Source organism: Aegilops tauschii, chromosome 1, assembly GCF_002575655.3.
Source record: "Aegilops tauschii subsp. strangulata cultivar AL8/78 chromosome 1, Aet v6.0, whole genome shotgun sequence".
Classification (NCBI taxonomy): Eukaryota; Viridiplantae; Streptophyta; class Magnoliopsida; order Poales; family Poaceae; genus Aegilops; species Aegilops tauschii.
Genome location: NC_053035.3, coordinates 452270027 through 452340215, shown reverse-complemented (window position 1 = coordinate 452340215; position 70189 = coordinate 452270027). Strand labels below are relative to the sequence as shown.

Below are 70189 nucleotides of genomic sequence, written 5' to 3'. Positions count from 1 at the left end.
ACTGACCACTATTCGAGTTCTACTTTCACTAGCTGCCTCACATGGTCTTCTTGTTCATCAAATGGATGTTAAGACTGCTTTCCTAAATGGAGAGTTGGACAAGGAAATTTATATGGAACAACCAGATGGGTTTGTACTAGATGGTCAGGAAGGAAAAGTGTGCAAGTTGCTGAAGTCTTTGTATGAACTCAAGCAAGCACCCAAACAGTGGCATGAGAAGTTTGAAAGAACTTTAACAGCTGCAGGCTTTGTTGTAAACGAAGCTGACAAATGTGTGTACTATCGCCATGGTGGGGGCGAGGGAGTTATCCTTTGCTTATATGTTGACGACATACTGATTTTCGGAACAAATCTGAATGTTATTAAGGAGGTCAAGGATTTCTTGTCTCGTTGTTTTGAGATGAAGGATTTAGGAGTGGCTGATGTCATTCTGAACATCATGTTGTTGAGAGACGATGCTGGTGGGATTACATTGCTTCAATCTCACTATGTGGAAAAGATCTTGAGTCGCTTTGGCTATAGTGACTGCAAGCCCTCTCCAACATCATATGATGCGAGTGTGTTACTTCGAAAGAATCGAAGAATTGCTAGAGATCAATTGGAATATCCTCAGATTATTGGCTCGCTTATGTACTTAGCCAGTGCTACAAGACCTGACATCTCTTTTGCTGTTAGCAAACTGAGTCGGTTTGTCTCAAAACCAGGAGATGTGCATTGGAAAGCTCTAGAGAGAGTTTTGCGTTATTTGAAAGGGACTGCGAATTACGGAATTCACTACACCGGGCACCCAAAGGTGCTTGAAGGGTATAGTGACTCAAACTGGATCTCAGATGCTGATGAGATAAAGGCCACGAGCGGTTATGTATTCACTCATGGAGGTGGCGCTGTTTCTTGGAAATCTTGCAAGCAGACCATCCTAACGAGGTCAACAATGGAAGCAGAACTCACAGCACTAGATACAGCTATGGTCGAAGCAGATTGGCTTCGTCGGCTCTTGAATGACTTGCCGGTTGTTGAGAAACCTGTACCGGGTATTCTTATGAACTGCGACAATCAAACTGTAATCACGAAAGTGAGCAGCTCAAAGGATAACATGAAGTCATCAAGACACGTTCAGAGAAGGTTAAAGTCTGTCAGGAAAATGAGAAACTCCGGAGTTATTGCATTGGATTATATCCAAACATCTAAAAATCTGGCAGATCCTTTTACTAAGGGTCTATCACGTAATGTGATAGATAATGCATCGAGGGAGATGGGTATGAGACCCACAATATGAGTTGTTCATAGTGGTAACCTATTCTTTGTGATCGGAGATCCCGTGAATTAGATGTGGAAGACAAACTGTTGATCAACTGAGAGGAGAGTATCCTTACTATTAACAATACCACTCCATGAAGATGCAATACTCTCCTAATCTGCATGGCAGGTTGATGTATATCTTAATGTGTTCTAAGTGGCTCTTTTAAGCAGAGATGTTGTCCTGCAGAACATCTTTTAAAGAACACACCTATATGAGTATGATTGTTAAACGTCGCAATCTATGAGAGTAGGGTTCTCTCTAGTAAACTCATGAATGGTCACAGAGTATGACACATAAGCTCCACCCGCGGGGAAGACCCACGGTAGCCACGTATCGGTCAAGGCTTTATGTGAAGCTAGATTCGCAGAAAACTTGCAGTTCAAGGCCTAGTCCATTGTTCAAGTTGCTTACTAGTGTAGCATAGAGTTCAAGGTGGAAGTTCAAATTAACAGTCTCCACTACAGTACCGGTATATAAAACAGTGTTGGAACCAAAGGCAAATTTTGTGTGCCTCTCGGATCTGGTGGGGGATTGCTGGAATTTTGTCTATTTTGGGCCTAGCCCAATAGCAGTTTCAGAAATTCCTAATAAATCCTAGAGGCCCACTTAGCCCATTTGTGCAAGGCAAGGGATATTGTGACGCCCTCGATTCAATCGTACACTAATCATACACGCAAATGTGTACGATCAAGATCAAGGACTCACGGGAAGATATCACAACACAACTCTAGACACAAATAAAATAATATAAGCTTTATATTACAAGCCATGGGCCTCGAGGGCTCGAATACATAAGCTCGAAAACACAAGAGTCAGCGGAAGCAACAATATCTGAGTACAGACATAAGTTAGACAAGATTGCCTTAAGAAGGCTAGCACAAAAGCAACATCGATCGAAAAGGCAAGGCCTCCTGCCTGGGAGCCTCCTAACTACTCCTGGTCGTCGGCGGCCTCCACGTAGTAGTAGGCACCCTCAGTGTAGTAGCAGTCGTCGTCGAAGATGGCGTGTGGCTCCTGGGCTCCGACATCTGGTTGCATCAACCGGAAAGAAGAAGGGGAAAAAGGGGGAGCAAAGCAACCGTGAGTACTCATCCAAAGTACTCGCAAGCAAGGATATACACTACATATGCATCGGTGTCAATGAAATGGGTAGTATATGTGGACTGAACTACAGAATGCCAGAAGAGAAGGGGTAAGCCTAGCCTATCGAAGACTAGCATCTTCAAGCAGCTCCAAGCATCTTGCAGCATCAGAAGAGATAAGAGTAACATAAAGTAAAGTAGTAGTAGTGTTATCAACCTCGGCCAGAGATCCTTTCTCAACTCCCTGCGAGAAAGCAATCCCAGAGCCATACTATCCAGTTATCACCTCAAGTATCCAGTTCTAGTTGCACTACTGGAATCAGCAGATTTGCCGTCTGCCGACTCTTTGTCGTCAGCCAGCGGACGGCAAAGGAAGGCTTTGCCATCAGCCACCAGAAAGCGGACGGCAAAGAGGCAGCGGACGGCAAAGATAGGGTTTGCCATCAGCCGTATCTTTGACGTCTTCTAGCGGACGGCAAAGAAGCTTTGCCGTCTGCTAGCTGACTGCAAAGAGGGTGGGTGGCGGGCTTACGAGGACAACCTAATGGCCAGTTTCTTTGCCGTCTGCTGGCGGACGGCAAAGAGAAAGCACACCACGCGGATCGATCACACGGATCGATGACATGGCATGATCTGCTCCACACATGCATCTCCACAACACAAAACTGATGCGGCCCATCCCACGCCCCCACCACCCACTCTCTCTCTCTCCCTTATCCTCCTGAGAGCCACCCCAACCACGATCTGTCTCCCTTCTCTCTCGTACGCCTCTGCTCCCCGCCTCTCGTCACCCCAGCCGTCCACCGTCCCCGGCTCCTGTCGCCCCCTTCCGGCCACCACCTTGCCCGCCGGCACGGCCCCTTCTCTCTTCTCCCCCAACGCCGCCGTGCCCGGCCCCGTCCCCGTTTGCCCCCGCCGGCCCCGGCCCCCATCGCCCCCTTCCGGCCACCACCTCGCCCGCCGGCGCAGGCCCCTTCTCTCTTCTCCCCCGACGCCGCCGTTCCCGGCCCCGTCCCCTTTTGCCCCCGCCGTCCCCGGCCCCCATTGCCCCTTCCGGCCACCACCTCGCCCTCCGGCGCCGGCCCCTTCTCTCTTCGCCCTCGACGCCGCCGTGCCTGGCCCGGTCCCCGTTTGCCCCTGCCACCTCGAGCAGCGGCGGCCTGCGGCAGCTCTGCCCGCAACCAAGGGTGCTGGGTGCTGGCCCTCATCGAAGGGAGGGGTCGCAACCGGATCCAGCGCCCGGATGAGCGTGGTGAGCTCCGGCGCAGCCGCGGGCGGATTGGAGCTCCTCGTTAAATCAAATCTCTTGTAATTTGTTCATGTATACTGTAATGTTTGTGGGTAATGTATTGTGAAATTCATTCGTCGATTCTTGGAGCAAGTGTTGATGGTACTGTAGTGTTTATCGTCGTCCGTTCATTCCTCTCGTCGGTTTGTATTGTTGGAGTACTGTTCGCCGGGCACCGTACACGCCAAATGCAGGACGCCGGACAGGCTGCTCACCGAACGTTTTTTTTTATATTTACTAAGTTCTTTGTCGTCCGTGATTTTACGAGGCTGACGGCAAAGATTGCGTTTGGAAGACGGCAAAGGGAGGGCATCTTTGCCGTCAGCCGATGATGGCAAAGGCCCCTTTGCTGTCCGCTTCAGAAAGCAGACGGCAAAGAAGCTCTTTACCGTAGCCTACTTTGCTGGAGCCTTTTGCCATCCGCGGCAGACGGCAAAGGCCTTTGTCGTCCGCCATCCTTGCCTTTGCCGTCTGCCGTGGCAGATGGCAAAGTAGCTGATTCCTGTAGTGTTGTATCGATCGGGATACAACTCCAAGTGTCCGTTACCGTAGGACAGGCTATCGATAGATGTTTTCTCCTTGCAGGGGTGCACCAACTTACCCACCACGCTCGATTAACTCCGGTTGGACACACTTTCCTGGGTCATGCCCGGCCTTGGCCAAACAATACGTCGCAACCCGACCTAGGCTTAATAGAGAGGTCAGCACGCCGGACTAAACCTATGCCCCCAGGGGTCATGGGCCATCGCCCCGGGAACTCCTGCACATTGCGTGGGCGGCCGGTGAGTAGACCTAGATACCTCCTTAAAAAAGGCAGGAGCTTACTAGTCCAACCCGACGCGCGCCGCTCAGTCGCTGACGTCTATTAAGCTTCGGCTGATGCATACGACGCAGAACGCCCATACTATGCCAACATGATGGTTAGTGCTATCAGGCCAGAGGCCCCTTGGATCAAATATCCAAATCATAGTGGATTAGGAGCACGCGATAACAAGCAGAGACTCACGAAAGATGTGACCCCGTTGCCCCGTCTCGAGGACTTGCGGCAAGGGCTAGGAATGCCCGGCCACGCCTCGTAATTATCTCGCGGGCACCCTCCAGGTCAACCCGTCTCCACATCACTTACGGGTACCCCTCAGGGTCGACCCGCCTTTCCAAGTAACAGTGGTAAAGTCCAAGTATCCGTGTGTCCAAACATCAAGGGGAAAACCCGAGGAATCACCCCCTGTGAATTCCACTCGATGTAATCATCAAGGTGAACGTAAGAGGAACCACCCCCGAGGTTCACACTTGAGGGGTTGCACGACAGAGTCGTATCGGAAGTGGTTAAGGCGGAATCACCCTCGATGACCATGACCGAATAGCTACACTACAGGTGTCGGTGTCAAAACCGGCGGATCTCGGGTAGGGGGTCCCGAACTATGCGTCTAAGGCGAATGGTAACAGGAGGCGGGGGACACGATGTTTACCCAGGTTCGGGCCCTCTCGATGGAGGTAATACCCTACTTCCTGCTTGATTGATCTTGATGATATGAGTATTACAAGAGTTGATCTACCACGAGATCGTAGAGGCTAAACCCTAGAAGCTAGCCTATGGTATGATTGTTCTTGTCCTACGGACTAAACCCTCCGGTTTATATAGACATCGGAGGGGGCTAGGGTTACACAGAGTCGGTTACAAGGGAGGAGATCTACATATCCGTATTGCCAAGCTTGCCTTCCACGCCAAGGAAAGTCCCATCCAGACACGGGACGAAGTCTTCAATCTTGTATCTTCATAGTCCAACAGTCTGGCCAAAGGATATAGTCCGGTTGTCCGAGGACCCCCTAATCCAGGACTCCCTCAGTAGCCCCCGAACCAGGCTTCAATGGCGATGAGTTCGGCGCGCAGATTGTCTTCGGCATTGCAAGGCGGGTTCTTCTCCAAATTCTGAATACTTGTTTTGAGTAGTGTCCAGCTTCCATAAATGTTGCGCTCCTTGGCTTCCGTGCCCAATAATGGATATCCTCCATGCGTCGAGCGAATACGAGAAGTCGGGGCATTTTTACATTTGCCACCCTAGCCCTGTGGGTAAATCGCCTATTAAAGAGACGGGGATTCTCATATCCAGATCACACCATCCTCCACAGCGAGTATCCATCGGAGCGCGCCCGGAAAAAATCCATTCCAACATTGCCGGTCGCCGCAGCTCCTCCTCTCGCTCCCGTAGCCCTAAGCCCGGCAATTGGAAGAAGTGTTCCGTCCCCCACAGCCAATTAGTAGAGTTACAGACCCAGGGATTTCTCCCTCCAGCGTATATGGTCCCCGTTCGAGCCGGGCTCGCCACCTATAACGGCGGGGAGCAAGCGGAGATCTTTCCCAGCCCATCCATGGGGGAGCGGGTATGCCTCATCCCTTACTTATTAAGAGGGGTCGGATTTCCAATTCATCCATTCCTCCGCGGGCTCCTGGAGTTCTATGGCCTGCAGCTGCATAATTTCACTCCCGCCTCCATATTACACATCGCTGGCTATGTCGCCCTTTGCGAGCTGTTTCTGGGCTGCGAAGCTCATTTCGAGCTATGGAAGAGGCTATTCTGCCTCGTACCCCATACACAGGAGGGGTCAATAACCAAGTGGGCGGAGCCGAAATATGGCGCATCGCCGGGACCGGATACCTGCCCGGTACTCCGAAGAAGACATCCGAGGACTGGCCTTCGGAGTGGTTTTATATGGAGGACGTCCCCCTTCCGGACCCTATTCGGATGGGTCTTTCTGAGTTCGATAATGCTCCCCTGAAGAAATGCCGCAGCTGGCGTCCTCGGAGCCCCCAGGAGGAAGATAACGGAGAAGTCCTTTACCTGATGGGTCGGATAAAAATGCTAGCTCAATCTGGACTGACAATAATCGAGGTTATGTTAATATGTATAATGCGGGGGGTACAGCCACTTCAATATCGGGGGCATCCCATGTGGCACTTTAACGGAGAAGATGATGCCACCCGCTGCGGTCGTAAGGGGCCGGACTCGGTCGCTGCTCTAGCGAAAATCCTATCCGATTTGTACAAGGGAGAGGAGGAGGAGTTCATCCGCATTAAGCCACGGGATGGATTCTCCATGTACAACCCTCCAAGCTGGGTGAGCTATCACTTTTTACTCCCAACCTTCCCGCATTCTTCGTCATAAGTATTTACCTTGCCATTTCATGGCAGGAACTGCGAAAAGCTGTAAGGGAGGTCCACAGCCCGCCTCCACAACTAGAGGACCCTGACCGGGCTCTCGATCCCGGACTCGAAGAGGATCCGGACATATTTGTGGAGCTGATCGACAGGACATTCTATCAATTGAGCTACGATGATGCCATGGTGGCCATCATAGCTGACTATCCTGGACTACTCCCTGCAGCGCATGTAAGTAAAACCGGAGTCCCAACTTCCGAGAAGGATCCCCTTTTCTGCACTTCTCCTACCATACACATATGATGTCTTACAGGGAAGGCCCTCGGGACGCCATGCCGAACCCGCAGTGACTCGCCAACAAGGGGCACCGAAGCCGGGTAGGCTAAAAAGGAAGGCGGTCAGGACTGAGACGCCGTCGCAGAGGTATGATACAGAACCTTGCTCCGTGGTTGTCGTCTTTTAAAATATAATAACGTCCATGTTTCCTAGTAGGAAAAACGCTCGCCGGACTATATCCGGAGAGGTTGCCGATCACGCTTCCACCAGTCGGGCTCCAGGGCCGGACATAGAGGCGGAAGCTAACATGGGGCGAACGCCGGATGTTCCTCCTACAGAGGATGCGGATAAGCTATCCGCTACAAACCGAAGTGGAGAGCGCTATGAATCACAGGCGTCGCCGGGCCGTACTCCGTGACGCTTGTTTCTCCCAAGAGGCGTTTGATGCCTTCAACTCAGGAGACGCGTACATCCGTGCTGCTCAAAATGGTCTTGCCAGAGCCACGGACCAGTATGTAAAGGATATACGCGTAAGAAAATCTGATATATATATATATATATATATATATATATATATATATATATATATCAGTAGCCCCTGAGACTTGAAACAGTTGACACAACTGATTTAAGGATCATTACTTGTGCAGGTTCTTACAGAGAAGAATACCCAATTGTCTCCAGAGCTGGAAGAGTGCAAAGCCCAACTACGAGCCGTAGTTGTCGCACTGAAGGAGTCCGAGAAGGCCCCCTCTGGTAACACTTGTTTGTATTGCAAAGAATGACAGGTACCAGATAGTATGCGGCATGCATGCAAATCTAACAAGAGATTATGCAGATGACTCCGGAGTGAATCCGGAGGTCGTGATGGGGAACGAGCCGCATGCCCAACGACAGCTAAAGGCTGGTGAGCGCGTGCTTAAAAAGGTTAGGCAGGAGAAAAACAATCTCCAAGATGCCAATATCTAGCTGGGCGTGGAACTGAAGGATGTTCGGGCCCAGCTTGCTGACTCCGTAAAGGAGAATAAGAGGCTTCGACGCGGCATTTTCAGTAAGTGCTTGAACAAACTTTTAAAGAGTTCGGCAAAGAAACCGGCTAACAGATTTATATCTGCAAGTATGCTGACGGGTCGTCCCGAGGAGGAGATGCCCGAGTCCGTGGGTGATCTTCTACCAGAGCTCTCACAACTGCACGAACAAGTTCGGCAGGTGATGCAGGGCATTGCCCAAGCCTTGTGGCCATCCGTCTCCCTGCCAGGGGGCACGGGGGAGCTTGTAGAGAAGATATCAGCCTGCCGACAAGGTGTGAGGGAAGCCTGGGCCAGGGTGAAGATGCGGTATACCAAGGTTGACCCTAACCACATGGCCGAGGTCGGACCTGTGGGGCCTGACGGGAAGGAGATCCCCGTCAGTTTGGTGTATGACCAAGTAGAATTAGCCGCAAAGTATTCCCAACAGGATTGTAGGCTAGACAGCCTGTTGGATGGTATAGAAGAAGAATTTAGTCAGTCTAAGTGATTGTGTACTTCAAGTGGCATATATTGTCCCTAGCCGGATTGTAAATCATTTGTCATGGCGGACCTTTTCGCTTCGACCTCTGGACCCAATAGTCCGGAGTGTATCCGAATACCCGCTCAGTTATGTAAAAACCGGGGTACGCGTGGAGACCAGGCGTAGGGGTCATAAGTGCTTGAACAGACAAGTACCCAACTAGCTATGTTATATTACATGGATAGTAAGAAACATCTTCCAGGGAGAATAGTTCCGTTAAGGGTTCCTTTCCTTGGGTACGCATGCCCTAATGTGCATGTCCGAACAGCGAAAAGAGACACAGGCTATAAACATCTGGGGGCATGTATTAAAATAAATAAAGTCATCTTTTGTTCACCGACTGAGTATTCCCTTAAGAACGCTACCTTCGGCTTCACCCAGTCTGAGGTACACATCCGGCTGACCCGGCAGTAACAATCGCAGAGGTGCTCCCCTTATGCCCTAGCCGAATTAACGGGAACGTAGGGCATAAACACAAGAGCCAGGCAACCCAGCTTGGCCAAAACTTAAGTCATATCGATGCATATAATGGCGAAAAAAGGTACATGTGGAAGAATAACACATGTGTGGGGCATAGAGCCCGGAAAATAGTTATATTAAGCTTCTGTATAAGAAGCCCCCAGGTATAATGAGCGCGGTTAGCGCGTCGAGATTGTGTAGTCAAGACACAATTTAGCCTTTTAAGGCCTTGAAGAAAAGGAAAAGAGAAAGAGATAAAAGACAGATAACGGATATTTAAAAAATTGACGGAGGTAAGGAGACGAACATAGAGTCTGGCACTAGGCGTAGAACCTTCGGAGTCTGGCTGCGTTCCATGGGTTTGGCTCGAGTCGATTGTCCGATGCATCCCGCAGACGGTACGCTCCACCGGTCAGAACTTGGTCAATAATGAAGGGACCTTCCCATTTGGGCTTGAGCTTGTTCTTTTTCTTCTCCGGTAGGCGTAGAACGAGTTCGCCAATGTTATAGGTTTTGGCCCGTACTTCTCTGCTTTGATACCTTCGAGCCTGTTGCTGATAGAATGCAGAACGGGCTTTTTCCACGTCACACTCCTCCTCCAGGGCGTCCAAACTGTCCTGCCGATCAAGCTCGGCTTCTTTCTCTTCATACATGCGCACTCGAGGTGAGTGATGAATTATGTCGCAGGGCAGTACCGCCTCTGCGCCGTACACCATAAAAATGGTGTGTATCCGGTAGTGTGATTCGGCGTGGTCCGCAACCCCCATAGTACGGAGTCGAGCTCCTCTACCCAGTGCCTGTTTGACTCCTTTAAGGACCGCACTAATCTGGGTTTGATGCCGCTCATGATAAGACCATTTGCTCGCTCGACTTGACCGTTAGTTTGCGGGTGATAGACAGAAGCATAATCGAGCTTGATGCCCATGTTGCTGCACCAAAGTTTTACCTCGTCGGCTGTAAAGTTCGAGCCGTTATCGGTGATGATGCTGTGGGGGATGCCATAACGGTGTACAACCCCAGATATGAAGTCTATCACTGGTCCGGATTCGGCCGTTTTAACTGGTTTGGCTTCTATCCATTTGGTGAATTTATCCACCATGACCAATAAGTATTTTTTCTTATGGCTTCCCCCTTTGAGGGGTCCGACCATATCAAGCCCCCAGACCGCAAAGGGCCATGTAATGGGGTTGTCTGGAGAGCGGTAGGCGGCATATGGCTTTGGTTTGCAAAAAGCTGGCAACCGACGCAACGTTGGACAAGGTCCTGTGCGTCTGCTCGGGCCGTCGGCCAGTAGAAACCTGTACGGAAGGCCTTGCTTACAAGGGCCCGAGCTGTGGCGTGGTGGCCGCCAAGTCCAGCATGAATTTCTGCCAAAAGTTTCCGCCCTTCCTCTTCGGAGATGCACCTTTGAAGGACTCCGGTAGCGCTTTTCTTGTAAAGCTCTCCCTCGTGGACCTTGTAGGCTTTAGACCGCCGCACAATGCAACGTGCCTCGTTTGGGTCCTCCGGTTGTTCCTGCCTAGTTAGGTAGGCCAGGAAGGGTTCTGTCCACGGGGTGATGACAGCCATAATCACGTGGGCGGAAGGTGTTATTTCGGTGGCGGAGCCTCCGATTACGTCAGAGTGTTCGGTATCTGGTGTTGTGGCCAAGTCCAGACTGTTGTTGCCGGTCTCTCCTTCCCATACCACGGATGGCTTAAACAGCCTTTCCAAGAAGATATTGGGTGGGACAGGGTCGCGCTTAGGGCCGATGCGGGCGAGGATGTCTGCCGCTTGATTGTTTTCTCGGACCACATGGTGGAATTCGAGCCCCTCGAACCGAGCTGACATTTTGAGGACGGCGTTGCGGTAAGCTGCCATTTTTGGATCCTTGGCGTCAAAGTCTCCATTTATCTGAGATATTGCGAGGTTCGAGTCCCCACGCACCTCCAGGCGTTGAATGCCCATGGAGACTGCCATCCGGAGACCGTGTAATAGGGCCTCATATTCTGCCGCATTGTTGGAGTCTGTGTATAGTATTTGGAGTACGTACTGGACTATATCTCCGGTGGGGGATGTCAGGACGACACCAGCCCCCAAACCCGCCAGCATTTTAGAGCCGTCGAAGTGCATGATCCAATTGGAGTACGCGCCATATTCTTTGGGGAGTTCGGCTTCTGTCCATTCGGCGACAAAATCGGCCAGTACTTGTGACTTAATGGCTCGCCGTGGTTTATATGTTATGTCGAACGGGAGGAGCTCGATAGCCCATTTAGCAATCCGGCCCGTGGCATCGCGGTTGTTTATTATGTCGTTGAGTGGTACTTCCGAGGCCACCATAATTGAACACTCTTGAAAGTAGTGTCGTAATTTTCGAGATGCCATAAATACCGCGTATGCTATCTTTTGATAATGTGGGTACCGTGATTTGCATGGAGTGAGGACAGTGGATACATAGTATACCGGCTTTTGAAGTGGGAATTTATGTCCGTCCATCTCTCGTTCGATGACGAGCACGGCGCTTACAACTTGGTGAGTTGCTGCTATATATAACAGCATTGGTTCGCCGACATTTGGCGCGGCCAAGATTGGGTTGGTGGCCAGGATGGCTTTTATTTCTTCCAATCCGGCCGTGGCCGCGTCCGTCCACTCGAAGTGTTCGGTACGCCAAAGAAGGTGATAAAGGGGTAGTGCCTTTTCTCCTAATCGGGAGATAAAGCGGCTTAAGGCCGCCACGCATCCAGTTAATTTCTGGATTTGCTTGAGGTCAGTTGGGATAGCCAACTGTGACAGAGCTCGGATTTTAGCCGGATTTGCTTCGATTCCTCTACTGGAGACGATGAAGCCCAGGAGCTTTCCGGCGGGCACGCCGAAAACGCATTTTTCCGGATTGAGCTTGATGTCGTATGTTCGGAGATTGTCGAACGTAAGCCTCAAGTCGTCTATTAAGGATTTGACGTGTCTGGTTTTAATGACCACATCGTCTACGTATACCTCCACTGTTTTGCCGATCTGTTTTTTCAGGCATGTCTGAATCATGCGTTGATACGTTGCACCGGCGTTCTTAAGCCCGAAAGGCATGGTGTTAAAACAGAAGGGGCCATATGGGGTGATAAATGCCGTTGCGGCTTGGTCGGACTCCGCCATCTTGATTTGATGGTATCCGGAGTATGCGTTGAGGAAACACATTGAGTCGTGTCCTGCGGTAGCGTCGATAATTTGATCGATGCGGGGGAGGGGGAAGGGATCCTTGGGGCAGGCCTTGTTGAGGTCCTTGAAATTGACGCATAGGCGCCAGGATTTGTCCTTCTTTGGTACCATCACCAGGTTTGCTAGCCAGTCCGGGTGTTTTATTTCTCAAATGAATCCGGCCTCCAGTAACTTGGCTAGCTCCTCTCCCATGGCTTGTCGCTTAGGTTCAGAGAAACGCCGAAGAGTCTGCTTGACCGGCTTGAATCCCTTTAGAATGTTAAGGCTATGCTCGGCCAGCCTGCGTGGGATTCCTGGCATGTCTGAAGGATGCCAGGCGAATATGTCCCAATTCTCGCGCAGGAACTCCCGTAGTGCGGCATCTACAGCGGGGTTTAACTGTGCCCCGATGGATGCTGTTTTTGTAGGGTCCGTTGGGTGGACTTGGAATTTGACTATTTCATCCGTCGGAATAAAAGAGGTGGACTTGGATCTTTTGTCGAGTATCACGTCGTCCCTGTCCACTGTGGAGCGTAGCGCAGTTAATTCCTCGGTCGCGAGGGCTTCGGATAACACCTCGAGGGCCAGTGCGGCTGTTTTGTTTTCGGCGCGGAGTGCTATGTCTGGGTCACTAGCTAGAGTGATGATTCCATTGGGCCCGGGCATTTTGAGCTTCATGTACCCATAATGGGGTATGGCTTGGAAGATCGTGAATGCTTCCCGCCCTAGAAGGGCGTGGTATCCGCTATTGAACGGGGCCACTTGGAATGTGATTTCTTCGGACCTATAATTCTCCGGCGTGCCGAATACCACATCTAGTGTGATTTTCCCAGCACATCGTGCCTCCCGACTAGGGATGATTCCTCTGAAGGTCGTGCTGCTTTGCTCAATGCGGCTTCTGTCTATTTCCATTTTTTTAAGAGTCTCCTCATAGATGAGGTTTAATCCACTGCCGCCGTCCATGATCACTTTAGTAAGCCGGAAGCCGTCCACTATTGGACTAAGGACCAAGGCGGCTGGTGCTCAGGCTGTTCGGAATTTAGGTTCGTCACTGGCATTGAAGGTGATAGCCGTATTGCTCCATGGATTTATTGCTGCCACGTGGCAGACTTTGGCAAGGCTGCGGAGTGCTCGCTTACGCCTATTATTTGAGGCGAAGGTCTCGAAGACTGTCAATACTGTATTGTTGTTCTCCACGGGATAGTGCTCTGCGGTATTGTTAATGAGGAGATCCTCACCGCCCTTGGCCACCTGCCGGAGTACCCAACATGCCCTAAGGCTGTGTGTTGGTATGGTATCCGTTGTACTGTGAATTTTGCATGGCCCATTAAGCCATCCCTCCAATACGGTTCCACGCCCTGTAGTGGGCTTTTGCTTCTTTGTAATTGGGTCGGGCGACTTACGAGAGTGCACCCTTTTAGTTCGGACTGGGGGTTTTGTCAGAGCCGGAGCATCCCAAAATTTTTTTTGGGTTTTCCAGGCGCTTTCCATCGCACAGTACTTCCGTACTATGGCCGCCAAGTTAGCGAAGTGTGCTATGTCACGGCGACTTATGGCGTTGAGGATTCCCTTGTCCGTGCAATTATTGCAAAAGAATGAAATTGCGTCTTCCTCGCGACAGTCCTTGACCTTGTTCATTACAAGGAGGAATCTGGCCCAATAGTGGTGTACTGTCTCCTGGGGCTCTTGTCTAATGTGGGAAAGATCGTTTGTATCTGGGTGGGTGGGTGGATTTAAGTCCGAACCTTGACCCGATCTGAGACCGAGGGGCGGAGGAGTTTCCGATCTTGGAAGTTCGGGCTCCGGGATGTTGCCCGATAGGTCTGGCCCGCTGCCTGATTCTAGGTTCAGGGTTTGGGCGATGTCCTCCCGTAGACGGGTATCCGGCTCAGAGAGCTCGGGAATCCGGACATAGTTTGTCCTCAAGATAGAGGAAGAATCGCCGCATTGCTCCTCCACCACCGCTATCTGGTGGGTGACCGGCGGGGAGTTAATCTCCCTTTGGTCGGGTTTAAGCCCGATCTGATCATAGTCCGTAGCGACTCCCAAAGCGGCGATGTGATCCAAGAGCTCGTTCAAAGAAGAGAGCTCTATTGGATCCAACTTTCTCGGCAAGTCCCGAGCTGACGTGGAGGCTGTTTTCGATGACCCGAGAAGTCGTCGGCGACGCAGTGGCCGAACAGGCGGTCATGACGAAACCGCCTAGTCGGAGAGTTTGGCCTACAGCCAGGGCTCCCCTAGAAGTGATGTTGTCCTTGACAACGAGGCGAGCCATCCAGCCTTATGATGACGGCACAGTGGAACTCTCAATGAAAGCACCAATGTCGGTGTCAAAACCGGCGGATCTCGGGTAGGGGGTCCCGAACTGTGCGTCTAAGGCGGATGGTAACGGGAGGCGGGGGACACGATGTTTACCCAGGTTCGGGCCCTCTCGATGGAGGTAATACCCTACTTCCTGCTTGATTGATCTTGATGATATGAGTATTACAAGAGTTGATCTACCATGAGATCGTAGAGGCTAAACCCTAGAAGCTAGCCTATGGTATGATTGTTCTTGTCCTACAGACTAAACCCTCCGGTTTATATAGACACCGGAGGGGGCTAGGGTTACACAGAGTCGGTTACAAGGGAGGATATCTACATATCCGTATTGCCAAGCTTGCCTTCCACGCTAAGGAAAGTCCCATCCGGACACGGGACGAAGTCTCCAATCTTGTATCTTCATAGTCCAACAGTCCGGCCAAAGGATATAGTCCGGCTGTCCGAGGACCCCCTAATCCAGGACTCCCTCAACAGGGTTAACATTAGAAGTTTTGTAGAGGTCTCACCCTCGGCACTCGATAGTAACCCAGTAGTGTCGAGCAACTAAGGGGAAAGTGATGTGCGGTGTCGGGGCCTGATCTTCGATCCCATTGATCGGGTCTTCAATGATGAAGCAGGGGCAACAAGGACAAGGTGGGGGTCACTGATGGATCACTAACCAACCTATACTAAGCAGTTTAGGATAAGCAGGTAGGTAACAATAAGCAAGTTACAAAAGCAGGCTATGCATCAGAATAGGAGCAATCAATTACAGTAGCAAAATCTAATGCAAGCATGAGAGAATGGAATGGGCGATATCGGGATGGTCAAAGGGGGGCTTGCCTGGTTGCTCTGGCAAGGAGGGGTCGTCGTCGACATAGTCGATCATAGGGGCAGCATCGGTCTCGGGGTCTACCGGAGAGAAGAGGGGGAAGAAACAATAAATATAAACCAAACATAGCATCACAAAGCATAACATGGCAATATGATGTGCCGGGTGTGAACTAACGCAATGCTAGACGTTGCAGACGCAGAGGGAAACATCCGGAGGGGTTTTCCCGACGTCTGGCGTTTTTCGGACAGATGAAAAGAGAGGGGACGGTTCCATGTTCAACATGCTAGGGGCATGTGACAAAGGAACGGACCACGTATTCGAATTCGTTGGATTTTTCTGAGCAACTTTCATGTAGAAAACATTTTCATCTGAGCTACGGTTTATTATCTACGATTTTCTAAAGATTTAAACATTTTCTGGTATTATTTAAATTAACAGAAATAACAGAGAAGGGATATGACGTCAGCATGACATGGAGATGACGTTAGCAGTCAACAGCCGCACTGACCATGTCAAACCTGGCCAGTGGGCCCACATGTCAGCATCTGTTAGTTAACAGAGTCTATATTAAACTAATCTAAGGTTAAATAGCTACTAGGCCCCACATGTCAGTCTCTAAATAGAAACTAATTAGGTTTTAATTAATAAAACATTTGTTAAACTAATTATGCGGTGGGGCCCGCATGTCAGCATCACTGGGTTGCCCAGTCAGCACGTTGACTGGGTCAACCCAGTCAACGGGGCCCGTGGGGCCCGACGTCAGTGACCCGGAGGTGGGCCTGGCCGTGCCACGTCGGTGTCGGCGCCGGAGAGAGCTCCGGCGACCAAATCCGCGGCGGAGCATCGCCGGACTTCGCCGGAAAAACGCTACGGGGCACGGGGAGAGGTGCGGCTAGGCGCATTCGACGCGGCTCGACGTCGCGCGCGTGACGGCGCTACCGGTTGGACTCGGGGATGGCCGGAACGTCGACGGCGGCGAGAGTGGCGGGACCCGAAGCATGGCGAGCTCGCTCGAGACGAATGCGGCGGCAAAAAGGACGGCACACAACTCCTACGAGGACTACTCGAAGCCACGAACGCGTTGGTGAGCTCGGCGGACTGGGACGGGCCCTAGAGCGAAGGCCGCGAGCTCGACAGCGGAGCCAGGGCGCGGCAATGGCAGCGCGTCGTGCACAGCTTGCTATGGTGCGGAAATGGAGCAAGGACTGGGAGAGGAAGGGGTGGAGCTTACCGAGCGACACGCCGATGGCCCTTGGCAGTTTAGGAGCGCAGGGGAAGGCCGAATGGACGACGGCGGCGTCCGGTGACCCGGGGAGGAAGAAGAAGGGGATCCGGCGTTGCGGGCCAGCTCCAGCGAGCAGCGCCGGGCGATGAGGCAGAGACCGACGGAGTCCTCGGGCACCTTGGAAGGGCAGAACGACGCCGGTGGCCGCAGCTGCGACGGCGAGCGGCGACGGATGCGCTCGGTGGAGAGGGAGAGAGCTCGAGGGGGAATCTTGTGGGGAGAGGGAGAGGCGGAGAGGACAAGGGGGGAGTGGGAGAAGGGCCCAAGGCGCCAGGGGCGTGGAGGCCTTATCCTCCCCTCGACTCCGGCGAGGGGGTCCGGTGGCGACCGCGCCCTGTAGCGGCGCGCGATCGAGGAACAGGAAGGGGGCGCGGTGCGGGGAGCTGGGCCGGCTTGCTGTGGTGGGCCGAGGCCCATGGGAAGGCCAAGGGCTCACCCGCCCCTTTCCATTTTCTTTTTCTTTTTCTCTTTTTTTTGGCAGCTTTTTCATTTTCTTTTTAGCGATTAATGACTTTGCAAAAATATGCCACTGGCCAAAATAATTTTAAACAATTATTGGGCACTGCCACAAAACGTTTTGGGGCCATCAGGAGTTGTCCAAACATTTTAGAAAATGAAAAGGACATCTTAAATACTGTTGGACCAGATAATAAATTCCGAGGGGCAATTTGGGAATTCCAAAAATGTTGGCTTCAACATGACAAATATCTAGGGATTATTTGCCATAGGCTGAACTATTTTATTTGCATGAAAGAAGAAGCAAATATTTGACATGCAATTTGAATTTGAAGCAGATTTTGGACAAGTGGCATTTTGGCATGATGATCATGATGACATGACCTTCATTAGGGGGAGATTACTGTAGTGTGATGCTGTGGATGTTACAAATCTCCTCCACTACAAGAAATCTCGTCCCGATATTTGAGTGGGGAAGTAAAGAGTAACTTCGGGAGAACTGACCCTTATAGGGTTAATTATCTGGTGAACAACGGGAATGTGGCAGAAGTATCTCTCGAGTTGAAACTTAAGAAAACATCGAGAGCAAAATATGAAGGTACAATAGGAAGTTTCAAGCGAGTGGACAAACGATTGATACCTGAACAGAGTGTGAGAAAGGGGTTCAGAGCATCGGGTATAGATCATCTCTCGAAAGGTGGCTCGTGACATGATACGAAGCCAAATGCAAGAATATTTCGGAACCAAAGATATACAGGAGAGTCAGGTTCCGATCCTGTGGAACTGTGGGTTATGGGCCCACCATGTGGGTTAAAAGTAGAAAGGGGGCCGATAGCAAGGCATGTTAGATGATAGACTGTCAGTTATGTTGCCAACAACGTTGGTACCAAGGGCGAGGGACGAAGAGAACTATTTTCCTGCTCGTTGAACGAGGCAGACCAATAGTCAAAGTTCTCGTCCATCGGTGGTTACCGGAATGTCAACGGCAATAATAACAAGGTCTTACTGACAAATTGTACACCGAGGTGTTTACATAAGCAGGGAACTATTACTGCTTAGATCTCATAAACCACAAGAAAGGTTAAACAAAACAATGCAAAAGAAAAGGTGATCATTAGATTAATCAAAACATTGGAAAGGATAATGTGTTTAAACACAAGTATTAGAAGCATATCCTCCACAAGAACAAGCGGAGCAGGATATGCAAGATAGGACAGCATGAAGTTAACCATTGTAGTAAAGGGGCGAGGAAATTCATGATGTTACCCATACAATGGTGTGAGGGTAATTGAACGAGAAACATTTTGTAATATGCTTCCGATGTTCTTGTTGATATTCGGAATACCACAGTCATGCTTCGATGCGGCAATGATATGGTGTCAAGTAAAGATTGGATTCGAAGATCTCAAGAGATACTGAGAAACAATTACAAGATATCTCAGAACGTAAGGAATAACCAAGCACAACCAGGTCTGTGTTGGCAGAAAGTCAAGATGTCATCGATGATATCACAAATCATCGAGGGGCAGGGATGGTATTTCTAGCCATGAATTCAATTGACATCTCTAAAGAAGCCAAAGTGTTGACGGTGATCACGACAAATTTTGTCGAGAGACTCTATGAAGGTGCCATTGAGTAGAAAAGGAAGGATGAAGTGAAAGGCTATGATAACCACGGATTCGACACAAGCTCGAAGTCAAGCTTGTTGTTCGAGGTGAAATGATAAGATGGGGAAGATCGACGTAAGCTTAGCTCATCGTCAGAAGTTGCTCCAGGCATAAGGACCAGGTAGCACAGTTAAAAATTGACATGATAAAAAAATAGCCGATCAGGCTAGGAATGAAGTGATGGGGTATAAAACTTCCCAGTATCAAGTACTAGGTGTAATGCCGAAAGGTAAATCCGAGTAGAGGTTGGACGGGGGAAATGATTTTCAGAGTATAAGTATGTTAACTTATCCGGTAAATGGAATCAAGGAGGAAATATGGTCGGAGCCACGATTGCAAAGGATCAATTCATAGATACAAGATGAGCTTGTACCAAAGAAATAATTATTTTTACGAGCAGCTTCCATGATAAGTTCTACATCGGGTCCATGGGCATGAACACAAAGGTTCAAGGTCGACTCCCACTTCTTCAATGCATAACCTTTCATTCACTCCTCGTTTTCGAAGAAATTGTAGTGCAGAAGATTTATCTGGCGAAGTACCAGAAGAGTAGATTCGTGAGAACTCTTGGGTTCACACGGATTATGGAAGGCATAAGTTCAACCCATCGGGGCATTTTTACGAATCTATAGAACCATCAACCAAGCAAAAGATACGAGTTCGAAAGCAGAGTATCGAAGTGAAAGCAGAAGATACAATTTACCGAAGGTATTATGTATCAGGGAAAAACTCACAAGATTTGGATGTGAAGGACACTGTCGGATGACAACCCAGCAATGGATCTGGCAATTCACAACAGAGTTGATGTGAGTATCGGTAATCAATCAGATGAACAAGGGGATGCAATGACATCGGCTTATAGAAACGTCTGAATGATTCGATGCTTGGGTACAGAGGAATTATGATTTCAAGACGGAGAATCAGAAGCAGAGCCTCTGATCAAAAGATGAGTAAGTTGAATAGACTTAGAGTTGCACCCGATCAAATCTGGATTGGGCAAGAACTAGCTCATATCTGGAATGATGTCTGAGCCGGAAAGAAAATTTCCAAGGATTAATTGATGATTGCGAGTATTCGCACACACGCTGAACCCATAGGAACAGAAAGACAATCACAAAGAATTTTAAAGAATATTGCTAGACATATGGAATTAATCCCAATGCAAGAAGGCAAGGAGAATCAAGAGCAATAGGTTGCAGAGGATTTTTGAAAGATCAGATAGCATTTTCAGGTATTTTGGAAAGCATATGAACAACTGGGGATGAAAGAACCCCGGTAAAGTGAATTATCCGCAGTTCGAAAAGAAGCTGCAAAGGAGAAGGCACAAAGGATTCTCAGAACAACGGAGAGTACTAGTGGTATCTTGTAATAACAGGAGCAACTAGGGATGAAGGTACAAGCGGCAAGGGTGTTATACAGGGGGATTATCGGTGGTCAGGAACTGCAAGGCAGTTGGCACAGGGTCTCGAGAAATATCGAGGAGTATCTGCAGAACCTTCTGGCAAAGCAAGCGATCATCGGTAATGTTGAGGCTCTCCGGGAGGAAGTGGGTACGAGAACCTAATGTCAGAGTTAGTAAAATGTTTAACCCGAATAGTCGAGAGATCAGAGTCCCAGAGTATAGACGAGGAATAAAAGATCCTAATACCACCCAATGGCGACGTGGGCCCGTAAGACACACAGCCATGTTAGTAAAAGTTTGTGTAGTGACTAGACTCGACTTCGGCCAAGGAGTTCGATAGGGGGCTACCTACAGGCAGTCGGCTCTGATACCAACTTGTGACGCCCTCGCTTCAATTGTACACTAATCATACACGCAAATGTGTACGATCAAGATCAAGGACTCAGGGGAAGATATCACAACACAACTCTAGACACAAATAAAATAATATAAGCTTTATATTACAAGCCATGGGCCTCGAGGGCTCGAATACATAAGCTCGAAAACACAAGAGTCAGCACAAGCAACAATATCTGAGTACAGACATAAGTTAGACAAGATTGCCTTAAGAAGGCTAGCAAAAAAGCAACATCGATCGAAAAGGCAAGGCCTCCTACCTAGGAGCCTCCTAACTACTCCTGGTCGGCGGCGGCCTCCACGTAGTAGTAGGCACCCTCAGTGTAGTAGCAGTCGTCGTCGAAGATGGCGTGTGGCTCCTGGGCTCCGACATCTGGTTGCATCAACCGAAAAGAAGAAGGGGAAAAAGGGGGAGCAAAGCAACCGTGAGTACTCATCCAAAGTACTCGCAAGCAAGGATCTACACTACATATGCATCGGTGTCAATGAAATGGGTAGTATATGTGGACTGAATTGCAGAATGCCAGAAGAGAAGGGGTAAGCCTAGCCTATCGAAGACTAGCATCTTCAAGTAGCTCCAAGCATCTTGCAGCATCAGAAGAGATAAGAGTAGCATAAAGTAAAGTAGTAGTAGTGTTATCAACCTCGGCCTGAGATCCTTTCTCGACTCCCTGCGAGAAAGCAATCCCAGAGCCATACTATCCAGTTATCACCTCAAGTATCCAGTTCTAGTTGTATCGGTTGGGATACAACTCCAATTGTCCGTTACCGTAGGACAGGCTATCGAAAGATGTTTTCTTCCCTGCAGGGGTGCACCAACTTACCCACCACGCTCAATTAACTACAGCCGGACACACTTTCCTGGGTCATGCCCGGCCTCGGCCAAACAATACGCCGCAACCCGACCTAGGCTTAATAGAGAGGTCAGCACGCCGGACTAAACCTATGCCCCCAGGGGTCATAGGCCATCGCCCCGGGAACTCCTGCACGTTGCGTGGGCGGCCGGTGAGCTGACCTAGCTACCTCCTTAAAAAAGGCAGGAGCTACCAGTCCAACCCGGCGCGCGCCGCTCAGTCGCTGACGTCTATTAAGCTTCGGCTAATGCATACGACGCAGAACGCCCATACTATGCCCACGTGATGGTTAGTGCTATCAGGCCAGAGGCCCCTCGGATCAAATATCCAAATCGTAGTGGATTAGGAGCACACGGTAACAAGCAGAGACTCACGAAAGATGTGACCCCGTTGCCCCGTCTCGAGGACGTGCGGCAAGGGCTAGGAATGCCCGGCCACGCCTCGTAATTATCTCGCGGGCACCCTCCAGGTCAACCCGTCTCCACATCACTTACGGGTACCCCTCAGGGTCGACCCGCCTTTCCAAGTAACAGTGGTAAAGTCCAAGTATCCGTGTGTCCAAACATCAAGGGGAAAACCCGAGGAATCACCCCCAGTGAATTCCACTCGATGTAATCATCAAGGTGAATGTAAGAGGAACCACCCCCGAGGTTCACACTTGAGGGGTTGCACGACAGAGTCGTATCGGAAGTGGTTAAGGCGGAATCACCCTCGATGACCACGGCCGAATAGCTACACTACAGGGTTAACATCAGAAGTGCTGTAGAGGTCTCACCCTCGGCACTCGATAGTAACCCAGTAGTGTCGAGCAACTAAGGGGAAAGTGATGTGCGGTGCCGGGGCCTGGTCTTCGATCTCGTTGATCGGGTCTTCAATGATGAAGCAGGGGCAACAAGGACAAGGTGGGGGTCACTGATGGATCACTAACCAACCTATACTAAGCAGTTTAGGATAAGCAGGTAGGTAACAATAAGCAGGTTACAAAAGCAGGCTATGCATCAGAATAGGAGCAATCAATTACAGTAGCAAAATCTAATGCAAGCATGAGAGAATGGAATGGGCGATATCGGGATGTTCAAAGGGGGGCTTGCCTGGTTGCTCTGGCAAGGAGTCGTCGTCGTCGACGTAGTCGATCACATGGGCATCATCGGTCTCGGGGTCTACCGGAGAGAAGAGGGGGAAGAAACAATAAATATAAAGCAAACATAGCATCACAAAGCATAACATGGAAATATGATGTGTCGGGTGTGAACTAACGCAATGCTAGACGTTGCAGACGGAGAGGGAAACATCCGGAGGGGTTTTCCCGACGTCTGGCGTTTTCCGGACAGATGAAAAGAGAGGGGACGGTTCCATGTTCAGCATGCTATGGGCATGTGATAGAGGAACGGACCACGTATTCGGATTCGTTGGATTTTTCTGAGCAACTTTCATGTAGAAAACATTTTCATCTGAGCTACGGTTTATTATCTACGATTTTCTAAAGATTTAAACATTTTCTGGTATTATTTAAATTAACAGAAATAACAGAAAAGGGATATGACGTCAGCATGACATGGAGATGGCGTTAGCAGTCAACAACCGCACTGACCAGGTCAAACCTGGCCAGTGGGCCCACATGTCAGCATCTGTTAGTTAACAGAGTCTATATTAAACTAATCTAAGGTTAAATAGCTACTAGGCCCCACATGCCAGTCTCTAAATAGAAACTAATTAGGTTTTAATTAATAAAACGTTTATTAAACTAATTATGCGGTGGGGCCCGCATGTCAGCATCACTGGGTTGCCCAGTCAGCACGTTGACTTGGTCAACCCAGTCAACGGGGCCCGTGGGGCCCGACGTCAGTGACCTGGAGGTGGGCCTGGCCGTGCCACATCGGTGTCGGCACCGGAGAGAGCTCCGGCAACCAAATCCGCGGCGGGGCATCGCCGGACTTTGCCGGAAAAACGCTACGGGGCACGGGGAGAGGTGCGGCTAGGCGCGTTCGACGCGGCTCGACGTCGCGCGCGTGACGGCGGTACCGGTTGGACTCAGGGATGGCCGGAACATCGCCGACGGCGAGAGTGGCGGGACCCGAAGCATGGCGAGCTCGCGCGAGACGAATGCGGCGGCAAAAAGGACGGCACACAACTCCTACGAGGACTACTCGAAGCCACGAACGCGTTGGTGAGCTCGGCAGACTGGGACGGGCCCTACAGCGAAGGCCGCGAGCTCGACAGCGGAGCCAGGGCGCGGCAACGGCGGCGCGGCGCGCACAGCTTGCTACGGCGCGGAAATGGAGCAAGGACTGGGAGAGGAAGGGGTGGAGCTCACCGAGCGGCACGCCGATGGCCCTAGGCAGTTTAGGAGCGCAGTGGAAGGCCGAATCGACGAAGGCGGCGTCCGGTGACCCGGGTAGGAAGAAGAAGGGGATCCGGCGTTGCGGGGCTTGCCAGCTCCAGCGAGCAGCGCCGGGCGATGAGGCAGAGGCCGACGGAGTCCTCGGGCACCTTGGAAGGGCAGAACGACGCCGGTGGCCGCGGCTGCGACGGCGAGCGGCGACGGATGCGCTCGGTGGAGAGGGAGAGATCTCGAGGGGGAATCTGGTGGGGAGAGGGAGAGGCGGAGAGGACAAGGGGGGAGTGGGAGAAGGGCCCGAGGCGCCAGGGGCGTGGAGGCCTTATCCTCCCCTCGACTCCGGCGAGGGGGTCCGATGGCGACCGCGCCCTGTAGCGGCGCGTGACCGAGGAACAGGAAGGGGGCGCGGTGCGGGGAGCTGGGCCGGCTTGCTGTGGTGGGCCGAGGCCCATGGGAAGGCCAGGGGCTCTCCCGCCCCTTCCCCTTTTCCTTTTCTTTTTCTCTCTTTTGGCAGCTTTTGCCTTTTCTTTTTAGCCATTAATGACTTTGCAAAAATATGCCACTGGCCAAAATAATTTTAAACAATTATTGGGCACTGCCACAAAACATTTTGGGGCCATCAAGAATTGTCCAAACATTTTAGAAAATGAAAAGGACATCTTAAATACTGCTGGACCAGATAATAAATTCCGAGGGGCAATTTGGGAATTTCAAAAATGTTGGCTTCAACATGACAAATATCTAGGGATTATTTGCCATAGGATGAACTATTTTATTTGCATGAAAGAAGAAGCAAATATTTGACATGCAATTTGAATTTGAATTTGAAGCAGATTTTGGACAAGTGGCTCATACGTCTCCAACGTATCTATAATTTTTGATTGTTCCATGCTATATTATATTCTGTTTTGGATGTTTATTGGGCTTTATTATACACTTTTATATTATTTTTGGGACTAACCTATTAACCGGAGGCCCAGCCCAAATTGCTGTTTTTTTTTGCCCGTTTCAGTGTTTCGCAGAAAAAATATCAAACAGAGTCCAAGTGGAATGAAACCTTCGGGAACGTGATTTTCGGAACGAACGTGATCCAGAGGACTTGGAGTCTACGCAAAGCAATGATCGAGGAAGGCACGAGGTAGGGGGCGCGCCTACCCCCCCCCCCCCAGGGCGCGCCCTCCACCCTCGTGGGCCCCTCGTTGCTCCACCGACGTACTTCTTCCTCCTATATATACCCACGTACCCGGAAAACATCAAAGACGGAGCCAAAACCCTATTTCTACTGCCGCAACTTTCTGTACCCGTGAGATCCCATCTTGGGGCCTTTTCCGGCGCTCCGCCGGAGGGGGCATTGATCACGGAGGGCCTCTACATCATCTCCAAGGCCTCTCCGATGAAGTGTGGGTAGTTTACCTCAGACCTTCGGGTCCATAGTTATTAGCTAGATGGCTTCTTCTCGCTTTTTGGATCTCAATACAATGTTCTCCCCCTCTCTTGTGGAGATCTATTCGATGTAATCTTCTTTTGCGGTGTGTTTGTCGAGATCCGATGAATTGTGGGTTTATGATCAAGATTATCTATGAACAATATTTGAATCTCCTCTGAATTCTTTTATGTATGATTGGTTATCTTTGCAAGTCTCTTCGAATTATCAGTTTGGTTTGGCCTACTAGATTGATATTTCTTGCAATAGGAGAAGTGCTTAGCTTTGGGTTCAATCTTGCGGTGTCCTTTCCCAGTGACAGTAGGGGCAGCAAGGCACGTATTGTATTGTTGCCATCGAGGATAAAAAGATGGGGTTTATATCATATTGCATGAGTTTATCCCTCTACATCATGTCATCTTTCTTAATGTGTTACTCTGTTCTTCATGAACTTAATACTCTAGGTGCATGCTGGATAGCGGTCGATGTTTGGAGTAATAGTAGTAGATGCAGGCAGGAGTCAGTCTACTTGTCGCGTACGTGATGCCTATATACATGATCATACCTAGATATTCTCATAACTATGCTCAGTTCTATCAATTGCTCGACAGTAATTTGTTTACCCATCGCAATACTTATGCTATCTCGAGAGAAGCCACTAGTGAAACCTATGGCCCCGGGGTCTATTTTCCATCATATTAATCTTCCAACACTTTGCTATTTCTATTTCCGTTTATTTTACTTTACATCTTTATCATAAAAATATCAAAAATATTATCCTATCATCTCTATCAGATCTCACTCTCGTAAGTGACCGTGAAGGGATTGACAACCCCTTTATCGCGTTGGTTGTGAGGTTCTTGTTTGTTTGTGTAGGTGCGTGGGACTCGCGCGTGGACTCCTACCAGATTGATACCTTGGTTCTCAAAACTGAGGGAAATACTTACGCTACTTTGCTGCATCACCCTTTCCTCTTCAAGGGAAAACCAACGCAGTGCTCAAGAGGTAGCAGTGGCATTTTGGCATGATGATCATGATGACATGACCTTCATTAGGGGGAGATTACTTTAGTGTGATGCTGGGGATGTTACAGATACTACTAAAGTTTAGTCCCACATTGCTAGTTTAGTGGGAGTTGGACCTCCTTATAAGGGAGGTTCTTTCCCCAATTGTATAAGCATGAGAACAAGAGGGACATTCACGCGCGCTCCTCCTCCGCCGCCCGCCTCGCCACGCCACGCCTCGTCAAGACTTGCCGCAGGTTGCGGGAATGAGCCGTGTTTCATCTCCCTCGTTTCCTTTAGCTCCCGGTGCAGCCTCTCGCCTCCTTCTCTTGCGCCTATAAAAGGGAGGTCGCTCCTCTCAGAGAGACGCACCAGAACTTCTTCTTCTTCTCGCCACCGGTTCCAATCTCTGAGTTGCTGCTGTCTTCCTCATCCCGGCTTGCGGCGTGCACCGCGAGTTGGGACAGTAGGCCTCCGAAACCGCACCTTTTGAGTCCTGTACGGGAGAAGGGTGATAAGGTTTTTGGGGAGCGCTTCGCGCGACTACTGGCTTCTTCGTCACGGACGCCCCGGACTCCGACGACTACTTCCCCGACGACGACTTCTTCCCCGACGTCGACAGCCTCCTCGACGGCATGGCTGGCTAGGACACCTACCCCAAGTCAAGCGCTTCTGTTGCTACTGTCCCGTACGCGTTCTTCCTCTTTCTATTAGAGGCCCTGTTACAGTTCCTTGTTCTAGTCTCTGCCCTACATATGTTAGGTTCTACTTTATATATGCAACTTCATCTAGTGTCTGTTCTAGATGTGTTTAGTTCAAGTTCATATATGCAGATGCTATTTACCTTCTCTCTGTCAGATTGCATGACTTGCTTTATCTCTGCTATATTAGTCATGCTTTATTTAGTATTTCCGTTAATAAAATCATTCGGTAAATTGCTCATATTTCCAACAGGCCTTGCTACCTTTTTCTGGATTGATACTTGGATCACTCAGAAAAACACTAGCCACTGTATACCCACACCTCTACTCTCTCTCTACAAAACCTACCATTTTAGTGTCTCGGGTAATGCATGATGGGTTACTAGCTAACATGCAGAATCACCTTACTAATGTTGCTTCAAACAAGCTAGTGAATGTGTTGTCTTTGTTGCAGAATTTCGCCCCAAATGTTGTTTATGATGACAGGTTCCTCCGGTATGACACACCTTTCTCCTCTAGGCAGGCCTATTCCATCATCACCGACGAGGACGACGCCGATCCTTTTGCCGAGCTTATCTGGCCCTCCAAGGTTCCGATCAAGGTCAAGATTTTTGGTTGGCTCCTCTCCAAGGATTGTCTCAACACCAAGCACAACCTCCACAAGAAGACGATCGCTGATGATTCAATCTGTCCGCGACACGATGCCCCAGTGGAGGATGCTACTCACTTGTTCGTTTGCTGCCCGACTGCGGTTCAGGTGTGGGCTGCCGCACCACATTCGCTTGCTTCAATATGAGACATGGCTTCGCCGTTGGACTCGACTCTGACATTTGGCCTACTATTGCTTTCTCTATTCTTTGGAAAATTTGTGACTCTAGGAATGCTCGTGTTTTCTGCAATGAAGATCACACTACTAGGACTACAATTCTGAATGTTATAAATGATTTCTCTCTCTGACGTTTAGACTCGCTCGTGAAAAGGTGGTTGTCATGTCTTCATGCAAGTACCTTTCCCCGCACGCTAGAGCACTCTTGTAACCTCCGCTTTGACGCTTTGAGTAATGTGTTTAGGTGGATGCTCTCTCCCCAGTGATTGTGCAAAAAATAAAGTCATTGCTAGGCGAGGACATGAAATGAGAATTCCATTTTGTGCAAGAAAGTCCATAGAAGTGTTGGTGCGGTGCGTGGCTGTGGATCGGGGGCTAGGGTTGGTGCGGTTGTGTCCAATGGGCTCCTCCCTCTAGGTGCAGGCAAGCAATGGGACGCGTGAGGAAAGGCTCACCCGGCCGAAAATGACCCGCTACTGACCGAACCAATGCAAGCGTGAGACGAGCCCACTTGTCATTGGGCAGTAAAATGACTGCGAGGTGAAAAATGATTTAACTGCAAGTGAAGATCCAACGGCGCAACTGAGTTGGAGGAGCAAATCGGACGGCCAACGAGGCCCCAATCAGGGGAGCTCCGTGGAGGCAAGTTAGCTAGCATCCTTATTGGTTTAAATTAGTCTTGTTTGCTTTGCTTAGTTTTTTGCATGTTCTATGCTTTGTGTACTCTGCTTCTTTTTAAGGGCTCTTGGACTGCAATTCTGAATGTTATAAATGATTTCTCTCTCTGACGTTTAGATTCGCTCATGAAAGGTGGTTGTCATGTCTTCGTGCAAATACCTCTCCCCGCACGCTAGAGCACTCTTGTAACCTCATGCTTTGGCGCTTTGAGTAATGTATTTAGGTGGGGATGCTCTCTCCCCATTGATTGTTCAAAAAAATAAAAAGTCATTGGTAGGCGAGGACATGAAATGAGAATTCCATTTTGTGTAAGAAAGTCCATAATCTTCATGCCAACATGGCTGGCCGATGAATTATTTTCATTCGGTACAGTGGATACACATTTATGTTGTTGACTTTGTATTTTGCTAATGCGTAAAACCAACTATGATGATGTGTTATATCCCCCCCCCCCTCTTTGATTCCATCTGTTGAAGACAATGTGGCATTGCATTATTTGTGGGTACATGTTCACAAAATCGTACATATATGTAATCATATATGTTTTGGTGACATATTTATCTTGGCACTATTGTCTACTCCCTCTGTTTCTAAATATAGATCTTTCTAGATATTTAATGCGGACTACATAAGGATGTATATAAACATATTTTAGAGTGCGAATTTTGCTGCGTATGTAGTTTTTATTGAAATCTATAACAAGACAAATATTTAGGAACGGGGGAAGTATATGTATATATATCTCGGAGGGACATGTTCACAAATCATACATACATGTAATCATATATGTTTTGGTGACATATTTATGTTGCCACTATTGTCTATATTATATATCTCGGAGGGGCATAGCTTGCCTGCTATCTTGATGCTATCCCATGCGTATTCCCGCACGGTATCTTTTCCGGCTAAAATTAGACACCCAAGCACGATTCATCCAAAGCACAATGTTAGGGCGTTCATTGCCCCCTGCGGGTATTTGGTGGCGCCCGTTTTAGATAATCAAGGTGGCGACTTGCTTCCAACTTTCGGGGGAGTCTGTGGCCCGACCTCCGTTGATCAGACCAAACCAACTTTATCGCCACCTTTTGATCTCCTTTGATTCGCAGTAATTTTATAGGAATATACTATATGATTTCCATAGAATCTTTTCCAGCCCTTTCGCCCGTAAGAAGAATGGGTTCCGGTTAGTGGTAACCGTTCCATTACTCAAAACTGTGCTGACGAGTTTTCATCATCGCAAGAAACAAAAACCCATCGTTGGGTGCTCCCTTTCGGATCTCGTAAGTTTCGGAGCGTACAAAGAGGAAACGGTCCCGCCCGGGGCACGCACCAGCGAAAAGGTCAATCGGCCTCCCCCCCTCGCCCGCCACGTGCCGCGCACCCGGCGCCGAACCCACGTGCGCCACGCCCCCTCCGCGTCACGGCCCTCCCACTCGCCAGGCCCGCGAAAGCCACCCGCCCACCGCCCCGGCCCAACACCGCTTCGCGCCACCGGGCCCGCCCACTCCCTTCCCACAGGCACAAACGGCTAAGAAAGGAGCCGACGACGCATTCCCGAACGGCCCCCGCCCCCCGCCCATATTTACGGCGGGGGGGACGGGCGGCGGACCAAGTGAGCGTGAGCGTGAGCGGAGCGCGACTCAGCAGGACAGAAACAGTTTCGGCGGCGGCGGCTGGCGGGCGATGAGGAAGGCGGCGGTGGCGGCGGTCGCGGCGGCGGCGGCGGTGGGGGTGGCGCTGCTGGCGCGGCGCCAGATGCGGGAGGCCAAGCGGTGGGGCCGCGCCGACGCGGTGCTGCGGGGCCTCGAGGAGCGCTCCGCCGCGCCGCCGGCCCGGCTGCGCCAGGTGGCCGACGCCATGGCCGTCGAGATGCACGCCGGGCTCGCCTCCGAGGGCGGCAGCAAGCTCGGGATGATCATCAGCTACGTCGACTCCCTCCCCTCGGGGTAACGCGCGCTCCTTCTCCTCTCTGCTTTACTTGGATTGGGACGTCCGCCGGGGCAGAGGCTTGGGAGATTCCCTTGCCCTTGCCCCGCCTAGTTCGTTCGTCTGGAGCCAGTGTGCCTCGAGCGAGCGTCATCAGGTCCAATGGATCTGCCCTTGTTTTTTCCTCCGTCTGTTCCTGCGAGAGAAAAAATAAGGAACAAGAGAAGCAGTCACGCTATGGATTTTTGTCGCTGTCTGGTGCCTGGGTTGCTCCGCGGTTGCGGGATTGCTGTCGCGGCCCCCTCTAACGTGTTGTGCTAGAAATGGGCTGCGGGGTAAGGTTCCTGATTCCGTGAAATGGGCAAGATTCTGTCTGTAGATTTGACCGTTTTAAGGTTGTGGCCGTACTACTGTTGTGATGATGATTTGTCTAGAACTTCTGTACCAACTGGGCATGTATGTGCATCTAAAAAAAAACCACGGGCATGCTTGTGTAACTGGGGAAAACATGCTACTCTTTTCTGCGTTGCTAATAGATTGAGGCAAAACTTTGTCGCTGGGCTTTCAAAAATGAGGGAAATTTGTTTGCTTTATCACTTGCCAATTAATTCTTGCAACTTCGCTCGTGTAGGCTTTGGTTGGATGGATGTGCCAACCTTATTGAGTCACTGATCATATGGTTACTGCAAGATGTAGACCACTGTTCTTTACTTGAAACCGAACAGGACTAAGGTTGTTAGTCGTTCTGGACTGCCTTGCAACTTGAAGTGAAATGTTTCTGAAAGTCTATTGGTCTTATGGTGTATAAGGTCAAGCATATTTTTAGTCGTCTGCTGTGGTGGTTACATGTAATCCTGTAGTTCTTATGGTGAATTGCAGCACATACATTTGATGGTCTTTCTGTATTTTTCTGTTAAACACTACACAAAGGGTATCTTATATACTCACAAGTGCCATATACTGTGTTTAAACTAATATGTGGAGCTGCAGCCTCCAGCGAATCATTGAACCATTTCACGCAGTTGCACTTTGCATTTATATATCTAATATGTCAAGGGCCACATTGGCAGGCAAGAGAAGGGGCTATTTTATGCACTTGACCTTGGAGGGACAAATTTTCGCGTTTTACGTGTTCAATTAGGAGGCAAGGAAGGGCGAGTTGTGAAGCAAGAATGTGATGAGATCTCAATCCCGGCACACTTAATGACTGGGACCTCGCAAGTAAAACTGTTCCATAGTCAGTTTTGCACCCTTTCTGATCAATGGATAACTATGTCACATGTCATGTTTTTTTTTCAGGAACTATTTGATTTTATTGCCGCTGCTTTGGCAAAATTTGTTGCCTCAGAGGGTGAAGACTTTCATCTTCTTGAGGGAAGGCAAAGAGAGCTTGGTTTTACTTTCTCTTTTCCAGTAAAGCAGTCTTCAATTGCATCCGGAACTCTTATCAAGTGGACTAAGGGTTTTTCTATTGATGAAACGGTTAGTTCTTGTTATGGTGTCAACTCATACACATCACACAGATTAATATTATACTCTTAACAATGGCTGACAAGACTTGACCTTTCACGGAAAACATATGCTGTTTACTCAAAATTATGCCTGTATCACCTATGGTTGTTGGAACTTACAAATTTATCTGGAACATAATAGTTACTGCATTGCTGTGAAGTCAGGTAGGCGCAGATGTGGTGGCTGAATTAAGCAGTGCTCTAGACCGTCAGGGGCTTGATATGAAAGTGACAGCACTGGTTAGTTTCTTTGCTGTGAAAGTGACATGATAATTTTTGTTATGTTATGTATCCTGTGTCCAAACTCCAACTTATCTTTTCCATAACCTGACATGTACCCACATGATCTTATGTAGGTAAATGATACTATAGGAACATTGGCTGGGGGCAGATATGATGACAATGATGTCGTTGCTGCTGTTATTCTGGGTACAGGTACCAATGCAGCATACGTGGAACGTGCCAATGCAATTCCTAAATGGCATGGCCTCCTTCCCAAGTCAGGAGATATGGTGAGTGTTATTGTGCTTCACAAGGCAAAAACTATACAGATGTTCAAAAAATGTATGGTGATGCCAAAAGAAAATACTCCCTCCATCCCGAAAAGCTTGTCTATCTAGACAAACCTAAGACAAGCTTTCGGGACGGAGGTAATCGATGATAGTGAAAAGCTGGAGAAGAAACAACATGTCGTCTGTAATTATCAAAATTCATGTTGCTTGTACATGCTGTCAGGACTGTCATGAGTTTTGTGATTTGTCACAGGTAATAAATATGGAATGGGGGAACTTCAGATCGTCCCATCTTCCTTTGACTGAATTTGATCAAGCATTAGATGCAGAAAGCCTGAATCCTGGTGAACAGGTCTCATACTAAAGAGATACATCTTGTTGTTTTCTTTCATTGCTGGCTATAACTAAATTTCTTTTTGCAGATTTATGAAAAGCTGATCTCTGGTATGTATTTGGGGGAAATTGTAAGAAGAGTCTTGTTAAAGATGACTGAAGAAGCTTCTCTTTTTGGTGATGATATACCACCAAAACTAAAGATCCCATTTATTCTTAGGTAAGCATAGTCTCAACTCGATTTTGCCAGCATACTTCAACAGATCTGGCCTGTTTCCTAATAAAGTACGGAACACAGATAAGCAAAATGCTACAGTGTTTGTCTTCCCATGCTGAATTAAGGTAGGAAGATAGATGAACTAAAACTGTAACCATGAAGACCCGCAAAAAAAAAAAACAGTAACCGTGAAGACTGTATATGGTCTAGGGTTAGAATTCTTGCATTGATCCGCTAATAAGCTCCCAGTAGAAATGCATTGGCAACATACTTGACATAGTAAAAAAGTTGCCAAGCATAACTTCATACCTGATTATTAGATTTACAGCAGTCCAGTCTTTAAAGAAGTCAGATAAACTCTGTCTGCCACCCACACCATTTTCCTGTGGGATATGTTTAGTTATATACCCAGAGAGTGAGAGCTTGAGATGATGTATCCAGGACGCCACATATGTCAATGATGCACCATGACACGTCACCTGATCTCAGAACAGTTGGAGCCAAACTGAAAGATGTCCTAGGGGTAATCTCCTTACCGTTTGTCCCCATTTTAGCGCTTGTCTCAAATATTTCCTTCATGGTAACACTTAATTGAACACATCCAAATCCTTGATTTATTTTGCAGATCCAGGGCACCTCACTTAAAACGAGACGGCTAGTTGTGGACGTATGCGACATCGTTGCAAAGCGTGGGGCGCGCCTTGCTGCTGCAGGGATACACGGGGTCCTCAAAAAGCTTGGACGGGACATCCCCGGCAGCGACAAGCACAGGACGGTTATTGCCATGGACGGTGGGCTCTACGAGCACTACACAATCTTCAGCGAAACCCTGGAGAACACCCTGCGCGAGATGCTAGGGGAGGAAGTATCCTCCTCCGTTGTCATCAAGCTCGCGAACGACGGGTCAGGTATCGGGGCCGCTCTCCTCGCTGCAGCTCATTCTCAGTACCTCGAGGCCGAGGTCTGAGGAGCCATAGCCTGGATATAGATATATGTTGGGTTGTTCCTCAGGAGCAGCGATGCCTGAGTCACGCCAGGGTCCTGTCTGTGTGTGTAGCTGGAGCATCCATGGAGAGCTGTGTCTCTTAGTAATTGGTAGCTCTGTAACTGTATAAATGCAGGAAGACGATTCTGTCCTCCAGCCAAAAATTTCGGCTCTCCAGAAATTTCAAACCAGTGAGACGCATTTTGTGACCTCAAGTGGATTGTTGCAACATCTCAACTGAATGGGAGTTATGGTAATATGAAGAAGTGGCATTACAAATATTAAGTTATTAGCTCCCTCATTTTTTTTGCAGGGACCTCCGTCGTGTCTCAAATTGGTTGTCTTAGATTTGCCTAGATATAGATATACTTAACACAAAACATGTCTAGATATATCCGTATCTAGACAAATCTAAGACAACTAATTCGGGGTGGAACGAGTATACACAAAATTTATTTCCTTTTACACACTTCTGTTGAGATAAATAGCGGGAGCAGCCAACCTCTTCTATTGTAAGAAGTGAAGTGCCCCTCTTGGAACAAAGGAAAAATGTAAGAAAAAAAGATAGTAAGATGTTAAAATATATATAAAATAATCTGAAAGTATTTAGAATATTTTATATTAATTTAAATATCAACAGGCCTAAAAGGCTAAGAGGTGGGAAGCAACTTGGCCCACAAGGCCCAAGTAGGAAGTGGCGCCCCCTTTGCCATATGGCGGGGCCGAATTGGACTTGGGAGGAGTCCAACTCCTCCCCCTTGGCCGGCGCCAAGGAGGGACTTTCCCTTCTTGGTGGCTGCCATCTCCTTCTCCTCCAACCTATATATACTAGAGAATTTCTCCCTATTGATACACAAGTTTTGGAGCCTCCTCTAGTTGATCTAGTTCTAATTCTTGTTGGTCCTAGTTGACTAATTAGAGCTAACCCTAGCCCCATGTGGTTCTAATCTCTTCCCTCTAATTTTTCGGCGACGTTTAGCCCTGAACGGTGAAGCGCTGTCGGATCATGAAGATTGTACGCTTGCAACCAAGTAGAGAGGTCGTGCTTTTGGTATTCCGTTCGAGGATGTTCGCTGGATCGTCAACGATGTTCGAGGGACTCCAAGTATGATCTACACCGACTCAGCTACTTCCGCTGCACTTTCGGAGTCGGTAACAATCGTTGATCCAGACCCTATATGCATCTTCATATTGTTCCTGGGTGATCGTAGGATGAAACTTTTGTTTTTCTACTACGTTTCCAACACTAGGGGTTGTTGTGGTTGCCATGGCAACTTGAGAAACCAAAGGATGGAGGGAGGGGAAAGGAGCCGATGGGGAGGTGGGCGTTGGAAGAGGGGTTAGGGGAGGTTTTTTGGTGTGGCGACTCTCTCGCGGGGGACTCACACTAGTTCGTGGGGTGCAGCAGATGTTCATTGGTCATGCGGGCTAGAGGGGTTTACGCCTAAACGTGTGGGCTGTCAGGTGATCGCCTGGACGTGCGGGTGTTGGAGTCTTTGCCTGAACAACTGGCGTGCGGGCTGGCTTGGTGAAACACCAGACTGGTCGTGCAACACGACCCCTTGTAACCCGCACGTGTAGCAGTTATCGGCGTCCAAAGAAAAATGCCAGGCTTCAAATAATCGACAAATCTCTCTCTCTCTCCAACCGGTGTCCAGCTTTAATTTTTACTGGTGTCTACACCCAGACTGCGTACTATACATAACGTAAGTTAGATTTCTACCCGGTGTCCAGTGACACCGGCTGGACCAACATAGGTCCGCCCCTGGCCAAAAAGTCGGTGGTGTCGTCGACGTGGTCACAGATGTTGTACCCATGGAAGCGAAGATTGAAGTACGTCTTCCATGCATAAAAATTCGTCAATATATAGGTAATTGTGGTTAGGTTGATACCATGTAGAGAATTGATAAAATGCAATTCAGATGTATTCACGGGTATCGAGTGTCAATATATAGATGTAAAGGAAAATTATCACATCCACACACACTAGAGATTAGATGGACGAAGATTACAGCACACAATCAACACGTGCATGGACATGCGCTCAACAGGTGTTCTCAAGTAGTCAAGTCTCACTAAGCCGCGACCCAACCTGTAGTTAGACGGTTAGAGGGACTGTGGTATCTCAGCTTACCAGGGTTCAAGTCTTGATGCTTGTATTATTCCTGGATTTATTTCGGGATTTTTGACAATGTGCTTTCAGTGGGAGGAGACGTTTCCGTCGATGATGAGGCGTCTACGATGACTTCGTAAATTTTAAGATGACATACCGACTCAATCTCTCGGAGATGCTTATAAAGGTAGGGTGTGCGTGTGCTCATTTATAGAGGTGAGTGTATGCGCTGATGTATAAATGCTTGCGTCTGTATCAATGTTAAAAAAAAGTCTCGCCGAGCCGAAAAGGACTGTTGGGGTCCAAAATGGACTTTTCTGTTGGACTTCGACACCCTCGTGCAGTCTGTGCGAAAATTCATTACCACACATTTATGAACTTCTGTGACACCGAAATGATTTGGACATTTGCATGTTCAGCCACATGTTACCAGATCAGTTTGGCCGGCCGGCCAAGTCAATATTTCCATGCTGTCAAAATTTCGGAACGGACTAGCGTTGGAATTCCGAGGCAGTCCTCCATGTATTTATTTCTCAAAATTATTTATTCCAACAATGTATAATTTATACTTTTTTCAGACCAATAAACTGATCGTTCACAGGCTTCTACATTTAGTTCACTTAGCTACAAATTTTATTCATGAAAGTCACCTTACCACAAAAACATAAATACAAATAAATTTTAAAGAATTGTTTTTCTTTCCTTCTAAATATATACTCTTATCGATATCAGATTGAGAGATATACAAGCAAGCCAAACTATACTTCCAATTATCAGCCTACTTAATTTGAATTAGCCCATAACTTGCAGCTTAGAAGCAATTATGAAGCGGCTTGTGGAGTTGTGGTGGTCGATATCTCGTTCTATCTTGTGCTAGCCGCGTAGCTCTCGCCGGCTACTTTGTATCTATAGTACACAGACTTCCCTTAAATTTCTGTAGAAAGCTATTTCCAAGACTCAACCCGTGACCTCATGATCACAAAGCAACAACTTTACTGTTGCTCCAAGGCTCCCCTTCCTGTGTTATAACTAAGAGAAAGAGTTTTTTTTTTAGAAAAATACCAACATATATAAAAGATCCGAATTAGGTGAAAATTGAGAAAGGAACTGATTTTGTTTCCAGAAAACTTGTGGTCAAAATAAACCAGGGAAACAGTGTGGAGGATATATACGTCCCTATTGGCAGATGGAAAATTTGTTGACGCATACGCTTGTTTCCAGAAAATGTGGAAAAAATCATAGAGAAACAAAAGTCCACCGTGTGTGCTGGTGGTGCCACGTCGCACTCCCAACTCTGGTGGTGCCGCATCAGCAAAGCGGTTGTGCATCCGTCATCGTGTTCGGACGTCAGACGGACCGCACCACCTACGGTGAGGCAGCGAGGATACGCCTCACGCCGTATCTATGCATCATTTGGGCAGACGCAATGAATTTATGGCGAAAGGTGTATGACCGCTATCGTCGGGTGGCCTCCTCTCGGGAGCGGCGGAGCGAAAGGTGGAAGGCCATCTCCTCCTCAGAGAGCCGTGTGGAACGAGCTCCGAGTCAATGGATCTGGAGGTATAGGACTCAGATCCGCTGTCTGCCATGCCGGAGGAGGTGGGAGGTCGCCGGATGGGAGCTTGTGGGCGGAGGGGACTGGACTGGAGGAGAGTGGAGTGGAATGCGGTTAGGGTTTTGACCTGAGTGTGGATAGGGTCCCACTTATGTGGGGTATCATATGGGCCAGCCTGGGCGGGATCCAACGTGGTGGACGTGACCGGATGCGTCCGAGCATCCAAATATCCACCCCATATATGAGCTGGATATGAGAAATGCCGGTCAGTTTAGGCATTCGGGATTAAAATGGGGCGCTCGGTTGGGTGGCAATTTTCGTCCGGGTACACCAGACAGCTGTCCGGGCGTTTGGGGCGGGTATCGGCGGTTCGGTTGTAGATGCTCTTATTGGCAGATGGAAATTTTGTTGACGCGTGCGCTTGTTTCCAGAAAATGTGGAAAAAACGGTTTGAAAAAAAAAGAAAATGTGGAAAAAATAAATGGACTCATGGAGAAAGAAAAGTCCACCGCGCGTGTGCTGGTGGTGCCCTGCGCGCCGCACTCCCAACTCTATATAATGCTCCGAGATCTCTAATGCTCCCTGCAGCAAAAGGCCATTTCCATCAAAAGCAGTTCAGTTCAATCCCACTTCCCGTTGCATACACCACATCATCTCCTTCTCCAAAGATGGCCGGACGCATGGCGCTTGCGGTGGTCCTGCTGACCGCGGCGGCTGCCGCGGCGGCGGCGCAGTCGGCGTCGAACGTGCGCGCCACCTACAACTACTACAGCCCGGAGAAGATCAACTGGGACCTCAACGCTGCCAGCGCCTACTGCGCCACCTGGGACGCCGGCATGTCGTACGCCTGGCGCTCCAAGTACGGCTGGACGGCCTTCTGCGGCCCCGCCGGGCCGACCGGCCAGGCGTCCTGCGGCAAGTGCCTCCTGGTAATCAAGGACAATCTTTTCTCAGGCGTCTGCCTTTCTTCCTCTTGTTTTGTGTGGGCTTGCTGCTAGAACGTTTCCCCTGTGATGTGACCCTGTGCGTGTAGGTGACGAACACGGCGACCGGCGCGCAGATCACGGCGAGGATCGTCGACCAGTGTAGCAACGGCGGGCTGGACCTGGACTTCGACACGGTGTTCAGCAAGATCGACACCGACGGGCAGGGCGTGGCCCAGGGCCACCTCACCGTCAGCTACCAGTTCGTTGACTGCGGCGACAACTAAGTGATTAATTAACTGGTGCTCAGGCGCTATGGAAAATAAGAAGCTGCAAATAAAAGTACTACTAATGTGCTACTTGCATTGATGCACTTCGTAATAAATAAAGTGGAATGAATTGGACGTGATTGTTGAAGTATTCTTACCGAGGAACTATGCAAAGTCAATGAGACCGGCCAAATTTCCTTCATCATCGGTCCGTCCGCGGACACGGATATAAAGGCGGCCATTGCCCGTATACATTTCAATAATCATTTAACTAATCGGATGAAATTCGTGCAAACACGACGGATTTTATACAAACCGGACGGAAACATTTATATTTTAGATATATTTTACTAAAAAGGTAAAATCATGTGCACGCACGATCGCGTGAAGCTCCACTCCCACGAGACGAATACACTACACTAGTTTACGATCGGCCGTGACGGATCCCTTTTTCTTCCCCATGTATGGCAGCCCGCTCATCGGACTGCCAGAAGCCCCGGAGGTACATTCTTCCCCCGCATCTTCCTTGTGCCCGGCTGCGCTGCTCATCGGAGTGGCAAAGAGGGTGCTTCAACCGAAGTGGGAGGGGGGGGTGCTTCAGCCCGAGGGTAAGGGTGCCTACTCTGCTTCCATGAAGCCGAGGCGAGGGTCAGCGTTGGTCTGTGCTGAACCGGGCAAGTCGTCGATTGTGCATGCCGGCGGTGGCCTTCCAGGGACCCGTGTTCTACTTTTACTCGATATTGATGGCGGACGCAGACGCGGGGGCCACCGACTCGTCGATTTCCGCGTCTTTCTCCATCGGTCGGGCGCAGTTCCACATATGTTGACGGGGGATGGCACGACGTTTGGCCTTGTCCATGGCAGCCACGATGCACCGTTCCGTTGTGCTCTCATGCGTGCCTACCTGGAGCAACTCGCCACTCCTCTGTGAGCTGGAGCGGCTAGTTCCTGAACCATGCACCGCCTTGGAGTGGCAATTTGCTCCGTCGGGCTAGGCGATGGAGGTGGAGCAGCGGGTTACCTGGCTCGTATCCGGCGGGCTCGACGGGCCACCTAGCCGGCTTTTATGCCGGAGAACTGCTCTTGCTGCTCGTCGGATGCCATCCAAAGGATGGAGAAAATGGTGGAAGGAGGAGATGGAGAGCGGCGGAGTGGCGCGATTCTTGCCCGGCGTCTGGCCTCCTTTAAATAGTCGGCTGATGGGAGGAGTTTGCCCAGCGTTCTAGTTGACACCGCCCCGCTCGTGAACGGACGTGTGGCCGGAGTAGGTTCCTCGAAACATGTGCAGATTTAATGGAAATGTTTGAATGCGGCCAGGAAGCGTGTTCAGCCAGGCGTGCAGCGGGCAGTGACCTCGGCCGGCGTGCCGCTTCAATGGCGGAGGCTGTGAGAGGTCGCGTCCGCTCTGGACCGACTTCAATGTGGAGCGGCCGCTCCATAGCAGCATGAATGCGAGCAGCTGGCGCCAGGCGGGAATGCGCGCGGTTGAGGAGGATGGTTTGTGGTGGGCCATTGTGGTCAGAAGTGGGCGTGGTTGTTGCTGTCCGAACGCCCACAAAGCCCCCCATGTTTGTCTCCAGTTTTGCAGAAGAAAGTGTGTCCGGACCATCCTGCAGACCGACGCAGGACCGCCTTGCATGACACAACACGTCCCGACCGCGTGATCCAACGTATACGAGGATCAGTGTTGGAGATGCCCTTACTATTCCCAAGTATGCCTAGGAGGTCTAATGAGTAAAATATGCTAATGGCCCTGCACACTCACGCTAATACTGCGCTGAGACAACCCGTTGCACGAATCTTGAAAAAGGTGGATGGACAGTATAAGGGGTGTGGCCACACCGGGGAGTAGCCATGCCTTTCAGTTAGGAAAAGCAACGCATCGCCGGGAACGGGCTTCCCCGCCCTCCCTGCACCTTCGCCGCACAGCGAGCCTAAAGTCAGAAGCGCACGAGCATTTCCTCCCGGCACCGGGCGTCCCACCCCCACATTGAAGATCAAATCGAGTCTGCTCCCTGCGGATAAATGAGTGCGAGGGTGGAGGGGGCTGCTAGAAAAAATGGCATAGTTGGCCCTTGTCGTAGTTCGTGATTCGGTGCGATGCGCTGACGTGGACACAAACTCCGCATCGAGATTCATGCAAAAATATGGACGGCAAGCAATTTTTAGCCTTCTTTTTTTTGATTTAAAAGGAAGCTTTATTCATTTGAAATAACCAGTACATCGTTTGTGAGGATCATTACAATTTCATTTGGAGGTTCCTCAAACCAGTCGGAAGTCGAAGAAAATCTAGCTAATCTAGCAAGTTCATGAGCTACTTTATTTGCCTCTCTATTACAATGTTCGAATCTAGTCGTGACAAAATCACAGGCGTAGTGGTAACAATCCTCGAAGACTGCTGCCGCCGCCCCGTTGATTGTCCTCCTTCCTGCATGGTCTCAACCACCTCCATGTTGTCTGAGTTGATGATTAGGCGGCTACACCCCGCCCTTTGCGCCATTGTTAGGCCAAACTTGAGAGCTAAAGCTTCAGCCATCAAAACATCCGCACAATAGTAATAGTGAAATATTCACAGATACCCGCACGAATCTCAAAGCGACGACCCCCGTTCCCCCTATGTCCCGTCTCCACTCCTTCTGGAAACCGCGACGCCGACGCGCACAGCCGCAAGGGTTTCAAATCCACCCCCCTTCCCGACCGTTGGCCACCACCCTCCTCCCCCCCTCCCTCCGGGCAATCAATCCAATCTGATGCAGAAGAGCCAGGGACCCAAGTCGACGGCGCGGCGGCGCCCCCTGCGCGTCCTCTCCGGCAACAGGACGCCCCACCCGGCGCCGCCCGGATCCCTCCGCCGCAAGCCCCCCACCGCTGCGGCCGCTCCCCCCTCCGCCGCCGCCGCCGCCGCGGCCGAGCCGGCGCTCGACCGCCTCCTCCTCGCCAGCTCCGCCCTCGCCGGCCTCGTCTCCCAGGTCGACCCCTCCCTCCGCCCTTCGCTCGAAACCCTCGTAGCCCCTTTTTCCCCGTCTCGTTCGGTAGGTAGGTTAGGTTAGCGATGTGAAGCGCCGTGTGATTCGTTCCAGCTTGGGCGGTGGTGCCATGGATCGATCCGATCCGATCCGATGCTCGTCTGGATGGGGTTGGGTGGGCTCCGCTGCTCGGGGCATCCTGCTAGGATCTCGTGTTCCTGGATGATACTGTACTGTACTGGCCAACCTCCGTGGCGATTTGGGGGCAGCGAATTCTTTCCTGGTGATGTCTGCAGTCACGACATGTGGTTGCGTACTGGTGTCTGTATAACTGAAGAATGGTGGATGTGCAAATCTGCATCCTGACCGGAAATCTTTTATGTTGTGCCTCGTAGTGTCCTTTCTATGTCTCTGAATTGTTGTCATCACTCGTCTGGACTGATATTGGATGGAAGAAGAGATTGTATATATTTATGTTTGTCAACTGAAACTTTAGTCACTTGTTTTATGTGGAATTGATTAGTAGTACCTTACTGTATGTGGATTGAATCTTAGTCTCTTGCTTGTTCTTGGAATGGATTAGTAATGCTGATTCCTCTGCCGGTCAAGCTGTAGATAGATCTTTACTGTTACAGCTGAGCTTGCCAATTTGCTGGTTCTTATAATGTCCTCCTGTTTTTGCCCCTCAATCAGATTGACAAATTGGTCTCCAGCGCCCTCCAATGCCATACTATATCCACGAGAGGGGAACAAGAGATAGAATCCTTCAGTTGCTTCTTGTCAGACACTAATTCTTCTTTGAAGGTGGGCACTGTCATAGAATCTTTCATTCTTTCTGAAGCAAAAAGGACATGAGCATGAGCCCTTTATGCTTTCTGCTCTCATCATCACTCATTTTGTTCTTATGCAGCAATGGGCCTCCAGACTTAAGCAAGCGCTTGAAGCTTCCCCAGCCAAAAGTGAAAATGCCTCAAAGCACACCATGGAAACCTGTTCAAAATGTGTTGCGAAAGGGAATGACAAGTTGTTTCCCAGCAACAGCAACTTACCTCCAGCAGGCCCGGCAGTATCGCCTTCACAAGACTTGGTCTGCAGCAGCAGCAACAACTTACCAGAGACTGACCTGATTGTCTCGCCTTCACCTCTTGTTTCATGGCGTACTGGGGCATGTATGGTCGACAGTGGGAAGCAGTTATTTCTCTTGACACCATTGCCAAAATCAAAAGCACGCTCATCCATGTGCCCAAGATCATCAAAAGCACAGTTGAGGACAACTGCCAGCATGGATGAGCTGAATTTTCCCGATTTACCTGTTTGGAAACTAACCATTTCTGATGACAATAGTCCTGATCTGGAGCAAAGCGTGAAAGGAAAGGAAGCAAGGGCTGGTGTTGCGACACCTTATCCTAGCAAAGCAAAGAAAAGCTCATCAGAAGACAATCTATTTTCGCCTTTTAGCTTCTCAATTCAGAAGAGCAGGAGAGCACCACTGCCTACTCCATGCCTGAAGACAGCATTGCGAGGTAAGCAACATGTGTTCTCACCGATATCGGAGGGCTCAAGTAAGGATGACATTCTCAGTGCTGGACCGACTGAGAGTGACAAACCACCATCTGGATCCTCTGATGAAATGCTGTCTGATGAGAAGGATCTGGCATCAAGGTATCCAGACCTGTATGGGTTTAATCAGCCTACCGGAGACAGACGCCGAAAGAAAGAAGCCGATGTGGCTCTTGACTGGTTCTTGTCGCCCCTCAAGACCTGCGTGCTAATGGATCCAAGTCCAACAGATGATAAGCCTGTTCCCGTTCCAGCAAAGGATAACAAATCCTTGATAGAAAGTCCTTGGGAAGGCTGGGAAAGCAACAATAACCTGGAGGGAAGACGGAAACTTTCAGATTGCAATCCTATCCAAACTCTATCGGTGCATAGCAAGGCCGTGGTTGGTACTCCCCGAAAAGGCCTGGAAAGCAATAACCTGAAGGGAAAGCAGGAGCTTCCAGATGACAAACTCATCCAGACCCCAGCAGTGCATAGCAGGGCCTTGGTTGGCACTCCCTGGAAAGGCCTGGAAAGCACCAACCTGAAGGGAAGGCACGCCGGCGAAACTACTCTCAAGAAGGAGCTCTGGGCAAGATTCGAGGCGGTCTCGACCAACGAGCTGCACCTAGACAGGTCAGTCTTCCAGAAGCAAGATGGGAGGAGATTCATCGACATGCTCGAGGAGGCTGAATGATTCAGAGTAGCAGCAGGAGGGCACTTGTTTCTTTTTGGCGCTGTAGCTGTGGGATTGCAGACTGAAACCCATCCCTATTGTCTATAACGGTCTGTCGGTCTCCATCAATCATGTATGAGTGCCCAGAGCCAAAACTGCGGTGATCAATGGATCAGCAACGGGTTCCAAGTCTCGCGGGCTCGCGCCGCCTTGTGTTCAATAAGATTGGCCGCGTCACAAAAATATGCATTTTGTACTGATTATCTTGTGCATTTTGCAAAACTGTTGTTGTGTAGACATGGGCAGTGTTGAACTGTCGATTCATCGCAGTCACAGGGTGTTTGTTCTATACTAGGAGTACAAGGAGATCGGTGGCTAATAAAACATACTGCTACAAAGGCTTGATGTGCTTTTCTGGGTGATTTATTTACGGGCTTTATGTCGTTCCGAGGTGTGCCACGACACTGCAAGCATGTTTAATACTCGTATATCATACAGTTAATCTTACTAAATGCCCGTCTAGCTCAGTTGGAAGAGCTCTTGCTTTGATATTTTGAGGCAAAACCTGGGAAGAAAACTGATGCTGCAAAGTGGCCGGTACGTACCAAGTCCTAACTTGTTAAACTAACGGTGTATCTAACCGGTGAACGTTCGCTGGGAGGGAGCTCCCGGCGAACGACCTAAAAGCCGTTGGATCGTGATCAAACGCATGACATTTATTTAAGAAGTAAAAACTACACTGCACTGCGTCGCTAGCATTTTTTCCTTCCATACATGACAAGTCCCTCAAATGTTCGCCAGATAAACGGGTCCTAAACTGCTTTCAGGTACTTGCAGTATTCCAGGTGATCAGCTTCACTTCTTTTGGCTAGCCTTAGGAAAGAAGAAGAATGTAACTGGTTCCATGCAAATTTCCCTAGCTCAGTGAAGCAGCAGCAAGCCCGTCTAGCTCAGTTGGTAGAGCGCAAGGCTCTTAACCTTGTGGTCGTGGGTTCGAGCCCCACGGTGGGCGCTTGCCATACTTTTTTTACTTTTTACACCACACAGAACAGATTGCCTAGTGCCCAATTTTTACTTCGAGTTTACTGTAATAACTCGACCCAAAACAGGCCGGGCTCATTGAATGATACTGCTTTCCGCTGTTATTTACAACAACAATGAAGAATTGGCTATCAACAAATTCCATTTCGTGGCCGGCAAAAAATTACAATCCTCCATTCCTTCTCTCTCTCCCTCTCCCCACCTAGTGGCACCAGCTGCCATACATACGGCCACACCCAACTATCGAGTGACAGGAGTCCGTCCATCCATCCCGGTGAACCTCCGTCACCCAGCATCCATCGCCCAGGTAACCGGCTTCGCGGCCCGCCTCCGCGAGCTCGATTTCTTCTCCTTTTTCCGCCTCACGACAGGCTTCTTCGACGGGGGAGCTCTCCTGCTGCTACCTGGTCTGATTTTCCGAGATGGTTCGACCGCGATCGGAGGCGTGTTCCTGCCGGACGCAATCATCTGCTCTAGCAGCTCCCTGTGGTATGCCTGGTGAAATGTTGACGACAAAAGAGGTAAATCATGAGATTAACAGGTGAGCCATGTGCTGTGTCTGCCTGTAGGCCAAAATGTTCGGTAGTTGAGATGTGCAGTAAATGTAAAGTAGTTGTTCATGCAACAAGTGCTCTGTGGCCAAAGATGGAACCGGGGAAGATGTACTACCTGGACAACAAAGTTGCGCCTTTCGCAGTCCAGGAACATCTGGGGCATCCAGCCGACTTTAGCCCTTATTTTGTCCCGGACGGTGCTGAAGCTAATTTGATCCCTGGCGGTGAAACGGTCAACTTCATTGAACCAAAGACATGTGAAGAGGTTCGAGATAGGGACGTGTTCTCTGATGATCACACAGCCTTCTGGGACGTCTGTACACAACGCAAAAGGGAAAAGATTGATGTCTGAGAATGAAACCAAACAGTGCATGAATGATGCATGATTTACACTCTGGTGAGTTCACCGACCACTTGTGATAGGAAGCTTGGCGGGAGAATAATGTGTTAGGCCCTCATTTCTGTAAAAATCTATTTGTTCATCGATTGATGCATTGTCATACTTTCCAGCAGCTTTATTAGCTTCTGCTTCTTCATACACATCAAAACGTCTGTAGTGCCGAGATATCGCAAAACTAGAATTCTTTCTCCACAGAAACCTGATTGGTAGAATAAACAGTCAGGCTCAACAGTACAGGTGACAGGAGCACCAGGGACAAAAGATGCGCAAGATTTTAGTTGGATGTATGCAATTTCGATACTGCAATGAGGATAAATCGGGCCATTCTCTAACCCCCACCGATTTAAATATGGCAGGCCGACGTTTGACACAAGACTAAATATTTCGCAGATTTTTAGTTAAAAAATACTATTTGGCAGATTTTTCTCCTTTAGAACAGACTCACCAAGAAATAACACATAATAAATCAATCTCTTTACATCAAGCATACCTCTCAAGCAGCAAAATAAGGATCTACAACAAGCTTTCTCCTTAAGAACAGACTCACCAAGAAATGACACATAATAAACCAAGCTCTTTACGTCAAGCATACCTCTCAAGCAGTAAATAAGGATCCACAACAAGCTGAAGCTTTGCGTCTATCCAAACTGAAAATCTTACATTTGGAAATAGCCTATGGAGCAGAAGCTTGGGAATCTGCACCAATAAAGTATTTGGTCATTCAACATGCTCATAACAACGTATAGATACAGATAAACTTGTCGTAGGGCATTAATTGCTAGATTTCTTCAATTGAACTACTTAAAATGTTGGAACTAAAACCTCCTAGAAGAATACTCACTTAGACATCTGGACATAAACTTACAATCTCTTGCATGATGACAAGTGAAACGGAGTAAAATGGTACCAAAACTGAAACAGAGTAAGGTTTAAAGTGCCAGGCAAAGGCAAATCAGCAATTCATCAGATTCTGAATTTCTGGTAAACTGGTTAAAAATGAGACAACTGAAGACAGATAGCTCAAGAGCATGTTTTGCACAGTAGCCCCTCAACAAGTTTGCCGTGCATACAAATACTATAACCTTACAGACTTCACTTTCTTTGCTTATGGAGTATATACTATAACCTTACAGACTTTACTTTCTTTGCTTGTGGAGTTAATACTTGATTTAAGTATTTAATTTATCATGAAATGCCTCATACTGTGACTGCATGTTCAACTAGAAAGTAGTAGTTGGCAAAGGTTACTGTTCATAAGAAAGGCACCTTCCCCGTGCGCCTTGGATCTTCATAAGGGAGGTTTCGGACAACCACTAGCCTCCATAAGCCAACTTTATTATCTTTGTACAGTGAGCTGGAATTCTTGACATAAGCCATTGTTTCTTCGTCTACAAACATATAAAAACACGCATTTGCCTTTGACAATTCATTGACATTCCTTGGATGTTGAATCATATCATAGTTCCCTGGACAATGGTATCAAATTGTGAGCAGAAAATTGAGTGCAACAAAAGTTACAACTATTGGTCGACAGTGCTAGTTACCGAAAATGGCGGAAGCTACAACAAGCTCACGGCATTGCTCCATTTCTAGCAGATCATCATCACTGATGTCAAATCCGGTACCTTGGCCAGGTTTCTTTCCTCTAACAAATCTGATAAAACAGCGCAAACAATGTTGATTGATATTCACATTTCAGAGTTCAAAGGCTAATCTTTTGGACAAGCCAGGGACTTAATCTGGAATTCTGGAACAGCAGATGCATGTAACATACCCACAGTGGACAGTCATCGAATTGGTAATGTCAAAAGATTTATTTCTCTGCTCCAGAGATAGATGCCCTCCAAATGCAGAGCCCGGATTTGAGAAATTTGCTGTGACGCTGTCTTCCAAGGCATAATCTAAGTTTTCAAGGACAGGAGATGGCGAAGCTTGTAGAGGCATCAGAGCAAATGCCTGATCTACCGAGACATAGCAAACAGGGCATGCTACAGGGAGGGAGAGAAGAGATCAGACGACAAGGTACATGATTGGGACAAAAGATTTTGCAATGCTAAGTAGAAAAAAAAATGCAAAGAACTAAGCTTACGTCGAGGCCCAGTGCGTTTCTTATCAAACAGGATAGGAGGAACTGCGAAACCTTCACAAGGATGATTTGTGAAGTTTCCAGGTGAAAGATGAAGCCGATTTGGATGCTCGAATTTGTTGTGGTCATTGGACATCATAAGAGGCCTTGTTGTGCTGGGGTATACAGAATTCTGGATGGCATTGGTGACTTCGTAGTTGCTAGCAATGATAATTGAAGAAGTGTTGTCATCTGAAACAAGATCATAGAAAACAAAACAAAATAATGAAGGTCAGTGACCATACCTTGTGACATCATTTATATTCTATTATAAAGCAACATTTGTTTTGAATTATTAACTCTTGGGCAGAATACATGTTGGAATATTCTCTAAGAAAGGCATGACACATTGGCTGCAGGTGCTAGTACTGGTTTTGATCAGCAAAAGATTTTCATATTTGGAGACCAGTTCATTTGCACTCTGTCTCTCTCTACCCTCTCTCATCAACCCTCCAAGATTCCTGTGTTTTCTCTTGTGCATCATCCAAAGGCACCTTTTACGAGATTCCTATGTTTTGCAATCCTCTAGGAATTCTCAATGGGTGGCATCTACTATGTTTTTCCTATTCCTAAGTTTTCAATTCCATGCAATTCAAAAAAGCCTGGAGCTACAAAGCTCAGCTGAGCTAAACCCTGCCCGTTTGAAATGTTTCAGGCATGAGACCACTATCAAGACCATGAGCCAAAATGGATAGAACAGTGGCAAGGGAATTGGACAGCAGCTACCTAGAGCGTGAAACGATAGGGAGGAAGAGCACTAAGGACGTGGGGCGGGTCACACAATCTGCACGGACAACATTCTACGTACTGGAGTATTGTTTAACTTTATAAACGATACGAAATTCCCAAAACCAATCCGAATTTTACAAACGCCAGCTGCGTGACCCGAACAAGCTACAGAACATTTCGCTGCGGGCAGGAGCAGAGAGCGGAAAAATCCAAACCAGAGTCAAAGGGATTACCTTTGACGACGGCGAAGAGGGAGCAGAAGAGCGCGGCGGAGGCGACGGCGAGCAGCAGGAGCAGTCCGGCCCCGCGGCGGCCGACGAGGCGCAGCGCGCGGTGCAGCAGCTGCAGGCGCTCCTTGTCCCCGCCGCCGGCGCCGGCGCCGGCGCGCAGGCCCCAGCCCCGGGCTTTCCTCCCGACGGGGACGGCGGCGCCGGCGCCCGCGCCCGCCGCGGGCAGGGAGCCGCAGCTCCCCGTGCGCAGCCCCAGCGAGGCGGCGCCGCTCATCGCCTCCCCCTCCGCCCCTCCTCCCCCCGCATCCCCACGATGACCAGATCGCGCGGGCGGCCAATCCGCAGAGGCGCTAGATCCGACCGATGACTCAGAGGGAGGCCACTTAACGCGCGAGTGGCGGAGCGATTCGGGTGGGTGGGGATTAGGAGCGCGGCGCCGTAGAGATGGCGGTGGCGGTGGCGGCGAGAGGTCGATGATCTGCAGAATTGGTAGGTGTGCGTCGTCCGCGAGCGAGCATGTGATCCTCCCTTGGAATGGAAGCGCGTGGGCAGACCAGACGAGGACGGTTCCTCCTTCCTTCCCAATCCCACTGCCCCACCCACACCCACAGTGGTGTGCAGGTGTGGTCTCCCTCGTCGTCGTCCCCTACTGCCGACGTGAGGCGGACGGGACGGGGACGGTTGAATTGAAGGCGAAGCGGGCGGCTTGGGTAAAACTCCACCGACGAGGAGGGCCGGATCTGGCACGGTGTCACCACCTGCCGCCGGTTGAGAAAAATATTGTTTGATGATGATGGTGATGATGATGGACTAGCGTTGGCGTGGCGGTGGCGGTGCCATTTGGCGAGGGGAGGTGGCCACATGGGAGTGGCCTAGGAGGAGTACATGGCACTCACTGGGAGCACGTGTGGACGCTTAATGCAAAAGCGAAAGCGTTCGTTTTGGGCAAAAGCAAGCGAGCCAACGAACGAATGAACCATTTTTGCTTGCTCTTTTCTGCATCGTGGCCGGGTGTTTGATGATGATAAAACGGCGCACCCGAAATGAAATGACGTTTTATCGGCCATCGCATCCCACTCCATGGTGACATCCCTACCACAGGATTTTGTTCACTGCATTGCGCGGCACAGAGGAATGCAGTGAGCCCTCCACCCGGGTTCAAACATTCACATAGTTACGCTACACATGGGAATGGTTTGACACAAAGCGTTCTCGTAATTCCCGGATTCATATCACAGGGAGAATATCGGGTGCTCCCACGACTTAGATGGTACGGCGATACGAGCTTCTGGGCCGTTAGATCTGAGATCTGATGATATCTGAGCAGTTTCTGTACTTGTGCGCGATTATCAGACTCTTTGAGGGCTTTTTTACAAAAAAAGCTTTAGACCTCCTGAGAGCTGATAGATCTCAGATCCAGCGGCTCCCAGAAGCTCGTATCACAGTAGCATCCAAGTCGTGGGAGCACCTGATATTCTTCCTTATATCACATCCAAATGGTTTCATGCATTTTTGAAGAGTATAATGATGCATCATCATTAAGCATCAGGGATATGGATAGGTACAAACACACACTGAAACTGCTAGATGGGCCCAAAGAAGACATGTGTCATGCACACAGACATGATGAAATATAATATCACGAAAAAAACTGGAAGTTACACGCGAGGGTCCCTAATGCTAAGATGTCAATGACTGAGAAAAACAGATTGTATGCATGCATCCCATTCATGAAGAAACAATTGTGCTCGTAGACATCTATGTATTGAAGAATTTGCCGATTAAGATGCTAGAACTGTTGGACAAATGGCCAACAAGCAGATTGTCAATCAATATAAACCGAGAACCCCAACATACGTATGGAAAATCCAGATTGGACAGGTGTGGTCAACATTTTGTTGATACCTCCCACCCCCATCTCTACTATCTACACTTTTGCACTGCTCTAGGTGACCCCAGAAACTCAGCTGCTCGCATTGCATTGGTCTTGTTCTCTTGGTTTACCACTCCAGCTAAAGGTATGAGCTTCATATATAACACCCCCCTTGCATTAACTAATGCAAGGCTAGAAGGTTGTTGCACCGGTCGAATTGAAAATAAGCACAAGTTTTCTTATCCATGTTAACACACAGGGCCGGCCCTGGTGTATGGCCAAAGAGGCCATCGCCGGACCCAGGTCTTGAGGGAGCCCACAATCTGGTATGCTATAGCCCAGTAAAAAATGAGAAAAAAGAAGAAGTGAGGAGCAGCGTGATGGGCTTGGCCCATTACTGGCTCATCGCTAGGACGCAAGCGCTAGGGAAAAAGGGTTAAGCGTCGCACGACTGCATCTCGCAGAGTCGCACACATCTATATATCCATCTCCCAAATCAATGATCCATCAATCACTTCCTCGTCTCATCGTCACTCCGGATTCTTGCTGCCGTCTCTTCCATAAGATCGGTCTTATCGGAGCCAAGAGGTTTTGAGTTCAAGACCCGTCTAGCGCAATTAAAATTGCAGCCCACTTTCGGTCCACGTTTAGGTTTGAGGAAGCCGCACGTGAGGGGAGTGTTGACGTATAATGTGCTGCCTAGTCTCTTCCATCAGATCGGTCTTTTGGTTGCATTGGCTAGAGCATGCACTTCTACACTCGGGGCCTTGCCGGTTGCCGTTGGTTCAGCCTGCTGACTGCTGTCGTTGGCCCATCTTGCTCTTGCCATCCATGAGGCTGTGATGGTGTGACTGTGCAAGTTCATCGATCATTGTCCTCTCGGTCTTTCAAAAGTACCTATATAATTATCCATCCCCAATTTTAGTATACAGGGTACATGATTGTTAAGGTGTTGAACTGCTGATGTACTTGAGGAGTACTTTTTTCATAATTTTAGGTCATTAGTCTAACAATGTTTCCTCCCAAACATTTGTCAGGTGCTGCAAAACGGGGAAAAAAAAAGAAACGCCTGAAGAAATTTTTTGAAGCACTGAAGCATTACTATTGTTGTGAACGGAGTCACTAGAATTTGATTCTTATTTGAGGTAATCTTGTTAGTTTCATTTTGCTATCTTTTGTCTTTCTATTATAATATGAAATTTTCCAGCAATTATTGCACTAGTAGAAAACAGGGCTTTGGTCACAGGGCAGTATTCACATTAGTCCCGGTTCAGTCACGAACCGGGACTAATGTGAGCATTCGTCCCGGTTCGTGCGGCTAAGGCATTAGTTCCGGTTCACCTGGGCCCTTTAGTCCCGGTTGGTGCCACGAACCGGGACTAAAGGGTGCGATGCCCATTAGTCCCGGTTGGTGCCACCAACCGATACTAATGGGCTTTGAGGCATTAGTACCGGTTCATGGCACGAACCGGTACTAAAGGTCCCATTTTCAAACTCTACCCCCCCGGACCGCCTTTTCAGTTTTAGAAAAAACAAAAGAAAATGATGGAAATGTCAAAAAAATAAAATAAAATAAGTTTCCCATGTGATATGTGGTCTAGTTGTTGGGAAAATTTACAAATATGAATTTCGACTTTATTTGCAAAATCTCTCTGGAATTTGTAAAATGGGCATAACTTTTGCATACGAACTCGGATGAAAAAGTTTTTTATATGAAAAATCATCTACTCGAAAAGTTACATCCGAATTTAACTGGGGGAACCCCGTTAAACATTTTCAAAATCCTCAAAAACCTAACAGAAAAAAGTTACGGGGCTTTTAAGATCTAGAGTGGAAAAAATCGAAAAAAATTCAAACTTACTAGTGGCGCACCATTTGCTAGGTGCGCCACTAGTAACAGAAAAAAAAATATAGTTTCAATTTTTTTTGGGGAAAAAATGTGGTCAAATCTGGTCAAACTATGGTCAAACAATGGTCAAACTAATTATTCTAGAATATTAGTGTTACTAAATAATTATTTCAGTTATTTTGAATTTTGGTAAAATCTGGTCAAACTGTGGTCAAACAATGGTCAAACTAATTATTCTAGAATATTAGTGTTACTAAATAATTATTTCAGTTATTTTGAATTTTGGTCAAATCTGGTCAAACTGTGGTCAAACTAATTATTCAAGAAATATTAGTGTTACTAAATAATTATTGTTTTTTAAAACAATAGTTTCAAACTCAAACAGTGAAATGTGTCACTTCATGCTCAAGCAAAATTTCTGAGGGTTAATAGGTTTGACATCTTACTATTGTCAGGAAAACAACAAGTGCAGACTTGGAAACGAGGGAGAATAGAACCCGGAAGTTAAGCATGCTCAGGCTGGGGGAGTGGGAGGATGGGTGACCGTTCGGGAAGTTAGATGATTTGGAATGATGAGGGGTGATTAGAGATTAGAGGATAAATTGAGCATTGATGAGGGGTGATTATTAGAGATTAGAGGTTAAAATAATTCAGAAATTTCAAAAAAAAATTCAAAAAAATCATAAAATTTCACGTGGCCGCGGCCTTTAGTCCCGGTTCGTGTAAGAACCGGGACTAAAGGGGAGAGGCATTAGTAACGTCCCTTTAGTCCGGTTCAAAAACCGGGACTAAAGGGCCTTACCAACCGGGTCAAAAGCCCCTTTTTCTACTAGTGTTGTTAGAGTTCTCAAACTGGGGATGTATAGCTGAAATATTACTCTTAATATTTTGCAAATAAAGTTAGACATACACATGTTTATAAAGTATGCAAACACATACATGTATGTATAGTATCAGGGGCCCATATCATTGAGTTCAGCCAAGGGCCCTCCGTAACATAGAGCTGGCACACGCACTCAATTACTCAACTAGAGTGCAATTATACGAACCAACCTGTGGTTGGATGGTTAGAGAGACTGTGGTGTCTTCAGCCCACCAGGGTTCAAGTCCTGGTGCTCGCATTTATTTCTGGATTTATTTCAGGATTTCCGGCGATGCGCATTCAGTGGAAGGAGATGTTCCCGTCGACGACGAGGTGCCTATGGTGATTTCGTAAATTTCAAGATAATATGCCGGTTCAGTCTTTCGGAGGTGCTCATAGGGGTAGGGTGTGCGTGTGTGTGTTCATAAGGGTGAGTGTATGCGCGTGTATATGAGCGCTTGCGTCTGTACTGTGTTAAAAGAAACTAGAGTGCAATTATGCTGCAATTTGTCTTTTTTTTTATGGCTGTGACAACTATACCAATTGAGCTGAGCATGAAGAAAAATTTGGCGACGTCTAGCTAGCTAAAGGTGAGGTGACATTTGGCTGAGGCGAAGTGGCCACATGGGACATGGCCTAGGACAGGAACTGAGGAAGAGTACCTGGAACTCATGGAGCACGTGAGCACGTGTGGCCATTTGGGGTGTGGGAGCCAACGACAAAAGCAAGTGAACCAACAAAACTTATTTGGTTGCTTTTTTGTGCATCCTGGGTGTACTTGTTCCTGAAATGACATTTTATCATCCCGAGGCCTCTTCCAATGCATTAATACTTAGATGAGATACTACGTGCATTAAGAGTATCTACAGTTGGACACAGAGGTAAAATGCACTCATTGGGAGCACGTGTGGACGCTTAATGCAAAAGCGAAAGCGTTCGTTTTGGACGTGGGAGCGAACGGCGGGCGAAAACAAGCGAGCCAACCAACGAACGAACCAACCCTTTTTGCTTGCTCTTTTCTGCTTTTGTGGCACCCGAAATGAAATGACGTCTTATCGGCCATCGCATCCCACTCCGTGGTTATATCTGATGCACCCACGACTTATATAGTACGGTGATACAAGCTTCTGGGCCGTTAGATATGAGATCCAATGATATCTAAGCAGCTTCCGTACTTGTGCACAGTTATTAGACTCTTTGAGGGTTTTTTGCAAAAAGCTTTAGACCTCCTGAGAGTTGTTAGATCTCAGATTCAGCGGGAGCTCATATCACCGTAGCATCCAAGTCATGGGAGCACCTCATGTTATCCCTTGTATCACATCCAAACGGTTTCATGCATTTTTAAAGAGTATAATGATGCATCATCATTAAGCATCATCCGGAATACGGATAGGTACAAACACACGCTGAAATTGCTAGATGGCCCCAAAGAAGACGTATCATGCACACACAATGATATACAAAATCACGAAAAAAACTGAAAGTTACACGCGAGGGTCCCTAATGCTAAGATGTCAATGACGCACAATATTTTACTGACACCTCTCACACCCATGTCTACGTTTTGCACTACTTTAGGTGAGCTCAGCAACTCAGCTGATCACCATTGTTGCATTGGTCTTCTTCTCTTGCTCTATCGATCCAGGGCGAGGTAAGAGCTTCATATATAACACCTATTCCGCATTAGTTATGCAAGGCTACGAGGTTGATGCATTGGTCAAACTAAACATAAGCACATGATTTGGTGGTCCAGGATATCAAATGCAATAAGATTAGTCAAGTAAATTGAACTGAATATGGAGCAACCAACCATAAATTTGTGGATCTGATGTGATCTGAATATCCACCCCAAGCTCGCCATATTCAGTGCACCTCCAATTCTTTTTTCCTCCCAATTACATCCAAATTGGAAGTAAAAGACCATGTGGTCTCAACGTACACTAGTAGAAAAAGGGTCTAATGTGAAACTCATTAGTCCCGGTTGACCATTAATGCCGGTTCCAACGGCCAGGCGGGCGGCGCTCATTAGTACCGATTCGTGACGAATCTTTAGTACCGGTTCGTGCCACAAACCGGTACTAAAGAGGTGGTGGCCTTTAGTACGGGTTGGTGGCTCCAACCGGTACTAAAGGGGGGTCTTTAGTACCGGTTGGAGCCACCAACCGGTACTAAAGGTGGTGGCCTTTAGTATGGGTTGGTGGCTCCAGCCGATACTAAAGACCCCCCCCCCTTTAGTACCGGTTGGAGCCACCAACCGGTACTAAAGGTGGTTCGCTGCCACCCGCAGTGCACAATGTTTAGTCCCACCTCGCTAGTTGAGAGGAGCTCGCACCGGTTTATAAGCCCCGCCGCGGCTACCGTGTCGAGCTCCTCTCTAAGCAGGCCTTTGTGGGCCTATTGCAAGTCTTCTGCCCTGTGGGGCCTACTGGGCCGTACGGGCCTGCATCCTGGCCCAATTAGAGATTGGGTTTCTAGTCGTATGCAGGCCGTGCCGGCCCAGTAGGCTGGCTGTTTTTGCTTTATTTCAAAAATAAAAATAAAAAAATTCCTTACCAACCGGGACTAAAGGTCCCCCAGACCATGGCGCGCCTCATGCCACGTGGTGGGCCTTTGGTCCCGGTTCGTGTTAAACCGGGACTAAAGGGGGGACCTTTAGTCCCCACTCTTTAGTACCGGTTCTGGAACCGGTACTAAAGGTCCTTACGAACCGGTACTAAAAGTCGTTTTTTTACTAGTGGTACTCACCGACCACACACATGTCCTGTGAAACCACTAAGCAATGTACCAAATGAACTAAATGTCGTGCATGTAGGTGGTGGTTGTGGTGTACGTGGTGCGCTTTATTGAAGGTCCATCGTGATAGAAAACTTTCTATTGCACAAGAAGCCTTTCACCACCAACTAGTTATGACTTCTTAACGATGACAATTCATGTAAACCACATGTAGAATCCCTATGTCTAAGTTCTCATCGCTCAAAATATTTTGGGAAGGGGGGGGGGGGGGGGGGGGTCAAGTCGATAGGGCTAGTAGGATTTTCTTTCAATATGATTTTCTCGGGTTGAGTTTCCAGGGGCTTGTTCTGCACCTACTAGTTGTTCTCTTTCTCCTAAAGATCCGACTTTTGCATATGCACTGGTGATTTGTCTTTTAGTTACACTTGTGTTTTAGACTCATGATTTGTTCTCGTACTATGTTTGAGGCTTGTTAATTAGTTGTTTGCACAACACTTCGTATTTTCTACCCATTTTCGTTTGTTTCTCTATAAGTTTATTTTGTATTTCTAACCAGTTGATGGCTTTATTAATTGAAAAACCAGCCTCGTCTCGAGCCTCCGTTCTAAAAAGTGCCTGGGATTCTAATCTGATGGGAAAATTAGGCCAAGAAGAGGTGGCTTTTGCAATTTCATCGGATGTGGTGCAGGACAAATATTACATAAATGTAGGCCTTTCCTAGTACTAGTATTTTGTAGGTGGCATTTTTTGATTCAGTTTGTTAAACCTCGCAAGGTGGAAATCTTGCTGAGTGGTCAGAGTTTCGGAATGGCGAAGCGGTGGGCTGGAGGAAGAAGATAAGGGGTGTTCGTGAGGAGCCGTATTGGAGTAATGCTATACGCACGGGGTGGATTTTATGAATTCAACGGGCTGTGATTATGTGGCAGTTCTGATTCGAGATTAGAAGGGCAGCGGGGCCCACCCCCCTGAAAATCAGAAGGGGTGGAGATTAATTAGCATTGAGTATCCCGTGAAAGGCCCGTAATCTTACGTGCATCTAGGATTAATAATTGGAAAAAGGGGAGCGTTGGATCTAAATTTAACGGTTCTAAAAGGTGACAAGTACTGCTAGCCGATTGCCTCTCAGACTCATAAATATACGCGAGAAAATATAAATCGTGCGCGTCTAGTCTGATGGTTTTCTTACTGGATCGATCAATCAAGTGGCTTGCAACCCTAACCTCCATTGCGACGAGACGTGGAAAAGAGTGATGGAGGCGCTGCCGTGCGACATCCTTCTAGAGATCTTCCGCCGGGTGGACGCCTCTACCCTCTTTCGATGCGCCGTCGCCTGCAAGTGGTGGCGGTGTGCCATCGTCGCCGGCGCGCCATGCCTCCGTCCTCGGCCGGACCGCTTCTGCCCCGACCTGCTCGTTGACATCACCCTGGCCGATCATGCCGCCGGCGTTGACCTAGCCTATTACGGCAAGACGCTCTCCTCGCGCGACGGCCTCGTCCTTCTCGGAGGAAGCCGAGACCTCTGCCTCTACAACCCGATGAACGGGAACCACACCGTCCTTGAAGGCGCCGCCGCCGCCGCCGCCGTCAAGTCCAAGCCTCGCGTCTACGTCCTGCTCACTGGCCACGATCTCCCCCAGCCGAGCACAGAAGAAGAGTTCGTGATACTCGCAGCAAGCTACGACGAGGGCGTGCTGACGCGTCAGGTCTTCTCCTCAAAGGCCGGCGAGTGGGGCCCGGCCATGAGCTCCCCGGAGATCAGGGTGAGTATGCTCAGCGGCCACGAAGCTGTCTGCGGCGGTGTCGTCCACTGGCTTGCCTACGCCAACTACGAGATGAAGCAGATCGTCTCTGTGTCTGGACGGAGCGGCGGATGATTGATCTAGGAAAGCATGTGCCGGGCAACGTGTTCTTGTCGCTATGGAGGTTTTGCCCAAGGAGCGGTTGGCTGCTGGCAGTAGCGGGCCGCCAGGCGCTGCGTGTCCACGTCGAGGGTGCGGGGCCGGTCCAGTGCTTAGCTGACGATCGTGGCCGTGGAATTGGCGACTTCTTCTGCGGCTACGAGATGGATTTCTCTACTCGCATCTCAAATATGAAGCTCTTCTGAGACATGATTTCTGCTCTCTTTTTTTGACGCGAATCGTTTCTATATATTGCATGTATTTTTTTACTTTATTATTATTTGGTTTTAACATCCTTCTGTAGACAAAGGGTGTTGTAGACAAAGGGTCCGGCTAGAACTAAGACTTCGTTAAGTCACCGTCAGCGGACGTCAGCAGTGTGTAACCCAGCTTGTTTAGTGGCCTCTTGCCGTTTTGTTGTGTCGGGGTTTCTCTGTCATTTTTTGTTGGGCACTATTAGGCGCCGGTGCGCCGGCCCAAAGTTGGGCCGGTCGCACCTGGATCGTAGGATCGTTTGAGATTGAGCGACCCAGATCTCTTCTTTACTCGCCCGCGTTCGCTTACCCCCCACGTCTGTCAACGAGAAACAGTTCCCTCGCATGCCTCGGCCGCCCTCCTCCGGCCACACCCCCGCCACCGGTAGCAGCTCGCCGCCCTTGCCGCCGGTCGCGGTCGCCGTCGATTCAGCGCGCTCGTTGTGACCTGTAGCAAAAATCGCCTCGCACAGTGCGCTATCTCCCAACCGTTGTTGCGGCATGCCGAATTCCGGCCATCAACGCTGCCAGCAGCTTGCCGTCCCCCCACGCTCCAGTACCATGCGCTCCACCTCGTAGCTATGCCAGCCGTGGTCGCAGTACTCTTGGTCTCCTCCTGTATCCGGCTCTAGCAAAATCCAATTCATGGTCGTAGCATCCCCACATATTGGTTCCAGGCTTCCAGCACATCCAATCCATGCATGGTTGCAGCTTCCCCATAGTCGGCTCCAGCAAAAATTTGGCCGTGGTTTGTAGCATCCCTGCTGGCCAGTTTCTAGTTAGACCTGGTTGTAGCATGCTCGCAGCTGGCTCCAGAATCCTCAGCCATGTTTGTAGCATCCTCAGGTCAGTTGAAGCTTTTTCCATAGACGCTTGTAGCTGTCGTTGCAGCTTTCGCCGTCCTCCCGTAGCTTTCCGGCATCTCTAGTCGGCGTCCGTTTTCGAAGTTTCACCGTGGAAGCTTTTCTTCACACCAGTTGAAGCTTTTTTCCACACCGGATGAAGCTTTTTCCCATTCCGATCGAAACTTTTTTTCACAACGGTTGAAGCTTTTCTCGGCGCCGGTTGAAGCTTTTTTTCAATGTTTGAAGCCTTTCTTCTGCGCCGGTTGTAGCTTATTTTCATAGTTGAAGCTTTTTTCGATGCCGGTTGAAGCACGCTTGACTAGTTGCCATACCAACAACACCTCGCTCCAGTATCGTGCGGTGCCGGTTGCAACACCTATGGACGTCGTCTCCAGCTCCGGCTGGTGTTGGTTGCAACACCGCCGTCGGGTGCGCCGTTGTAGCAGGCGGGTTGGGAGAGGGCAGCAAACGCAGCCGGCAGAAGCACAGGTGCTCATGGGTCACAACACCGGGACTGGACGGTTACAGCATCCTCGGACGCAGCCGGGTTGCACGGCTTCGGGAGCTGCTCGCGTTCGCCACGGGAAAAGCTCGTTGCGCGGGCACCCAGCGGCCGGAGAGGAGCAGACGCCGACAACCTTGCTGCCAGGGACAAGATGCGCGCGAGCAACAGCCCATGTGTAAAATGGCAAGTGGTGGTGCTAAGTTTAGTCCCACCCCGGAAGTTGAAGAAGAGTCGGACCTCTTTATATAGTGGGTTCTCTCCACCACTCTAAGTGGTGTGTGAGAAGAGAAAGGGAAAACCACACGCGCTCGCTCGCCTCGCCTGGCCGGGCCGTGCCGTGCCATGCCGAGCCGAGCCGAGGCGGCGCGTACATGCGCGTGAATGGTCCGCCGAAATCCGGTCCGTCTCCTTGCAGGAGCGCAGCTTCCTTTTACCGTTTTATTTTTATGTCTTGGCAGACAAGTTTTTGATTTTTTTACCTGGTTGTAGCATGCTCTGGCTTACTGCTCTGAAAGTTTTCCACGCTAGTGTTGGTGCTCCAGAGGGAATGACCGACGAAGATCGGAGAAAATTCCAGGAAGCCAATACTATGTTTGTGGGATGCATTCTGAGTGTTCTTGCTGACCGTCTGTGTGATGTGTACATGCACATAAATGACGGAAAGATTCTGTGGGATGCACTGAATGCAAAATTCGGTGCAACAGATGCAGGCAGTGAACTGTACATCATGGAGAGTTTTCATGACTACAAGATGGTGAATAACCGTTCTGTGGTTGAACAAGCTCATGAGATATAGTGCATTGTGAAGGAACTTGAACTCCTTAAATGTGTTCTACCCGACAAATTCGTGGCTGGGTGCATGATTGCAAAGTTGCCTCCTTCATGGAGGAATTTCGCCACAACTCTGAAGCATAAGAGACAGGAGATATCAGTTGAAAATCTGATTGCATCTCTTGATGTTGAAGAAAAAGCTCGGGCTAAAGATACTACTGAAAAAGGAGGTGAGGTTCAGCCTGCTGCTAACATGGTGCAGAGGTACCCACAGAACAAGAACAAAGGGAAGAACAAACCTGTTTTCAACAAGCCTACCAAGACTACTACCTTCAAGAAGAAGAAGTTCAACAAGGCTGAGCTAGAGTGCTACGCCTGTGGGAAGCCTGGACACTTTTTCAAGGAATGCCCTGAACGTGCAGACCGCAGAGGGAAAACAAGCTCGAAGACTGTCAACATGGTGACCGCTAGCAATACTGATGGGTATGGTAATTTACCTATTATGCTTTCAGTATTTCAATCATCTTCGTGGTGGATTGATTCGGGTGCTAACGTTCATGTGTGTGCTGACATCTCCCTGTTTACTTCTTATCAGGTCGCAAGGGATTCTTCCGTCCTAATGGGGAATGGGTCACATGCTTCTGTTCGTGGCATTGGCACGGTGGATCTGAAGTTTACTTCGGGAAAGATCGTGCAACTAAGGAACGTGCAGCATGTCCCTACTATGAACAAGAATCTAGTTAGCGGCTCCCTTCTATGTCGAGATGGATTTAAGGTAGTTTTAGAGTCCAATAAAGTAATCGTGTCAAGATTTGGACAATTTATAGGAAAAGGCTATGAGTGCGGAGGCTTGTTCCGTTTTTCTCTTTCAGATTTTTGCAATAAGTCAATAAACCAAATTTGTGCTAGTGTTAATGATGATGCAAGTATTTGGCACTCTCATTTATGTCATATTAATTTTGGTTTAATGTCTCGGCTATCCAGCATGAGTTTAATTCCGAACTTCACAGTTTCCAAAGGTTCTAAGTGCCATAGTTGTGTGCAATCTAAGCAACCTCGAAAGCCTCATAAGGCTGCCGAGGAGAGAAACTTGGCACCTCTAGAACTCATACATTCTGATCTTTGTGAGATGAATGGTGTGTTAACAAAAGGTGGAAAGAGATATTTCATGACTTTGATTGATGATGCGACTAGATTTTGCTATGTTTATTTGTTGCAAACTAAAGATGAAGCATTAGACTACTTTAAAATCTATAAAGCTGAAGTTGAAAATCAACTAGAGAGAAAGATCAAGCGTCTTAGGTCCGATCGTGGTGGAGAGTATTTTCCAAAAGTTTTTGATGAATTTTGTGAGGAACATGGTATTATTCATGAGAGGACGCCATCATGATAAATGGTGAATGGTTTGCAGCATACGTCTCTTTTCACGTCACTTTTTCTTGTCTACTTTTTGGTTGTTCCTTCATAAATGTTTACATTTTCTATGATATTTTCAAAAAAAGTGTTCCCACATTTAAAAAAATATTTCTGTATTTTAAAAATGTGAGTGGTGCGTTCAAAAGAAGTTTAACATTATTTACAAATGATCGTCATATATTTTTAAAATATTCAAATTTTATTTCAGAAAAATTTCATTGTGTATTTGAAAAACAACGTGTAATAAAAAATGTTTGCCATGTATTTAGAAAAAGGTCAACTTGCATTTCGAGAAATCATTATGTATTTAAAAAATGTTCACATAGAAAACAAAAACATAAAAATAAGAAAATAATAAGATAACACTAGTTGCACATGGTTGAAGTCGGGGGACACTTGCAGCATGCATATTTAGTGTCAGACATGTAACCGGCCCACTCCCCCACAAACATCACTAAATTCCAATCGCGTCGAAGAGATGTCGTTATAGTTGAGGCGACACATGTAGTTGTGTGCCTAGTGGAAGACATGCAACTCTCCGCCCCACCCCCACAAAACACCATTAAGTTGTAGTCACATTGAAACATGTAGTTGCAATTGAGGATGACACTTGCAGTTGCGTGCCTGGTGGCATACATGCAACCGCCCTCCCCCCCCCCCCCCCCCGAGACAAAACACCACTAAGTTGCAGTCGAGGGCGACACTTGCAGTTGTGTATCTAGTGGCGGACATGCAACTGCCCCCTTCCCACATAAAAAAACACCACTAAGTTACAATCACATTGAAGATATGAAGTTGCAATTCAAGGTGACACTTGCAATTGCAGGCCTTGTGGCGAACATGCAAGTACCCCCTCCCTGACAAACCCCCACGAAGTTGTAGTCGAGGGCGACACTGTTGCAGTCGCGTCGAAGACATGCAGTTGCACTTGCATGCCTTGTGGCGGACATGCAACTTCCTACTCCTCGAAAAAACACCACTAAGTTGCAGTCAGGGCCACACTTACAGTTGCGTACCTAGAGGCGGACAAGCAACTCCCCCTCCCCTCCCCCTCCGTGGACAAAATACTACTAAGTTGCAGCCGTGTTGAAGACATGCAGTCATGCAGTTGCGTGCCTAGTGACGGACATGCAATTGGGCCATTCTTCCGATAAAACACCATTAAGTTGCAGTCATGTTGAATACATGCAGTTGCAGTCGAGGGAGACACTTGCAGTTACATGTCTAATGGCGGACATGCAGCTACCCCCTCCCCAATAAAAACCACTAAGTTACAGACATGTTAAAGGCATGCAGTTGCAGTCGGGGGGCGACACTTGCAGTTTTGTGCCTCGTGGCGGATATGCAAATCACCTCGACAAAACACCACTAAGTTGCAGTCGCATTAAAGACATGTAATTGCAGTCGTACGTGATACTTGCATGTGCGTGCCTAGTGACACACATGCAACTGCCCCCTCCCTGACAAAACACCACATAGTTGCAGCCACGTGCAGCGCATGCAGTTGTAGTCGAGGGCGATATTTGCAGTTGTGTGCTTATTGGTAGAGGGAAGTTCTGATTCTACTACCATAGCATTGTACCTTCTATCCTCACCATTCATCTTTGCATAAAAGTTAATTCAAGCAAACCTCTCTTTCATGTTTCTTCCAAATAAAAGAATATTTGAACTTGAAAGTTTACAGATCGACATCACACAAGTACTACAATGTGCAGAAATGTTTACGGATATTTGGCTCAACGTAACTTCTAAAAGATGATGCAACTCATTCTAAATTTAAAATTTGACAAATTTATGTTTCATGAAAAAAATCAAAAACATTTTATACAACGAGTGACACTTGCTTATGGTTTACTTGTAAATATCCACCTACCCCTAGTTGCTCGTGTATTGTACCCGAGATGACGTTACATCAAGCCCATTTCTGGTTCGTTTCACCCATCCGCCATTACTAGTAAAACTTCGATTATGTTGCATCCTATTGAGGACCGTAGAGTTGTCTTAAATACATAGTTTGGTTCACTATATTACATTGTGCGGCAAAGAGAAAATCTAGTTACCCATCCACCCAAAGTTCAAATATTAATGCCCGCGGTTGCAGTGGACGCGAGCATGGTCATGCACACGCCGCGTTCTGACGACCTCCGGAGAAACCGAGGAAAACTGGAAGTTAACCATGGGGTCCGGTGCTAAGGCGGGCATGCACACACCCGAGCTAACAGTTGCTATGTATGTTTCATATACGAACCGTGCTATGCGTACGACGAGTTTTCTGCCCAACACTGTACGACTAGAGATAATTATAAATAGTTCAGTTTGTGGGGCCATAGCATCTACAGATGATTTTGCTCTCTGGTCGTACTGTTCGGACGAGAAAAGCATCGTATGCAAAGCAGTTTCGTTCATATACATAGTCGAAGAGACTATCCTCCAGGCAAGTAGCTTTGTATCGGAGAAACCGCTTGTGTCGAGAGATGGGCTGCTACATGAATTTCAAGCAAATGTACCATCATGGTAGATCGGAAACACCGACATGTATGTGGAAAATCTGGATTGGGATGGCGTGGCCAACGTTTTATTGACACCTCCCACTCCCATCTCTACAGTCTACATTTTTGGCGTTGCTTTAGATGAGCTTGCCAACTCAGACGACGACCTATATGTTGCAGTTTTCTTCTTTTGGCCTATCGATCCAGCGCAAAGTAGGAGCTTCATATATATATCTTACGTTGTGTTAGTTAATGCAAGGCTCTAAGATTGTTGCCCTAGTTGAGCTGAATATAAGCACGTGATTTTGGTGCTCCACGCTGAAGGATGCAATTGTGTCGTTATTTGTTTTTCCTCTGTGACAGTGCCAGCTATACCTGAATTGCACACATAGCAAGTAGCCATAAACACATATGATCCGATGTGATTCGGATATCGACCCCAAGCTCGTAACATTCAATGCATGCAATAATATTTTGCTTCCAATTAGGAAGTGAAAAACCATCTGATCTCAATATACTCACCCCCATCCCCCACCCCCACACACATGCGCGCTAGGTGAAACTTCTCAATATTGTACAAGATGAACCAAATGTCGTGCACAATGGTGGTGGTTCTTGTGTAGTTGGTGCACTTCAGTAAAGGTACAGTGCATCGTGATCTAAAATTATCTATTGCATAGGAACCACATGTAGAATCCTTATGGTTAGGTGCTACTTAGTTAGAAAAAAGAAGGGGGTCAATTTTTGCGGACACGCATGCAAAAGCATTGCGTGTCGATACATTAGGCAGAAGTGAATGTACATAGGTACAGATTATGGCAGGGGATCGCGACCAAGAATACAACCGCTGGGGAGATGGTGATGGTCGGGCACCCAACAACTCCAGCCCAGCATGACCTAAGATTTCGAGCTAGCTATCTCCAGATTACGCCCAACTCCTTCCATCCTCCATAGCTGGCCCTCATTTGCAATTTTGACATCGAGCTACTGCTCGGTGCACATCTCCGCTCTGAAGAGTATGGCGTTGCGCTCGAGCCATAACATCCAAAGCACAAGAAGCACCAAGCTGTCGTTGCCTTGGCGTGTCTACGTGGGGCAGTGCAACGTGTGTGGTGGTCCACCAATCTGTGAGCACCACATCCGGGGGAAGATGTGTCAAGTCGTACTACCCCGTTCTGGTTTATTGATCCTCATTGTATTTTGTGCCAAATTTTTACCATGAGTTTAACTAACAAAATATTCATGCATGTCACTAAAAATTACATCATTGAAAACTATGTTCAAATACGAATCCAACGATATAATTTTTGTTGACATGCATTAACATTTTGTTAGTTAAATATTTGGTTAAAATTTGGCACAAATTATAAAGGGGACCAATAAACCAGGACGGAGGTAGTAGCACCCAAGGGTCGTAGTCCAGATAGTCCTCGAGTATTGGCACTCGGTGGCGATGTTTGCAGAGGTCTCCGATGCCGATGAGCAGAGTGTGTAGGTTGCATGGTTAGCGAGGCCATGCATGTCGTTGCCGCCGGTCGTCTGTCCAGAGGCGGTCCTGGACCACTAACCATGCGTTCAATTTCAATATGGTAGTATGATTAGTGATATCAATTAATGGTTAGCGGTCCTCAAGTATTGAGACAATGTGATTTATTTGTCTGCACCCCCAAAAAGGTGGGAGTGATCTTCGCAAGGGATAGTCCTTAATGAGTGATTTCAATAGAATGGCGACGATTTGAGCGAGCGAGGAGGTAGCGAGGGTGGTGCAACCCATCTAGCAGTACATTAGTAGTCATTGGGCCGCCCCACTTCCAAATTCAAGCCGATTTCGCACTCTAAGATCCCCCAGATAAAGATCTTCATGTGGCAAGCTATTAGGGGTCGGTTGCCTGTGGCTGATCAAATTTGTAAGCGGAATGGGCCTGGTTCTGATTGGTGCGCCCTTTGTGCATCTCTTGAGAATTCTGATCATATTTTCTTTGGGTGCGTTCTTGCCAAGTTGTTCTGGTGTTGTATTCGTTCATGGTTGGGTGTTTCTTGGGCCCCCAACTCCTTTGTCGAACTCCGTTCTATGTCGTTTGAGTTGCAGGGCCAGACCAAGAGGTTTGGGATGGGTTCTCAACGATGTGCTGATCCTTGTGGACCACTAGGAACAAATTTACTATCGAGCAGATCTTTCATAACAAACCGGCTGATTGTTTGTTTAAAATGTGTATCTTCTTGCAGCAGTGAAAATTGTTGACTAAGAAGATTGATCAGGACGCAACAGAGGTGTTTATTTCCAAGGTTTGGGTTCTGCTTTCTTGTTGACTCGGCAAGATCCTGCCACCCGGCTTAATCATCGTTGCGTATCTGACGCAGTTGCCGTAGGTCGTTGGCCTGCACGCCTTTTTCTTTCTTATTGTTGTTGCTGGCCTGTATGTCGTGAACTTCACCGGGCCGGTGTGCCTTCTTGTTTGCTTATGTTATTGTTGGCCTAGGTGGGCGGTACTTTGTTACATTGTTGGTTGTCGTGCGTGTGAACTCTGCCCGGAGGCCTTATCTATACAGTCGGGCATGTGCCATTTCTTTTTAAAAAAATTGTGTGTACTGCTAGCTGGGCACAGCTATGTCCCACTCGCTGCAAGACAGTGGCTAGCCTCACCTCAGGGAGCCGGCTATGGCACAGTACCTTTTGCATGTTTTTTTAATATTTTTAATATTTAATTAAACTTTCCCGATTAAATTTACTAATACATATATTTTAAAAATTAAATTTGATTAAAATAATATACTTGTGATTGTGAAAAATGCTAGCGCAGTGTACAAAAGTTGTTGTTGTCGTTCAAAAAATATGTTTGTGTCGTTATGAAAAAAATTATTTGTAACATGAAAATGTATTCTTGATGTATATGATAAATGTAAAACAAGTATGAAAGAAGTAGACGTTAAAACATATATTTAAAAAAATGCTAATCATGTATTTAAGAAATGTTAAACATGTATATAAAAAGGTTTCTGATGTATACGAAAAATATAAAACATACATGAAAAATATAAACATCAAAAAATATATTAAAAAATATGTATTTAAAAATATTAAAGATGCATAAACAATGTTGCTGATGTACTAGGAAACTGTACAACATGTATGAAAGAAAGTAGACATTAAAAATGTTAATCATGTATTTCACAAAAATTAAGTGTGTATAAAAAATGTCCCTAATGCATACAAAAAATATACATTGTGCATGCAAAAATGTAGACACATGCTGCAAAAAAAGGATGATGAAAACACGAAAGAAAAAAAAAGATCATTTGAGGCCAAACTTCTACTACCACACATGTACTCATCTTGACCCTATACACAATTGTCTGGTACAACTACAATACTATGCTAAGTTGCTAGCATAATGATATTATTTTGTAGCCATGTTAAAAAATCATTAAATTTGTTTGTTTTTGTGTGTATTTCTCTATGATTCAAGGGGCTTTTAAGTTCTGCTCAACACCCACTTTTGTTTCTGTGTCTGCTTTGTATTCACTCTGTGTACGTTTCCAGTAGTATCTGTTTCCGTATTCATTTCTGCGGTTTCTGTATTCGTTTCCGCTTCTGCCAAAATATATGAAAACAAATGTGGTAGCACTCAGTTCTGTCCATTTCTGCTCCATTTTCATCCCTAGGGGGAGTATTATAGAAATATATAAATTTCTCTATAAACTTGGTCAAACTTTGCAACATTTGACTTCCACTAAAATCATTGTGCACTATATTATATGGGACAAAGGGAGTATTAAATTAATTTGGTGCGGCCTAAATACTTCAGCATCGAAGCCCACGGAAATAGAAGATTAGGTTTCATTCGAACAACATATAATTCAGTCTTCAGCTTAAAGCCTAATACAACCCATCTCTACTCCCTATAAATAATATATTCCACGTCTAAACAAATGGCGACACTTCCATTAAAAAATTTGTGAAGTTGTTTCTCTGCTTCATCAGAGCTATGTGTTAAGCTGAGGGGGCATTGCCATAGCTATAAAGGAATTTCTGGATATTTTTTTATTGGAGGGCCTAGATGAGGAATTTTTAGCCTTTGATCCTTAAATAGTCATTTTCTGTCTTGCCCCCAAGACAAATTTTATCTAGCTCCGCCACTGCATGCGGGTGGAATGTTGGTCAGTCTCGGCTCTACTAGGTGGGCTTGACCAGAGCAGCCAGTTAGACCGGGTTTGGTTCAGTGCAAATAAATCAGACAAAAAAAATCAGAAAGTACAATAAACTATCGAACTGGCATGCAAAGTCAGTATCAAAATGAAGGGAAAATTAAACAGGGTAAAATGTGGCACAAGTTTGCTTAAATGAGTGTAAATTAAGAGTTTTCACTAAATGAGGTAATATCTGTCACAAAGGTGAAACTTTGGGATAAGAAATGGAATTATCTCTTTTTTATGCTGGTACAGGTAAATTTAGTTCTCACTTTGCTAAACGAACATAATTTGTCCAGTTCGGTTTTATCCCGGTTGTCTGGTCTGCGTGAAGAACAACCGAAAACTAGGCTGCTAGCTTCTCCCGCGAGTCGCACCCATGCCACTAGTGACGTGAAATCCTATTTGACGCTTGTTTGATCGAACAATCGATCAAACGCACAGGGGACTGGGCCAACCCATTTAAGATGGTTGTTGTTGGTTCCAGTTTTGGGAACCTTCTAACAGGTTCTTGTCCGGTTTTTTCAGTATTCGGAACCTTCTCGTAAGACCTATTTAACTTGTTTTTCCCCTGTTTTTTTTTCCAGATTTCTCTTTGGTTTTTTGTTTCTATTTCTTTTTGTTCTTCCCTTTTTTTAAAGAATCTTTTCACAAATTTTAAAATATGTTAAAAACCTTCAAAAATTATTTACTTTTCTTGATTTTTTAGATTTCAAAGTTTGTTCACAATTTCAAAAAATATTTAAACTTTTGAAATTTGTTTACATTTTTCAGAAGTTTTTTTGAAGTACAAAAAATGCTCCTATTTTCCGACAATCGTTCAGAATTTCAAAACTGTTCGCAATTCTAGAAAAAATGTTTACAATTGTAAAAAAAGTTTGAAATTTAAAGAATTGTCCACTTTTGTGAAAAATGTTATAATTTGTTTTAGAAATAAATCGAGTTTTCATAACATGTTCCCGGCTTTAAAAAATGTTCTCAAATTTTTAAATAATGTTCACTTTTTTAAAATTATTTTCAGGTTTCAAAAAATGTTCACAAAGTGAGAAAAATGTTAACTTAACAAAAATGTCCACAACTTTTCTGAAAGACTTCACCTTTAAAAAATATTTTTTCACGTTTTTTCCCCAGAAAACCGAATAAAAAAAACTACAGTAACCAGGCTGCCACGGTACTCAGGTTGCTACATTGCGCCTTTGTTTTGCTCCCGGAACCGAATAAAAAGCTGGAAGAGAAACGGTCGCTAGAATCGCCACGTCGTTACAGTGCTCCGGTTTTGCTACGATCGTCGCGTCGCTACAGTGTGCTGCCTTTTTTTTGAGAAAACCATGGACACTAAGCCATAGTTGTTACAACTTCCTTTTGCATTACAAAAATCGCATCGTTCGGGATGTTCGCCAGTAGACTGAAATCGCCGTACCTTCTTGCTGATGCAGCCAACACATATGCTAATGA

The 70189-nt window shown here is 47.8% G+C and overlaps 4 protein-coding genes and 1 non-coding gene across 6 annotated transcripts; 4 read left to right on the top strand and 1 right to left on the bottom strand.

Moving 5' to 3' along the window:
* The first annotated feature begins 29966 nt into the window (after positions 1-29966).
* On the top strand, positions 29967-34216 carry LOC109781800 (hexokinase-2). 2 transcript variants are annotated; one of them, XM_020340402.3, is made up of 9 exons: positions 29967-30393; positions 31444-31594; positions 31673-31855; positions 32050-32124; positions 32241-32396; positions 32650-32748; positions 32819-32949; positions 33388-33469; positions 33572-34216. In XM_020340402.3, exons 1-9 carry the CDS (start codon positions 30131-30133, stop codon positions 33911-33913), a joined length of 1482 nt encoding a protein of 493 aa, XP_020195991.3. In that variant the 5' UTR covers positions 29967-30130; the 3' UTR covers positions 33914-34216. The 2 variants fall into 2 exon arrangements, with proteins under 2 accessions (XP_020195991.3, XP_073356827.1); XM_073500726.1 differs by lacking the exon at positions 33388-33469 and having other exon boundaries at positions 30028-30393.
* Positions 34217-38181: 3965 nt separating this feature from the next.
* On the top strand, positions 38182-38948 carry LOC109781862 (pathogenesis-related protein PR-4). Its single transcript, XM_020340460.4, has 2 exons — positions 38182-38528; positions 38633-38948. The coding sequence occupies exons 1-2, from the start codon at positions 38268-38270 to the stop codon at positions 38807-38809; spliced, it is 438 nt and encodes a 145-aa protein (XP_020196049.1). The 5' UTR covers positions 38182-38267; the 3' UTR covers positions 38810-38948.
* Positions 38949-41444: 2496 nt separating this feature from the next.
* LOC109781809 (uncharacterized) lies at positions 41445-44418 on the top strand. The gene is made up of 3 exons (XM_020340409.4): positions 41445-41760; positions 42451-42561; positions 42668-44418. The coding sequence occupies exons 1-3, from the start codon at positions 41542-41544 to the stop codon at positions 43991-43993; spliced, it is 1656 nt and encodes a 551-aa protein (XP_020195998.1). The 5' UTR covers positions 41445-41541; the 3' UTR covers positions 43994-44418.
* A 493-nt stretch (positions 44419-44911) lies between these two features.
* On the top strand, positions 44912-44984 carry TRNAK-CUU (transfer RNA lysine (anticodon CUU)). Its single transcript has one exon. It is a non-coding gene; the product is annotated as a tRNA-Lys (tRNA).
* A 56-nt stretch (positions 44985-45040) lies between these two features.
* LOC109781820 (probable hexosyltransferase MUCI70) lies at positions 45041-49694 on the bottom strand. The gene is made up of 9 exons (XM_020340418.4): positions 49055-49694; positions 48057-48284; positions 47742-47955; positions 47512-47621; positions 47234-47433; positions 46560-46663; positions 45979-46166; positions 45683-45882; positions 45041-45508 (listed from the first exon to the last, which is right to left on the bottom strand). The coding sequence occupies exons 1-9, from the start codon at positions 49323-49325 to the stop codon at positions 45299-45301; spliced, it is 1725 nt and encodes a 574-aa protein (XP_020196007.1). The 5' UTR covers positions 49326-49694; the 3' UTR covers positions 45041-45298.
* Positions 49695-70189: the final 20495 nt, after the last annotated feature.

Excerpts from the sequence above, each read along its gene's own strand:
- LOC109781809 (XM_020340409.4), top strand. The coding sequence starts at position 41,542 with ATGCAGAAGAGCCAGGGACCCAAGTCGACGGCGCGGCGGCGCCCCCTG. Across the intron at positions 41,761-42,450 it reads TCGCCGGCCTCGTCTCCCAG|ATTGACAAATTGGTCTCCAG; the intron begins GTCGACCCCTCC and ends CCCCTCAATCAG. Across the intron at positions 42,562-42,667 it reads ACACTAATTCTTCTTTGAAG|CAATGGGCCTCCAGACTTAA; the intron begins GTGGGCACTGTC and ends GTTCTTATGCAG.
- LOC109781820 (XM_020340418.4), bottom strand. The coding sequence starts at position 49,325 with ATGAGCGGCGCCGCCTCGCTGGGGCTGCGCACGGGGAGCTGCGGCTCC. Across the intron at positions 47,622-47,741 it reads TCGATGACTGTCCACTGTGG|ATTTGTTAGAGGAAAGAAAC; the intron begins GTATGTTACATG and ends CTGTTTTATCAG. Across the intron at positions 46,664-47,233 it reads ATCCAAGGCGCACGGGGAAG|ATTCCCAAGCTTCTGCTCCA; the intron begins GTGCCTTTCTTA and ends TTATTGGTGCAG.
- LOC109781800 (XM_020340402.3), top strand. The coding sequence starts at position 30,131 with ATGAGGAAGGCGGCGGTGGCGGCGGTCGCGGCGGCGGCGGCGGTGGGG. Across the intron at positions 32,397-32,649 it reads TTCCCAAGTCAGGAGATATG|GTAATAAATATGGAATGGGG; the intron begins GTGAGTGTTATT and ends GATTTGTCACAG. Across the intron at positions 32,749-32,818 it reads GCCTGAATCCTGGTGAACAG|ATTTATGAAAAGCTGATCTC; the intron begins GTCTCATACTAA and ends TTCTTTTTGCAG.
- LOC109781862 (XM_020340460.4), top strand. The coding sequence starts at position 38,268 with ATGGCCGGACGCATGGCGCTTGCGGTGGTCCTGCTGACCGCGGCGGCT. Across the intron at positions 38,529-38,632 it reads CCTGCGGCAAGTGCCTCCTG|GTGACGAACACGGCGACCGG; the intron begins GTAATCAAGGAC and ends CTGTGCGTGTAG.